At 46.8% G+C, this 60948-nt stretch overlaps 1 protein-coding gene across 1 annotated transcript; it reads left to right on the plus strand.

Annotated features, from left to right (window-relative positions):
• Nucleotides 1-4729: 4729 nt before the first annotated feature.
• Msx (homeobox protein Msx) lies at nt 4730-56879 on the plus strand. The gene is made up of 3 exons (XM_076423082.1): nt 4730-6768; nt 24288-24484; nt 30529-56879. The coding sequence occupies exons 1-3, from the start codon at nt 5742-5744 to the stop codon at nt 30772-30774; spliced, it is 1470 nt and encodes a 489-aa protein (XP_076279197.1). The 5' UTR covers nt 4730-5741; the 3' UTR covers nt 30775-56879.
• The last annotated feature ends 4069 nt before the right edge of the window (nt 56880-60948 follow it).

Consider the following 60948-nt stretch of genomic DNA (forward strand, 5'->3'; position numbering starts at 1 on the left):
AGGGGGTAGCTTGTACCCCTTTGTGCGGCACCGCCTAATGGTATTTTCGAAACAGTCCCAAAATATTTGTCCCTCAAACAAACGGTCCAACAGCGAGTCCTGAACGTGGTGAGTCGCATCGCGGCCAGATAAGAGGTCAGCGGTGTACGGGGTGCAAACAACCTCCAAAGAAACAAATTTCTAGCGACGCGACGGGAAGGGATGCGCGGAGGATGGAAACGTCAGAGTCGTAAAGTCAAGTTTTCACGGGACAGGTAGATCGGCACTTTTCCGAGCAGCCTCAGCCGGTAACCCGCCGCGCATCTCGTCCTAATCCTGTTTGCAGGATGAGCCGACCGTTGCAGTCAGTGTTTGATTATTTTAGGATTTTCCAAGGCCTGGAGTTGGTGCGTTTTGTCCCTGTGTTCCCGCGTCCCTGCGTTTCGCCGCAGATAATTCTTTCGCGTGCACGCCCACCGTAAATCCTCTTTACTCAAAAACACCGGAATTCTCGTTCCGTGATCATCGATCTGCACACCTTCCGGAGGAAACCTTCGTTTTTTTGCGAGGCCTCGTTCAATCCGACCTTTAATCTTAGCATTCAATGATTCTCAACGCATTACACACCAACGATTATTCCATAATCTTTGGGAGTCCATGGACTAAAGAATTTTTAATGGTCCAATTAATATGACCCAACAAGTCACTTCCAGTAAGGGCATCTAAGAATTTAGTGTCAGATTATGATGTAAAAGAAAATTTTTCAGCTTCCTTTCGGTGCAGAATAGGGTTCCAGTAGGTAAAGTGTTACCTTACCTATTTCGGTCCAATAAGAGGATCAACGTTGACCTCGAGTATCTATGTGAAAAATGTGCGAATAACTGGTTACGTAACGATTTGAGCGGATCTAGGAATGGTCTACCTCTGAAAGATTAATTCTAAAAAAATGAGTACATGACCGTATATCCGAGAGAACCTGTAAGCTCGCTAAAAAATTGATCGAGAAACTGTTGCCCACGAATGATCGATTGTTCGAGAGCTATTATTAAGTTCATACCCATTCTATCCGCGCTTCTATAAATTTCACGGCAAGTTGACGTCGTTCGAGCGCATTCGAGCGATTTCAAGCGGACTCCCGGAGCCGTGTGCAAGGTCTAGCTTCATACAGCATGTAAATCCCGGTGGCCGAGCGTTTACGCGAGCCAGAAACTCATGGGGCAAGAAGCAGGGGAACGAGGCGGAGTAAGTTAGTCACCTGCAGAAAACGCGGTACTGGACGGTTACTGGTGTTGTCTCGCTCGACAAAAGGCCAGGTATTTAAGATTCCATTGTACCATTTAAACGACCGGCATTATTTCGTTAAACTGTAGGCGTGGTGCGAATTTCGGACTGCGCGGCCCCCGGAGACGACCGGATTAGGGGCCCAGACGCTGCTGGACGCTGCGGGATGCAGTCTGGACGGCTCAGTGTGGTGCATCGCATTGATAAAGAACCTCTGAAACCGTACACCACGATTAAACTTACGGAAAATCGCCATGAAAGCGACACACGGATTCCTAACTTTGGCAACAACGATGTCGTTGATACTATTCTCTTTTTCGTCAAAGCGTCTTCAATCTTCGCTTCTTGAACTTGAGCATAGGGTGATGCTCTAACCATACATCTAAAGAAATATTTCTAGATGAGTATGTAATTGAAATACCAATAATCACGTGTGCAATATCCCATTGCGAAAGGTTCAATCAGTTTTCTGAAGAAATTTTCTCAGAAATAAGAATACCCCTTTAAAGGCTCACGATCGACGCTGCCCCCGCAAATTCACAGCTCCCCAAATCTCTGTTAACGCGACGAGGCCTAAGGAAGTGATCCGTCGAGCGTTGAGAGTCGATTTCGAAGCTAGTTTCGCTCCCAGGAGCGTGGAGCCGCGACTCGCCGAGCTAGGGTAGTCGCTGGAGCATGAAACGCCAAACTAAACGGCGCTTCGGGCCCCAAATATGAGAGCCTGCTCCCCTCGGGTCACTGGTGTACCCGGGGCACGCACACAGCCACGTCCCCCCGGGACGCACACACCAGCGGAAACGCGTGTATTTATTCCGGTGCACGTAGGAAAGCGCAAAAAGGGCATAATGGACCCCGCAGCCAGATAGGTGTACATAATGAGGTTAGCTCCGAGGGGTGGAGTAAGGGAGGATAGTCAGAGCGGGGTGGTTGTTGCCGGCGAAACCAGAGAGAGAGAGAGAGAGAGAGAGAGAGAAGGATGGAACAAGGCACGGCGTGGAGGGGGAGGATCGTTCCCCCCTCGTCCAGGACGCATCTGCCCCATTATGCTGCCCCGGGGCACTCCCGAGACCATTAATCCTCGCTAAACGACAGCCATTTTGTACCTAAACTGGATTGCCGACTCACTAACTGGTTTTGAGGACGCTTAATAGACTACTCGGCGCTCCTATTATGGCGATCGCGCATCCGCGCTATATTTCGGTGTCGTTTATTCCCCGCTAATGTGCAAACGGCTTTGGGAATGTCCCAAGCCGAGCCAGCTCCTCCTTCCTGGAGAGGATGGGGCGACGAACCGCGTGCAAGACCACGTTCGGAACGATACGACGAGCCGGAATAGCCTGATCCCGGAGATCCTGGCGCCGATCGTCAAGCTGATGACACTGAGGACCCGAAAGGTGTTCTCTTTTGTTAACCTAGAGGGTTGCCAGCTCGTGGACCGGTAGCTGAATAATAATTTCGGGATCTCCGACTTGACCCTGAAGCCTTTCGGCTAATGATTTTTCTTGGTCATGCTGCTGCAGGGGCTCCGAAGATCCTAGATCTCTAGGCGTTGTCATAGGGGACGCTTCAGGCATTCAGGGTGTGAACAAATTATTATTTTAGTATGGGTATCTCAGGACAAAACTGTGAATCTGTCACGTCGGTAGCCTAGGGGCTGATACTTCGAGCTGGTATGTTGATAGTTTATTGATAGACTGCGCATCTCTATGCAAAATAAAAATTGTCTGCATCGACTGTGAAAGATAGCTGCCAGATTTTTCTCTCGTTAATAATATTATCATTAATATTAATCATTCTACTGTTTTAAATTGCACCTAACCATTTTTGTTGTAAATGCATAAAATCTTTACTAACTAATAATTTCAGTAGGGTTTCTATTTTAAGGCGCAGTACGTGCTTTGATGGTGCCTAGAAGTTCTATTTTTTGCAAACAATCTCTTTGGAAAGCGAACAGGGTTGAAAAACGAGTTTCGTTATTATCCTGCGAACATTGTCTTCCCCTAGGTCCTTCGCATTCGTCAGAAGACACCCCGCGGCTTCCTGTCGTGCAGTTCTAACAAGATTTTGGTTAATCGGCTTGACTCCCAAGTCTGCGACGGGAAAGTCTGCTCGTCTTCCCTCGTTCCTCTTCCAGACCCTCCCACAAGACGCGTCACGGCTTTAGCTGTCACTGCGGACTATCACCAGCAACCTGTCAATCGGATTACATTAATCCGAAAATACTGTTTGCCTGGTATATAACAACATTGTGAAGAGTCGGTAAACTGAAAGTCCTGGCGGGGGTTCGTCGGCTCTTCGACAAGGACTCGTCCGTTACTAGTTGTAATTAATTTCATCATGACGGACTTTAAGCTTGCCCAGCCAGTGGAACTGTTTTGGATTAATCATTGAAGCAAGCTATCTTATTTGACAATAATGTTGTCAGGGCTCAGCTAAACTCCACAAACTCACTCGATTTCCTGAGATCACCTCGTGAGACGAACCATTTTAAAATCTTGAGCGTATTCCTTATACTGTCTGTTGTAGAATGCTTATTGAGACACTGAAGTGACCAACAAGAGAGCAATCCCCTGGGTTTGATAACTTTGACGACACAGCTATCGACGGGCGATACCGTTAGATCGAAGCAATAATCCACAAAGTCCCTCGATTCCTTTGTATTAGTCGATCGCCACCCCCCGCCCGGGCAGTTGTCACCACCCTGCCGATCAGTTGGCAGTTTTAAAATCCACAACAAGTACATCAAAAACCTGTCAATCAAGCTTTCAATTTCCATCAATCATTTACCCTTCAATACGCCCAATCCCAGGCTCGAGCGAGAGAAGCAACCCCTTGCAGACAGCGCGAGAACTTTTTCCGGGGAAAATCTGGCGGTTGCTAGCGAACGGAGGCATTCCGACAACGTCATTATCCCATCACGCTTGTACATACACGTAGCAGCTCGTGAGGGAAGGCGGGAGGGCGGGAAACAGAGGGATTCGAGGCGCGCTGGCGCGTCGCTTACGAACACAGCCGCGGAACGAGGATTGCCAATCAATTCGCGCATCGTCCCCGGGAATTAGACAATTAGGAGTCGTCACGTTCCCCGAGCAGTTGCCTCATCATCCCCCTGTCCGCCCCGTCGTTCCGCTTCAGCCCCTGTGGCCCGACCTTCCCCCACCGTGTCGTCGTTTCATCCCCACACGCGAGGGCGAGCGCATTGCGCGTCGTCGGAGCGGCTGTGCCAGAAGCTGGCAGCGCCATCTGGCAGCGGAGGGGGTCGCCGAACAACTCTGGGGCCACCGGACGGATGGAGAGGGGGCACGGAGCAATCCGTAGCGTTGCGATTGGTCAGGTTCGAGCCGCCGCGACACGCCCACATTCGAGGGGTCCGGGTTAGGATCGTAGTGTGACTGAAACGGCCCTTATTGGCCGACGAAGCGACACGGTACCGGTTTCACGGGTTCCGCGGGGGCGGCGCGCGTTCAGCGGCGGCGAGCACCGCGACGCCGGCCGCCGAGAGAGAGAAACGCCTCGCCTCTCGCCTCGCCCCCTCGCCTCGCCTCTCGCGTCGGCAGGCCTCTCCGCAGCCGAGCTCGGTAATCAGTGTCGTTTCCGCGGCAGCAGTGGCCACCACGCGGCAGATTACGCAGATTACACCGAAGCCCCCCCGCGTATCCGACGGTTGTGACGCGCTTGTGACAGTGCAGCGGGGGACCGTGCCGCCGCGAGCCTTGGCTACTCGCTACTCGCTACACGGGGACGTTATCCGTCCGATAGAGAGCAGCTTCTTCCCTTCCGCCGGCTCTCACCATCGTCTCTCTGCCGCGCCGTTGACTCTCCTCGAAACCCGAGACAGAACTGTCGTTAGGCTTGATCCGACCTGACACGGACTTATCTCCGGGCTACGATGCCCGATACGCTTCATCGACGGAGATGACTCGACACGGTGACAGTGTCCCAGGCTGCCCATAGTGTCCACAGACATTGTGGATCCTCCTACGCGGAGCCACGCGAAGATATAATAGAATCGTTGCGCGATTGCTCGCGTCGTTCGGGGGTGAGTTTCTTTTGGAGGAACGGTCGATTGAAGGTGCAGTCGTCATGTCGATCTCTTGAAGAGAGACAGACAGCTGTCGGACTTTAATGGGAGGACGATCCGCTTGTGTCGGATCGGTCGGTTCGCGGCGATGCGCCGGGTTCCGAGAATAACGGACCCCGGGATGGCAGTCCGTGAACATTCCCGATGATATTGCGAACGATTCGAGACCCGTTGTTGCGATGACAGGTCCCAGTTGGCTGTTGTATTGATGCTAGTTCGCGGGCCGGTTGGAGGAGACTGAGTCTGTCTTCTCGCGCGAGAAAGTGACGCTGTAGTAGTACAAAGTGTAATTATTTGCGATGCGTTCGATCGGACCGGGAGACTGGCCAGGTGACCGTTAAGTAGCAATTGGTATCCTGGAAGCGCACCCGGTAGAAAGCTCGATAAGCGAGAAGGGATCATGAGCAGCAGCGAGGGGGTTGTGACTGGTCAAGGCACCGGCAGCGACCGGCTGTGCGAAGACGTGGACATGGCGACGCCGACATCGGCCTCGTCGAACCTGAAGCCGCGCAGCGGCAAAATCAGTTTCAGCGTGGACTCTCTGCTGAGTGACATGAAGAAGACGGCGGTGACCGGGGCCACGTTCGCCAGGCGAGACTCCGAGGACCGTTTGGAGTCCGAGAAGAGTCTGGACATGGAGGCCAGGTACCGCGAGCTGTTGATCGAGCAGCAGAGGCTGCAGAGCCGAGAGTTGCTCGCCAGGCTGAGCCCCCATGGGTTGACGTTCGGTAACCACCATCATCATCATTCGAGCAGATTGGAACAGCAGGATCATCCGTCGGCGGGCCGACAGGAGATGCTCACGGTGAAGGACTTCTCGCGGACGACCAGCCACGACAAATCCTCCTCGCCGATTAGAATAGACTCGGAGGCGCAACGGGACAGGGACAGGGACGACAGACGACTGTCCGCCGGATCGCCGGCCAACAGGATCGCCGAATCTATGATCCAACGCGGGGGACAGGATGAGGACGAGAGGATCGACAGGATCACGAACCCACGATCGGTCTCGCCAGCAAGCAGACGCGAGATGCTCGACGATAGAAGCGACTCCGAGGCGAATCGGTCCCTCGAGGGCGACAGGACCGGCGATCACCTCGACCTCGAGGACCAAGAGATCAGAAGCGTCGGACAGTCCGAGGACCTAAACGTGATGGACTCGGACTGCGAGCTGGAGAGGGACATCGAAGCCAGCCAGGAGAAGGAGGAGAAGTCCAGCCCGGTGGTGCCGCAGCCGATCCATCCCGGTGTCCAGAGGCCCTCGCAGGGACCGCCTTACCTCGCCGGCGCACCCGGCGCCCCCGGATGGAATCCCGCGGGATTTCCGCATTCCCTTGCGGGGTTCGCGTGGCTACCCCCACCCCCGCACCCCCACAACCCTCACGGACACCTCTACACGCCGCACGGAGGACCCACCAGCCCAAACGGTAAGCATCTTCCTGCCGGAAGGCTCTCTTTGCTACTCCCAACGCGAAACATGGTCCAAGCCTAACTGCATAGTCCGCTTTTGGACGATTTAACGCGAGACTAACCTGCGTCAAATAAGTCAACTGATAATGCATCCATCAGACCATCTATCGACACGAGTTCAATCGTTAAGAGCTCAGGACAGGGCGCAATCCGTGGTCGATCCCAAATATTAAGGATCATCTTCATGGTCAAACACGTAGAAAGGAACCAACCTTATAATCCCTTTATTAGCCACACGTAATAAGTGCAACATTGTTGGTCACTATATGGAAAACACTTCTCGACGACTGCAGACGGAAAACGGATGAGACCTCACCTAAGAACCTCTCGCGTTTCTAAGGACCGTACGAAGGCGAAGGTAGAATCTTATTTATGAGACTCATGTGTTTCGCGAGCAGGCAAGAAAAATCATATTCCTGCATCTCGGGACGGTAACGCGTTGATATCGATCGTGAGACAGGCTCGCAAGCAACGAGAGCGCTATCGAGAGCCGCGTGCCGCGGTCGCCTCGTGGCCCTAATTACTCGCGCAATTTCAAATCGATCGCCGCAGTTGAGCATTGCTTCTCTCGCTAGTAAGACGAACATCTTTGAGCGTGAAAAATGAAACCCGAACGTAGTCGGCGGCATTCGTTGGTCTCTATTCTGACCCAAAGACACTATATTCTTCGAGGAATAGCGAGAATATAAGAAATGAAATGATTCAAACATTCAGACTGCAATGATGTTTCGCTAAAGTGCGCTTAGGAAATTATTAAGCGTCCACGGAAGCCCTATGTTCATAACCAAAGTCTACTACGATATTCATAGACTCGACGCAAATTTTTATGACGCAAATGTAAATGACCGTGTGATCGTTAGACTGCGGATTTTATGCATTTATGGAAAAAGCAGTTGCTGCAATTTAAAACAGTTTAAAACTATTTTCAATTTCTTCGACCACATAAAAGAAAAAAAGAAATTTTAATCTATCTTCTGCTTCTTGCAATTTCAAACAATTGTTATTTTGCATAAAGATTCGCAGTCTGGTGATTACTCAGGAACATAAAGATTTACAATAATCTAGCCATTGGTCGGCAAAAGCATTACATAATTTTGAAAAAGAAATTGAAAGTTTTTAACCAGTTATTGACATAAGCTGTACGAAGAATGATAAAAAATACAGAACGATATATTCGTTTTCTCTGTGGCCGGGGTTGTCACGCAAGATAGACGGTCCTCTAAAGATGGAAGGTCTCCTAAACGCTTGAATTTTCAAGTTGATGTACGGAATATTCGCGGAGCGACTTATCGAGCCAATTTACGGGTCCGCGGAGCGTTTTCGCCTATCGACGAGGATTTCCCGGCGCGGCGGCCGGCTTACAATGTCGATGATTAGGAGGCTGCCGGCGCGGCTCGCACGACATTCGAGACACGCAGGCCCATAACGCTCGATATTAGTGTCACCGGTCACGCGAGAACCCGGTTATTATCGGAATTACGTGCTAAAGTATTCGCGAGGGCTGCCCCGTCCGACTCGCTGCTCTCTGTAATTGAACGCTGCCAGTCGGAAGTTGTTACCTCGGAAAAGTCTTCCTGTGCCAAGGCAGAAAGCAGAAGCCAGAGGGCAGTGTGTGGTGCACACGGAACGCCGTCGCATCGAGAAACTCGTCGCGGCTTTATTTTCCCGGATAACGAAGCCACTCCGAGAGGCTTCGCTTTAATGATTTCTGTAATCTCGGAGCGCGTTCGCTCGATGAGCTACGGTAGACCCATAAAATCGGCTGTACGAGGACCATTCGACCGCGCCAACGACACAGGAATATTCAATGCGCGAGGCTCGAATCGCGTTTTTAAAGCCAGTAAATAGATTTTATTCCTATTGAAAGGACAGACAAATTGAAATTGTGAATGCGTTTTATTTGGCCCTGCTGCGCACGCCGGTTTATTCCAATTGATCCGCCGGTCCGTTTATACGATCGCTTCGCGAGCAAATTCCCGACAATGTTTGACTACGTCGGACGAAATTGAAGCGATTGGTATAGCAAAACGAAACTGCATTAGTTAGTTCAAGGATTCATTTTTCAATCGAGCAATTACATGAGGTAGAGCTTCACTTTGAACTCGCTACGATTAAATGATTGGTTTTCTATCTGATGGAAAAGGAGGAGATAGACTACTTTCCTCGAGCACGCATTATACTTTGTGCAAAATAAAAATTTTCTGGATCAATTACTATGTGCTGGAACCAAATAAAAATTTGTTTTATTAAACCGAATGACTGAACACTGAATTGAAATTGAATTGAATGACTGAAATGTTTCGTTAGGAACAACAGAAAGACGGTCTGTGAGAAATATTTTAAACATCTGATAAATAAAGCTGTGAATAGTCTCGAGCGCCATTAATTTTATACGTGTGAAAAAGCTGCCCGAGGGTTAATACTAGGACAAAACTAATGCATCGATACTCTTCAATTCTTTCAATGTTCCTACCGTTTAAATTTGTAGCTGTCGTTGCCACAAACGCATAAAATTCGCTGTCCACTTGTGATATAAATCGCGATAGCTCTAAACGAATTCTCGTTCCACGAGAACTAAACTTTTCTCTGCGGTTCTAGACGCTCAAACGGGAGGTTACAGGAGAACACAGAAGATAATTATCAGCGTAAATGGTCAATTTACGTGCTGGAGTGGTGAATTGACATTTCTTGCGCCGGCTCGACGTTCTCTTATTATACCCGTTATTTAAAAGTGCATCCACGGCGCGTCGCGGCGCGTCGTAGAGAAAGGTTCCGAAGCGACAGTTCCAATTAAATCGCGAAAATGTCACGTTTATCTTCACCGCGACACGCGGGACCGTTTTATCCGTTCGCCTATGAGCGGTGTCATAATTTTTTTCGCCGGGCCGGTTGTCTATCGTGCGTTCTAGGATCGAGAGTTTCGCGCCGACCGTATCTGCACGCCACCCTTCAATCGGCCGGGATCGCCGATCTTTCTCGATTTCGTTCCACAAACGTCAGTTCGAGAGATCATGCGATTCCTGCGGTTCCTGCCGTTCAGTGCCGATCTGCAACTAGGCTATCGGGACACGCGTGACCCTACCGGCCGATTCCCGGGAACGGTGAACAGCCGATTTTTATCGCTCGTTAGACGGACACTCTGTCGCAACGGAACTCTCTTCCATCGATCGCGGTGGAAAAACAAGCGTCGATCGAGCGAGACCGACTTCGAATCACCGGGGAACGATGTCGCAAGATTATCCTACATCTTTCAAGGATCCCATAATTCATCCGATTACTCCTAACGATCCTCGGAGAGAAAAGAATCGGTCCGCGCACGCTCGAAATCGAAGCTTAAATTAACGCGACACACGCAACCATGAAAATTCATATAATTTTTATCGTTTTAAAACCAACGTAAAGTGATATCAGATTACTGTTTTATATGTTGAGGATGGCGAGGTAAAAATAGTCGAATGTGGCATGCAAATGGTCTCTCTAAACCAAAGGGTTAATTACTCCCGATTTGATAAAAGCAGAGATTCCAGTGTGCTGTAAACTAGCATTCTTCGTCATTTTCAACGACTCGCTATCTCCACTCTCCGCGTGGACATTAACGTGTTTTATTCGAGCGTTTAACGCGGGATTCGACACCAATTAGAGTGTCTCCGATTTCTAGAAAGTTCACCGATGATTTTAATGCCTTCGTATCTACGCTCATATGAGTAGTTCGCTCCCCAGAATGTTAATCTACCAATACGCGAAGTAATTACTGTCTATTCGCTGATAATACCGAACTCCGTTCGCCATAAACGCGAAGCTATCCTTCTAAATCGCACTTCGCGCGATTACGAAAATTTTCAGGTGATAATAATAATAGTACAAGTGTCTCTGTAATTGTCGAAGCTTGCGAACAAGCAATTATCCTCCGCGAAACCTCGTATTCACCGAGGAAGACTGTAACGAAGACATTTCTTTTCTTACCTTGGTGATCCGACGAAATCATTATCTTCTTTTACGACGTTCCGGAAGACGTTTTACGGCCCATTAATCACAATCTTTACTGTGCTCCTCTATACACAGAAACGCTATAAATTTCGCGTTGGCGATTAAGCATGCTAATAAATATTTCAATTTTATCATTGCTTAGAAAAACCCGAGGGAACAATGTATACACATAGTGAGCAGAGAATAGATACGCGAGCGGATAGATGCGCGGAAAACGCGAGCTAATTAGTCTCGAAACGGGACGAATGAAACGTCGGAACGGATATCGCGTGCACCAGCATAATTTGGCGAGTAAACGGAAGAATCGAATAAATCAATTTAAAAAACTACACCGTCCAACATTTGTTCTTCCGTTCTGAAGCCAATGACTCTGAATTCCGCGTCGACGACGAGGAAAATCGCCGAAGATATCAGAGCGGAAACAAATAGCACTGTAATTAAATTAAAAAATATTACACATACAGATTTCAAAATTCATTTCTGCAGTTACCAACACGAGAAATGTCAGTTTCTTAATCTTTGTTTTCTGAAATACACGGCTCTGGTTTTATCGAATTTTTGTGGTCGCCGAGTGGGCGGTCAGCGTGTTAATGGACTTCCGTGCGTCCACCGGTTCTTATTTGCTCGCGGGTAAAAGCAAGTAAATAATTTTGCTTGGGTAATATAGATAGAGGTAAAAATAGGGTAGCAAAAATAATTTTGCTCTCAGCTGGAGTCGTCCGTGGAACGACCGTGCGCCGTCATCCCGTGTTCGCCAGGGACTCGTTAAGTCCTGGGTCTGAAGGGACGGTAATGCGTCAACGGCGCGAAATAATCGGTCAATTAAAGGTGGCCTCGCTACCGGGATCGATTCGCGGATCGATCTAGCCGCGGAGAACGCTGCGATACGCCCCGCCTCGTGCCTCGGTCCTAACATCCACGCCTGTTAGACTTAATTGACGATTTTACCTTAACGGCGGCCGGTTTGTACCGGCCTCTTAACAGATACCTTTCCTCGGCTCGTGACTTTCGTCTCTCTCTCTCTTGCTCTTTCTTGCTCTTTCTCGCTCCCTCTGTCTGCTCCTTTCCCTCTCCCGCGACACGTGTACCGTCGGGTCCAATTAAAATTTTTACCCGCGTCCTCCACTGGAGCTACGAGTTTTCCTTTAGGGCAACGATTCAATTCTGCGCACCTGAGCATTTTCGGGAGCCGACCGGTAGACCGTGTCTCTCCGAATGTTTTCGGATCGAAAGCCCTGGAATCGGATCCCGTTTTCGCTTCCACGGCATTCTGTTATCCCAGAGGTATCCAATAAATTTCCTAATCTGATGGAAACAATTTCCTTCGAACTACCTGGAATTTCTTGATTGCCTTCACCTATTTTACTACGCCCGTGATTTTCTTATTCATTCACTGTTCGGCGCTCATCCTCGCGTTCTGAATTGTTCCCCCGTGGTTTCGTACTTGGAATGAATACGGTTTTCCTCGCTTATTATCATTGCAAAGTTGCCTTGATCGTATCACCGTCTCTCGTTCCCGTGAACAAAGTATACCGAGATCGCGGATCGGCGAGATAGATGTTCAACAATTATTATTTAGTTGGGGAATAAATTTACGCTGACCGAAGGTTACTACATCGTGCGTCTTTTGAAAACTACTAGAGTGAGTGGATGTTGAACAATAATTATTTAGTTCAGGAATAAATTTACACTGCCTGAATACTGGGGAGGGAATACATCTTGAATCTTTCAAGAACCACCAGAGGGAAAAGATGTTAATCAACGATTATATTATTTAGATCTTAGTCAGTACAACTGTCTGAGGGTAGTATGCTGGAAAGGTTCTAAAATGAAGATCTCTGAAGATCCTAGAATGATTTCCACCGAAATCAGCGAAGCGGTGTCCGAGGCAACACCCGGCGAAATTGCACGGATAACGAGAAACTCGTTGCGTTTCCAAGAATGAAATCTCTAGGACCATTACGGGAGCGGTCTCTCTCGCCTTGTAGAAAACTCGAGGAAGGAGAGAACGGCGTCGGAGGTTGAACCTTCGCTGCCTAAACGGATCGGCGAAGGGGGTGGAGCAGCGGGAGGCTCGGTAATACACGAGCCGGAGCATGATAGAGTCATACATAACTCGGGCCATCCATAATGCATTCAAGCCGGGGTAAAAACTGCCCTTGTTAGGTTCGCCCTGGCACACCCAGCTTCCTGGCCAACGTCATCCACCGGCCGTTTTTGCGGATGATAACGACAAACCGCTCGCCTCTCCGCTTCCCCCGTCCCTCCCTCTCGCCCCGTAGAGAGGGACCGGAGCATCTTTCGCCCTCCTTTACCGTCCCCCGTTCCCGACCACCTCTTTTTCGTTCGCGGAGCGCGAGACCAATTACCTGCGTCTCCTCTCGACCGGAATTATCTTAGCGCAGTCATTCCCGAACCATGTTTCTTCCCGAGCCACCCCGATTGCTCGCTGATTAGGCGAGGCGAACGAGTTTTTCGAACGCAATATCGCCGACGATGATGATAATAATAATAACGTCTTTATTACACCGTAACGAAACGCGAGCTGCGCGCGGCCCCTTGACGCCGGCGCCATTGCACCTAACCTCAAAGCGCTTCCCGCTGCGGAACATTCGATCTCGTTAGCATTAATAATCTATAATGTTATATTGAGAGAGCGATGCCTATGGTTTCTCTCATCAGACTTCTCTAAAATTATCTCTACCCCTACTAACATTCAGGCTCTTTTTAAAAGGGAATAACTTTTCCAACATTGGATCGAACGACTTCGATCCTCTTAGAGACGCTAGACAGATTAGTTCGCTAGACGATGCGTGAGAGAAATTTTTAATTCAATGCTCGCAATTCTGTGTGAAGAACATTAAATACTTTTCTCACCTGTTCATTCTTGCCATAAATGCATCACACAAATCCAGTAATCGAATGTTTTAAAATGTCTAATGAGTAGACTGCGGATCTTTATGCATTTATGAAGAAATTGGTTGGACTAAATATAAAACAGTAAAAGATTTTTAAAATTCAAGAATGTTGTAATGTTGCTTTTAATGTAACAAAGTCGTTAAGGGATGAAATCAATTTTTATGTTATTCCTGCTTCACACAATCGACGCAAAACATTTTTATTTTATAAATTATTTCATAAAGATCCGCAGTCTACTAATGAGATTTTGATCTCCTTTGTATCGCAACTAAAGAATTTACCTCTGGGTTACAATGTAAATTGATCCGCAGAAGTTGATTCTAGAAAGAAAAATTGGTTTCGAGCGCTTTGCTTTCGCTTTTCCTCCTCCGCGGTCAAAGTTAATTCGCCCTTTGTTTTTCTGGTGCTCGGGACTTTCTAACGGAGTTGTTAAATAATTCAATTTCCAAATGGACGCGTTGACTCATTGTTGCGTGAGCAATGAACTTTCCCGGGCGTCCATTATATTCCTTTTGCGTCCATGAGCTGAACTTTCGTGGATCGCATTCCCATTTGTAGCCGCTTTGCATTTCATTTAGGAATCGGCAATCGCGATTCAACGAACAAATTAGAGGAGCAATGTCGCCATGACTCTGTTACCAACGCGTGGTGCAGCATACTCGTAATTTACGGCGCATGTACGCGAAATCATCCTTCACGGCCTGCTTAGCACAAAATATACATTCTTGTAATCGAACACCGACACTGGCAGTTACCCAACACGCTTCCACTAAATCCACTCGACGGTTCATTTTCTATTAAATAATAATTCTTCGGGCTGCACCTTGCTATACTTTTCTCCTCTTTGAAGGCCAACGCATTTGATACACTGTTTAAAGTAATAAATTCCCAAATCAAGAAATGGCTTCCCGTACAGTTCAATTATTTATCTTCAAGAGGAAAAATGTTTTCTTTCGTCTAAAATTTCCACAATAATCCAATATACATATTTCTATCAAACATGTTCTTCTTCATTAGAATCGTGTATTCGCAATTTCATTCGACGAGAAAATCAAGGAGCAACCCCCGCACCCCTAATCTATTTCACACACCACATTCAATTAAATAAAAATTCCCAGGGCGCTTCTACAGCTTATATCTTCATCCCCCTTTGATTTCCAATGCATCATTATCGCTAATAATTGTGGCGGTTTTCGACACACTTAAATTGTTCTGCTCCAAACAGTAACATTTTAACGTATACTCCAAGTTGACACGCTCATGCCAAATTATCCACACGAACGAAACAAATGACGCTGGTACAACTTAATTAGTAATGCACACAACCGGATTGTACCCCTTTTGAAAAAATTCTGTGGGTTTTCAGGGGGCCCAGCTTGTCAGCTGTCGACGAAAAAAGTGTCAACGCCGAGACAGAAAGTATTAAAAGGCGCGTAGCGAGGAGTATAATTAAGGAATCGTTAAAAATTAGGAAATTAGCTGAAAAAAGTCCATTATCCCCACCCGGGGACTTATCAGCGAGTCATAGGGGGGGGGGGATGGTGCACGTCCAGCCGATAGATAGTCGAGGGGCCTTTCTGGGCGGCGGCTTTCGAAAATTATGAATACGGACGTCATTTATAACGCTCGAACGCCACCGTCGGCCAGCACGCATTTATCTGCCGGCGTCCGCGCGACCAGCAATGAATTAACGACGCCCGTCCCGCGTCCAATGATGTTCCACAAAATATTTCGAACGATTCATCATCCCTCCGCGGCCGTAATTATCCTCGAACGGCGTGTGTTTCGCCGCGGAACCGGCGATGCCTATGGCCGCGAGCCGTTTTTCCGGAAAACCGCCCCTCGACATCGTTAATTGCTGTGAAACCATTCCTGATTCTCCCTTCCTTATCGATCTTCATCAATAAACATCTACAATACCAACGAGTCTAAGGAGACTGCAACAGCTCCTAACGAAATATTTTCATTTTTTCATTCAGTCTTAATTCAATAATTTAAATTCCATGGAGGAATGATTTGGCTATGACAAAGACAACTTTGGAGTGTTCGCGCGAAATTTGAAATTCACTGATCCTCGCGTTATACATATGTATGTATTCTCTCGGGAGCGCGTAGTATCGTGTAACGCAATATCAAGCTCGGTTACAAGTGGGGCATATGTAAAAATGACACATCGATACCTTTTAAGTTCATACAAGCCGCGCGACGCCGCCGAAACGCGATGGAAATAATATCGCGGAGATAATGCGATCTCGATATCGGAGCCGGTCGAATTCCTCGGAATTCCTTTTCACCTAATTAAGCAGCCGATCAATTAGCGTGCCGAGCGCCGAAAAATAATGCTTACGCGACGGCCGTCTCTTTCTCTGTCTTTCTCATATATCCGGTGTAGCCATGAATCGATATCGATTCGGCTCGATTTTTCGCGCCAATTATCCGACGCGCTCGATGACACATAGAGGGAAGCTTCGGCTGGTCTCGTACACCGGCATAATTATTAATGCGTTAATTAACGTGCGTTTCTGGGAATCGTCGTCGAGACGATCGCTGCGACCTTTCGGGCGAAACGACGCCGTTACCGGAGGGGAATATTCGACAAAGACGCCGAACAATGCGTTCGGCATCGAGCCCCAATACCAGCCTGGCTCGTTAGCCGGGCGCAGCAATAATCGTGGCATTTCTGCGCGCACGGTAATTAACAGAAATTAATTAGCGACACAGAGAAGAACATATTGATTGGTGACGCGCGCCGGAGATCATCCCCCTTCGAAACGTTCGTCCAAGATGCTCTCGATCCTGCCTCATTAGCCAGTTGTTCGACTTTCACGATCGTCTACGGAGTTTCCTTACGTTCTCAGTAAAAATTCAATTATACGACAGTGCGATCTTTTTATACCGATTGTGTTATATGTATGTATTGGGATCTAGTAAAGTAGAGTGGGGTAAGTGAGCCCTAATTTTTGCAAAGTTGGACTTTAAACTGATGTATTTTCACTCTGGTATGTAAAAACTTAACGCTCTTGGTATCAAACTCTTGCCACAGTTATTACTGATGAATTAGTATTATGCAGGATTCTAATTTTGATCTATTAATAACTTGTAAACTACTGCACGTTCAGGCTAACCTCAAAGTTGTACGTGTACCTCGCACGTGACTGTTTGGCATTGGTTGATTTAAGCGAGGAAAACACCTTTATTCTGGGGCGGCATCTATGTCAAATAGTTCATACTAACTTATACTACATTAATAAATACAAGCTAGAGAAATTTCGTTCATATTATAATAAAAATAATCAATTAACGCACTTGCCCCGTTGACGCACTTACCCCACTCCACCTTATATCCTTATTAATTCATTGGATGCGCTTCTACAGTCTCAATAATCGTGAACCTAATTTGGAATTCCGTTGTTCATTTATAAAAGTTGCTCGTCGAGACCGGTTCGTGTCCATCTTTAAACATTTGCATACAGATCTACAGTTCATGATCACTCCACAATCTCTACGCGCTGTAAGCTTTAAAAGCCAGTTTGATGAAATTTGAGAACGATTGAGACATCAGAAATCATCGCAAGGTGTTCAACCAGTCCTCGGCCGTGCCTCCGTTAATGGATCTCCTTCGAGGGAGATTGAAACACCGATTTAAGGATCGGTCTGACGAAATTTGACGGTGTTTAACGAAGTTTAAATAAGCCGTCCGATAAGACCGGGTATCGACGATACTGTTACTTCGATCACCGTGGCACTTTTACGAAGTGAAAGTCCAAAGATTCGCTGACCAGATGATCGACGAGGACGCCGAGAAAAACCGTTCGTCCCCGGAAAGTGCAAAGACTGTTATTAAATCAGCGACGAAAGAAACGTCGGCGCTGATAAGACAAGCAACCGGAATCGCGGCCGTGCTTTTACGGGCACAGTGGCCCGCAGATAGCGGAGAGCAATTAGTCGGTGCCGATGTAAGATCGAGTGAAATCGAACGGCCATAAAATCGCCGCGGCTCGCTCGTTAATTAACAGTCGGCCGTGAGTTACACCGCGGAAAATCGTCGGGCCGATTCCTGCAGAGCGCCGTCACCAAATCCCACGCGTTTTCCTTCGTGAACTGATAACGCGTATCTGTCACTCGGAAAAATGATTATTATCAATCTGCAATTTGTCAAATACCGCACGCACACTTCACGCTGTACGCGTTGCTCGAGAACGTTCACTTTAGAAATTTTACACGACTTCGACCTGTCGTCGACATTCATCTAAATAAGACTGTAACTTCATTTTTGGTCATTGTCCCGGTCGAAATCGTCTCCATTCAATTTTTTAACCGACCTTTGAATTGCAGTTATGTTAACAGTCTCCTCACAAACTAATTTTTCTGTTCCATTGACATTTTACCTCTTCTAGAAACGTGGAAGCATCACCTGACACGAGATGAATATTCTGTGTGATGCCTGAACATCCCTGAACTTCGACAACGATAAAATAGAATTTTATTCCTGTGTGTAGGAGATTAATAATCATTTTTGGAATGGAAAATAGTACAACGGGTTAAGCTCCAAAATTCAACAATTCTCAGAGAGAACTGATTGATACAGAAGGGGAGAAGCATTTCTGGACATCGAACACGGTCTATTAAACACGTTATTGATTTCGTTTAGGCTATTCAGCCATTAGAGAATATATGGCCAGAAGGCGTTTTTTTTTTAGAAAGCTGTTAGCGACAAAGAAGTTGTGTCACTGCAGCTGTAGAGCAAATGATAGGGCAAGGGGTTAATTCGTTACGTTCATGCACAGCATGGAAAACAAGCAACAGTGTCGGAGAACGTTGCAGCAAAGACTGGCCCGCCGACGTGAACAAACTTATTGCCGGACCGGATAAAAGTGGGTGAATAAACGAATGTGTCGCGGTCGAAGTGGGACCATGGGCGCCATAAATTGATCGGTCAGCGAAATGCATAGCTGGAACGGGTTTGTCTTCGGGGACGCGCTTGATATCGCGCTGACAATTCGCGTATCGCGGCCAGACCCGCGTATCTTGCTAATAACCGGCCGCCGGCTCGCGGTGTTTCTTCTGAACGGCAATTAATTCCTGCTAATTAAATGCTCGCATGATTTATGGGCGATATGCGTGTCGGCGCGCACGCACCGTAAATACGCTTGCGTCCTGCGCAAGCATCATGGCCGATCTTTGCGGCTGGGTTTGCTCGTTGATTGACTCGCTCTCTCGGGAGGATCGGCGCGGCGTATCTCGCGCCTTCGCGCGTGGTCGCTTTACGACACCGGGGTACGCGCTCCGGAACGTCTTCATTAAATATTTTCAACGTTGATTAACTTGTAAATCAACCCTCCCCACCGGGGCCCCGATCAATAATCTGGCGCTTCCGCGCTTTCTACAATTAATTACCGGCGATTACTATTTATCTGCCGGCGCGAATGATTCGCCACGCCGATATCACGGCCAGGCTGGATGTGTTCGTTGCGACGTTTAACGAGCTTCTGTGGTACACTTTCTTGTGATTTTAAGGTGAACCGGCCTCTCGAATTGATCCGCGTACAGGCTACTTTGTGAAACGCGCGCGACTCACGCGCTGTCTTATCTCCGGACGATTTTTACAAGCATCGAATTTCACTCGGATTCCACGGCGAAAAGCTGCGACTGCGCCGGACCGAGACAGGATTCAATAAATGGCAATTAACACTGTTACCGGAGACTAAGTGGAGGATCGAATTTGCATGTTTGACGAGGTTCGATGGGCATGAGAGCCTCTTATCTGATCCATCCGTTCAACACAGGACACTTCTACTCGCAACGCTTGTAAACCTCGGACGCGGTGTTATTTTTTAATCGTACAACCTTGATCGGTGATTAGGATGGTCGATCGGCAGTCTAATTGGACCGGGAGGATGCGAATTTTATTTCCGAGGGTCAAAGATGAAACATTCTTGGTATCCGGAGACTCTTGCTGTGTTTCTCTTCGTTCTTTGTGGACCGTATTCGCGAGGGCGTGGCTTCGGCGCTCGCGGCTCCGACGGAGCTGGAGCGGTGCTCCGTGGGGCAATTTGTGTTCATACTAGATTCTTCCTTCGGAAAAACGTTCATATCGCGGTAGGATTACTTTTCTTTTATTTTGTGGATTGCAAAAATCATGACTATGAATTTGGGTAGTTCAGAAACTGGTTGTCGATTCTGGTAGAGACACGAGACATGATTCTTTAACGACAACGAAGTCAAAGTGAACGAAATTTCGTTACAGTTCCAACGAGAGAAATTATTTTCTCTTCAACCTGAATACTATCCCACAGCTTTGAGCTGTATCGTTGAAACACGGAATGCCGCATCCGAATAGAAGTGCAGGAAGTTACTTCATATGTTCTGGAACTTCGTGAGCTGTAGAAAAATATGGCTAATTGTTCGAACCTACGAACCTGTTCTTGAGCTCCAGCGGAGCGAAGGCAGTGCTACACAATGTAACGTTGGATCCTCCCTGGACTGTGAAGTTGAAGTACATAATATCTCATTGCTGCACCAGCGATCGAAATCACTTTTTCTTAACACCTACCGGAAGCCTATTAAGCTTAAAATCGTAAAATTCGTAAAAGGTAGCTAAAAAACCTTTGCCATAGACCCTGGACTTTGAAAAATTATCGAATAATCGCCGGTAGATAGTGCGTTAATTGTTTCCTCGAAGCTCACAGACCATAAAGCATGGAAGGAAGTGTAAAAATCGGTTCGATTTGGAGGCACAATGACGCAAGAGGACGCACAGGTGCTTTGTCGACGCGCGATTACTCGGATACTCGACTACGTGGGGACTCGCAGGCGCAGGAGATATATGTATTTCCCCCGGGCGATCCTGGCGAGCGTTTAATTAGCAGAAATTAATTAGCGTCTAAGAGGAACATATTGATCGGTTATGTGAGCGGACTGGCGAACCGCTAACCGGCCGGCCAGTCGCTCGATATGCCGGCGAAACGGGGAACACAAGACAACAACGCAGCGAGCGCAGCACGCCACCGAGCACCAGCAACCAGAATGGAGGACGTAATACGCCGATGTCGCGACAGATCCGCTCGACAATGCCGCGCGCCGTGCCGGCCCGGCCCCGTTCCCTTTTTTGTCGCTGCCCCGATCGTTAATTAGCGCGCGGAATTCGCCGTTGCCCCGCGGTTGCCGCGAAATCCTCATCATTTCGACTCGGACGGACCTCGTGCTGCCGTTTTTGCGAAGGACCCAGCCGTTCCCGATCCCGATCCCGATCCCGCTACCACGCTCTGGGTACTCTACCGATTCCCTCCCGATCCGATCCGATTCGATCGAGGATCGTTAACCGATCGATGCCCACCTTTTTTCCACCGGTCCGCAGAACACCGTCGCGGACATTGTCCCGCGAATTTTCGCTCTTACCTTCACCGGACACGCAATTAGCGCGAATCGAACTCCCAAAACGGCGTCGTAAACGTTCATCTGACTGCCATCTTCCCCGTAAATGATCCTCCAGCTTCCTCGTTAATTCTCAGGAAAAACGGTGCTTCATTCATCTACCTTACTTCGATCAAGCCAACGATTTCGCCTGCACCGACTTTCAGCTGTATCCGCCATTTTCTATGCGGGGCAAGCGTAATATCTACAACGTAGCGTACTTTGAATCTACCATTGACACTACCGGTCAAATGACCAGTTTTATATTTTTCATCTCATAATTATTGAAATGATGAAGTTCCTTGCATGGAAATTGATTCTGTACATTTCTTGATGCAAGCACATATTGTGATAAAAATTGCACAAGATCGAAATCAATAGAGCCTTGTCTATTTTTCATCCTCGATAGACATACTTAAGCAGTAATATCGATAGTGGACAAAGTAACATATTGCCATCTTGTGTAATGGTTCGCATTGAGTCAAAGAACGCATCGACCGCTATTAATATTCGGAATGCGATTGCGAGAGACGTAATTTCGACGTGGTTCGCTGTGAAAAAGAAACACGTCTGGCATCGAAACGAAACGAAACTCGGCTAATTGCTGGGATACGAGTCAATCATCGGGGATCAACAAGTCCGTATGCATCGTCGAGGAGATGAAACGGTCACGTAAACCAGGACATTTTATTTTTTACGATTCAATTTCACCGACGTCGGCTACTCGATCGGCACCGTTTCGCCGACACATGGGCCAACCGTATAAATTAAGGATCAAACAGCGCTGATTGCGGTGAAACGCGTGTGCGACCGGCGATCGAGTAATTTATCGATCGTGAACACGAAACTGGGCGGAAGAAAATTTTCACGTAGCCATTAATAAAAGACAGTAATAAAATATTTGTAAACGATACTGTAGACAAGATATGTACTTCTCTATAGTCGGTCTTGTACGACCAACGGAATTTCGAGCATCTTTAATTTGTAATTTTCGTTTAATTGCAGTTTCATTCGAAAGTGTTCTCAAGCCTGTACAATCAAATGGTGATTCCGGGGCGCCATTAAAAATCACCACACCGTAATTCAAAACTGTTAAAGCAGTTGATGGTATTACCAATCATTATAAGCCAACCATATATTTAACAAAACATATTACGTGTTACAAAAACGATATTCAATCAACGACTGATAATTTCTCCAAACAAAACGCTCCCTCATGCACACTCATCTCTTTATTTCGTTCAATGAAATTCACTTCATACATTTTGCCTCTCACTCATTATACATGTGTTTCTTTCTCATTCTCACCACACATATCCATATAAAAACACAGCTGAATTTACTTATTTCTGAGAGATAAATTCTTGAGAACGCTCTCGAATCAAAACAAATGCAATCTGAATTTGGTACATCGAGATACGTTCGATTTCACGTGTTCCTGCTTAGAAAATGTTTGAAGTTGAATGAAATCGCCGGATTCTGAAATTGAAAAAGCTGGGAATGCAAAGGGATAAATTCCTGTCAGCTTTGTGCATAAATGTTTACGCTTGGAATTCGCAAGCCCCGAGGCGTTCTTTAGAAATTTCACGGCTGACGCCGATGCTTGCCGGTTTTTTCTGCGGTAGGCATTAAAATCGTGTTGGTCTCTCAACAAAATACCCCGTAAAACGCCTAATTTTGGTCGAAAGGTAATCGCGACGGTCCGACGAGCGTGCGGAGGGAGATTCAGGTTCGTCGGCTCATAAATTCGACGGAGGAAATTAATTTCGGAGTGAACGCGCGTTGCGGCTTGGCGCGGCGGCTCGGCTCGGCTCGGCCATAAAAATCCGTCGCAAAATCGGGAGGGATGAAAACGCGTTTTCGATCGATCCGTCCGCATCGCGTTAATTAACGGCCGGCGGGCCGGACGTTATCGCGCTGCCGCAGATAATTATTATGCAATGCGTGCACGGAAATAACGAGCCGATAATTTTGCACCATTCGAACAAATCTGCGCAAACATGATTAATATTGCGAACTCGGTGCCCGCCGGCGGCTATCAGGATATTCACCGAGCGGTTTATATTTCTATCTGCCGCTTTCGATGTAATTAACGATAACGACACGCGTATACTTTTTTTCCCTCGAGACAGTCGTTTCGCGGGGAGAGGAATCGATCGAGGGACACGATGAGAATCGCTCGCTTTCGATCGTTTATAAATAGACGTTAAATAAGCGAGCATAAACATCTGTAAATACTTTTATCGGTCGCGATACGACCAAAAAAGAAAAACGCGTAATTGGATGACTTTTCTCTCTCGCTCCCGTTCGCTCTTACACTGTTCGAGTACGCGCGCAGCTGCAACGACATTGAACGATTTATCAGCCCCGGCCGATAGTTGAGCAATAATTATGCGAGTTATGGCCCCGCGGGAAGAAAACACGCGGGCCGATATCTTAATCCACCTTCTCAACGCGATCGACGCCGTTTAATTATTCGGCTTACACACCGATCGATCGTGTAATCGACGACTTTTCGATCGGGTACGCATTGTCGTCGATCCACGCCGTCGAAATTCACGACCGCCTGCCTCGTTGCCTCCATTGCTTCGTCGCCGGGCGCGCACGCCGTCTTATTTTATTATGGTGTTTCCACGATTAACCGAACGCGCTGTTTCCGCCCGTTTATACGCCACTTCTGAGCATTCCTCTTCGAAGCGCCGTTAATCTTATGCAAACGATTATTACCTCACCGCACCGTGTGGAAACGCGAACCTCCCTCAACACTCGAAAAAATTTCTTTATAAATTGATCCGCTCCGAAAGCGTCGCTAATCAAGGATAAATCGCTCCGACGACTGCAGATAAATGTCGTTAACATATTAGGAATGCCACGCTGCATATGCACCTCAAACTCGGAGTTAAACGTCTGTTCCGTCGAAATAAAAACCTGAAGCTAATTAAAAGAGTAGAACGAAATTATTTATTGTTGGAGTACAATTATTCCCGAAGACAGGATTATGGCTCGTTGTTTGGTTTCTTCGAACGACAGGTTTGAGAGAGAAGATGCCCGAAAGAACTCCGGGACGGTTTCTAATTTCCGAGGAGACCGTCTGCTTTCTAAATGGCTCGGTGATCGTGTTTTGCGACTGATCCGCGGTTTTTCGGATTGATTTCAGGCGACTTGAGGCTGCCAGGTCCAGGGCCAGGGCCAGTCAGGTGCACCCTGAGGAAACACAAGCCAAACCGAAAGCCGAGGACGCCGTTCACCACGCAACAGCTGCTCTCCCTCGAGAAAAAGTTCCGCGAAAAGCAGTACCTGACCATCGCCGAAAGAGCGGAGTTCTCGTCCTCCCTCCACCTAACGGAAACGCAGGTGAGACCGCTCGGAAGCGGCCATTAAGCTCTGGCCAATCGCCGATCCCGATTCGCCATTAGGATAATCGCTCTGCATTTTGTTTGTCCCCAAGCTACTAGTCGGAAATTTCTTAAACTGAAACTAATAGATGCGTTGACTTCAATCTTTTTGGATATGTTCATTCATTTTTAGAGAATACAGGGGGATTTATGAAAAAATTGTGATTTTATCCAATGTTATACAATTTCTAAGAGCATGAACTCGCTCATCAAGTTCGTTCTCTTGCGTGGATTAGTCGGAGGTTGATAAATGATACACTTCGAAAGTTTTTTTTATTGAAAATAATGAAGATATCGCTGATGCACATGAGAAACGTCACAAATATAAAAATACAAATTTTACAGGAGAGCGCTTTAAAGTCCTTTAATAGTTTATCAGCAAATAAAAACAAATAAAACGTAATAAGGCCTAATATTTATAAATATATTTATTAATATTCCAACGAGTATTTTAAAGCAATAAAACGAAAACTCAAAAGATTTGTGTTGTGACGTTTTTATTGTACACGAGCGATATTGACTTCAAATTTTATGGAGAGATTCTTCGATCTGTGAAGGATCCAGAGAAATCCTTAACATCTCAACAAACCCTACATCGAAAGATTAAAAGGTGTCTCTACTCTGCTAATCAAATCCTCATTATCCTAAACTAATTTTACAAGCCGATCACGAAAACTCGAAGACGGAGAGAATTGTTAATAGAAAATACCAGATGTTACACTCTTTAGCGAAACAAGAATGTTCTCAGAAAAATACATTTAAGTGAATGAAGCAAAAAGCTCGAAAAGAGGTCACGTCGAAAACGATATAAAAAGGATGATCCGCCTTTTAAGGAGTCGTACGTCCACATAACGAATCACTGTGGTTTTTTAATCCTCGATGTCCAGTCGAAAGCCTGATAATTAATGCCTAATTTTCCAAGTCCACGGACAGATCGTGGTCGAGCACGTAAACGGCACTCGTTTCACCGAAGTTTGTTTGAACCGATCGACCATTATCGCACACTGTGTTTTTGACAGAGGGGAATCGGGCCACGTTTTTTCCTTTCTTCCTGTCCGTTTTTCATAATTGCCGGTCGGAACGAGCAAATTCTTGTCGGCGACTCTACATCAGATACATCACATCGGACCAGGTAATTACATACGCGTCCGCGGACCGGCTGGCAATTAACATGATTGACGTTAATTAAATTGAACGTAATGAAACGATATTATACTTAATGTTCGTATCAGCCGAGACGATCGCTGCGCGTTTGTCCAAAGGAACCGAGGCCGGTTGCGCATTATTTGGCCAAGTGTGTCGCGTATTGTCTGTATCGAGTCTCTGTGTGCCAACTTTCCGAAATATCAACGATTTCGTTCGAGTTTTTTCAAAATCTAGCACGCTGCATAGTGCAGAAGACGTGGCTAAATTTATTCGAGAAAATTCGGAGGACCGAAGGAAATTTCGTGTCTGACTGCGGCGGTCTGAATCTACTTGAAACATTCCTCTACATATTTTTGCTCTCGTAGCTGTTTAATTGTTTCGAGCAAACAATGGAGTATTTGTAATGTGATTCCCTGTTTAATTTAGAGAAAGGGATGTGTGTTTGATATTAACCTTTCTCCGGGTTCCATTTGGTTAAACATCTGAGATGGCGAGGAGAAGAGGAGAACAGATATATCAATTTTTTTACACTTGTCCATAGTAGCGAATTAGTTTTGACAAAATTCAGACTGGAATAGATCGAAGAGTGTTACACAATCGTTAAAGAAATAAAAATGTAATAACTTTAAATGCTACTAAAAATTGCTGTACGATTATTCACAATATTGTTTACAGTATTAAATATGTTGGTATCTAATCAATTACTACACATTCAAATATTGTATGTGGTATTATATCAATTTCATAACCGTAAAATGAAAAAAATTATACATATATGTATTAGGTGTGCAAATAAGTTCTTTCCCCTTTTTTACCATATTCAAGATTTTATTACATTCTGTAAGATACAGCGTTCTCTTCCAGTGCCAGACAAATCATTTCAGTAGCTTCAATAGCTGATTTCTCAAGCTGAAATGATGCTTCTCGCACGTCATATTGCTTGAAATTGTTGCATAGGACTGGAAACTAGAGCGCTCATTACGACTCTTCTTAAAACTAACAGAACGCTCTTTCAGATGGCACCAAAATCGGGAAGTAATTCGTATTCAGTCAGAAGTTATGATCGTAGAAAAAAGGGGGAAGGAGCTTATTTGCACACCTGATAGAATGGAATTATTCTAGGTCGGAAGAAATGTTTACTTTTGACTGCAGAGGGTTAATCGTCGTCGTTCAGTGATATCATAGGCAGAGTCGACGTTGCAGGGCAAAGAGTTGCGCACGAGGGTTGTAGTGTCAGTTAGATTAAGTGCATATAATATCGAATTACAAGTGGATGGCAAAGGGCTAATAACCGGTTTGAAAGATTGGTGGAACGAGTGAAAATTTGGTAGAACGATACGCCCACGCAGGTCGACAGTGGCAAAAGGGTTGGTTCGGAACGAGGCTGGGCATACGTTGTCTGGTGACACGTGTAATAGCCGAAAGGACCGTCGCGATGCGGCTATTATCGTGCGGTTAGCGTGTTCAGATACACTTTGCGCATTCATTACAATGCATCAGACGAAATGAAGCTTCGTCGTATTCATTTGCTTAGATAAGCTACGATCGTCCCGGCATCTCCTCGCCTCCTGTCCTCGCCGCCCTTCCGAAACACACCGGTGTGCTGTTGCGCCCCCTCCTTTCATTATTCACTCGCGACGAAGAGGTATGTTCGCGATTTAGGCTGCGATATTCACGCCGTTAGAATGCAATTGCGCCGTTCGTGGAAATGCCTTCGGGCTAGTACTCGGGCTCGTTCTTGCTCGCATCGATCCTGCATCCTCGAAAAATCCATTTCCCCCAAGACAATCACACACAAAGCACCACAGAAACTACACATCTTTCTACTTCTCGGTCCAACATATTTATGGGACACGATTCTCGATTTTTTAATGCGACGGATTATTTTTTAATTCGAAACAGAATATCTTCGTCCGACCTAGAATGTTTTCATTCTACATGATCTTTTTGATTTTATACCACACTTAAACGTTTAATAATTTGTATGCAAAGAAAATTTGTAGCCACGTAACACGGTGTATCCATCGTATCAGCAAATAAACCAGCAATGACAGAGATTTAAATATTAGTACCAGAAACTTGAAACTGAAGCTCGAAGAAAGATTGCTGTGTGGTCGAGTTGATTTAAAAAATGTCAAGAGTATTACAGAAAACTGTGTCTGAACGTATAACAGACTAATAAATCGATGTAAAAAAGCACCGCACGATCGAACAAATTAATTTGCAGCGCTACTGACATTTCATCGAATCTGAAACTATTTCACCGACAGAGATTGCTCGTTCGATGAACGGTTTCGAATGAAATTTCTTCGGCGCGTCGATTGCGTAAAACAGTAGTGGAACACAAGTAAGCAACGTTGTAGAGGAGACTATGAGACTCATAGCGTAGGCAGTAGGCAGAGATCCCGCGGCGAGAGCATAAATCCCGGAACGAAATCTCTCGGTCTCATCGTATCGCGAGATTTATTCACCTAATTACGCCGATGGAAATCGGTCGGAAGAAAATGCCAGTCGGCTAGTGGGTTCGATACACGTAATTAAATAATTACGGCATCGATCGACGCAAGCCGCCGATCTAACGAGGGAGACGAGTGGAAAAGTCGGCGGTTACGGCGCGGCATGAGCGATCGTTTAGCGCGTAATTAGCCGCTTCAAATTGGTGAAAGCAGCGGTCTAACAGTGTCGGAGGAATTCGCCAACGACGGCAGGAAACTCGCCCGGGGAAATAATACCGGCCCGGATCATTGCGAATCTTCGCCATTTTTCTGATCGAACAGGTCCCCATAGATCGTCGACTATTCTTTCCGATCTATCCCCGACGATCGTAGATCAAACAGCGCAGATCAAAGTTTCCCTTTGAGAATCGTTCCCCGGAAAATTTCCCACTCGAACACGGGAGCGATGCACGGTTAACGAGTCCGAGAACCAGCGAATAAACGCCGTCTCCGAGCTCCGCTGGTGCCGCTGCTAATTAGATCGGCTGTTTCGTTTGATGCGGCCGTTTCACGGCAATTATTTTTATTAACATTGAAGAAAATAGTCAAGCCATGAAACTTTTATGCGTGACGCAACGATTACCACCATCGTGACGAATCCCCACGAATTTAATGCGGGATCGCTAAACGATCGAGAAATTAACAACGATCACACTTCTGTCTTGGGCTTTCCGACCCGAATAAGTATTTTACGACGGATTTTTTTGGATTGTCGACTCGAAAGGCTGATCCGGTGCGATCTGAAGTTGCACGGAGCCTATCTGGTAAACTGACCGGAACTCTATAATAATTTTTTTTATTTCTAAAAAATTTCCCAAAGTTACATCACTGATCGGCTGTCAATGGAATCTCTTACTCTTTCACTTGATCATTTGAAGATTTGTTTGGCGTGACAAAATCCATTATTTTTGAATGTCATAATTCTATTTCTGTACTCGCTAAAGATGGTTGAACATATCTGCAAAATTTTGAATCCATATTTTGATTAGTTCTGCTGTGAAAAATTCACAGCGTCGCATCGTTGATCGACAAGCAGTTAGACCTCTTAATCATTCGACTTCTCTGCGTTGATAAAATCTGAAACGATGTACACGGTTTGTACAACTTACATTTTTGTGGATATTTTCCGGAGATTGAGAAACATATTCCCAACGTTTAAAGTGAATACGTGTATTCGTTCTAGCGTTGCAAATCGCGTGAAAGGAGAGAAGAAAGGCTCCCCAATTAAGATACGAAACAAGTTGTTAACTTGCCCAGGGCTCTTTCCACTGTTCCACCACTGAGAAATTGATATTAATAGCAGCAATTCGTATTAATGATAACCGCTTGATTCTCATTTCGAAAGTCTCGGTTTCTGCGAGTTCTCGAACCGCTGCGACCCCCCTTGTCCCGTCGATCAGCAAAGCGTTACTATCGAAGGAGCACTATAGTACACGGGGTGCACTGCACATCGCTATCGTTGCCGCGGTTTTTCTCATTGTTAATGCGCGCAGGCTCCGGGAATTATACATTAGGCGGTCTGTGGCACGCGTAACGAGTTCAAGGAGCCGTAATCTGATCGCTAAAATCGGTATAATGATGCAGTGGCAAGGCTAAACTGAAAACGCAGATGCGAAAAACGATATAAACCACGGTCTCCTTAATAAATCAGACGCACGTTCAGTCCCAACACCGTGTACACGTGTATGCGTGGTAACAAGGCCGGAGGATACTCGTCGTGTAGAAAGTTAGAAATCTCGCGTCGCGTGACAATGCGCAATCAAATCGTTACCCGGCCTCACCCGCGGGGAAGACGTATTGCGATATTCCACCAGGTTTTTCCTCGAGCCCAGTCTGCCACGACTTTCCGAGGAAAACGCGTTGCCGCCTACAATTTTCCAGGCAACGGAACGGCCGCGCAACACGCTCTATATTTTGAGTTTCCCGTAACCTCAAAGTTGCTTGATAATTCTCCACCGTTTTCAGAGACGATTTCTACATTTCTACCATGTCAGAGACAAGACGTGTCTTCGATTTCTCATCTGCTACATCGTGCAAAAGCATCTTAGAAGAACATGAACAAAGAGATACGAAAGGGCTTCGAAACAAGCCCTGGTTCATTGTTGTGAGATTCTTTTCCACGAACTTACAATAATACGATACTTTTCCGGAGTCACTGCATGGAAATTTGCTGTTTGTTTCTGAATATTTATCTCTGATGCGACGTAACCCACAATTCTGTCCCAGAGAACATATATCTAACCTGTAAAATGGACTCAAAAGTACAAGACAAATTGACACGTAAAGTTCCAAGGGTTATGTATAATGTAGAATTGAAGGAGGTTGGAGGTAGTTTACCGACGGTGAATTTCCCGTGTTCCAGGTGAAGATCTGGTTCCAGAATCGGCGCGCGAAGGCGAAGCGGCTGCAGGAGGCCGAGATCGAGAAGCTGAGGCTGTCGGCGCGGCCGTTGTTGCATCCGAGTTTCGGCTCGGGCCTGATGTTCTCCGGAGTGGGGCCCCCTGGAACACCAGGAGTGCCTCCCTTCATCGCGGCGGCCATGGCTAGGCACACCCATGTCGCAGCCGCGGCAGCCATGTTCATGGGCCCCCCTGGACACAGGCCTTAATAAGGCAGAGCGGAGCCGCGCGAGCCCAAGTCGCTCGAACCCTAGCCACTCTGCCTCTTCAAAACGTGTACACAACGGAGGATCTCATCTCCAGAGACCACTGATCAACCCAGAAGATCCAGCGAGCCTGCAGATACCGCCTGCGCCATCGATTTTCCATGGGAAAGTGTCCCGAAGCCGAAAGCAAGACTAGAAGAGACTGCAAAACTTGAAGGAAGAGGATCCGAAAGCGGTCGAGATGCGATTACCGGAGGAAGCAGTATCAAAGCGACGATATGACCCCGAAGAGTTGGAAGTGCTGGATTTTGAAGGACTCGCTGGGAGCTCGGGAACTGCTGAGGACCGCGAGCGAAGATGAGTGAAATCAGTTTCAGACTTGGGATTGTGGCAGTGCAACCTGTGATACCTCTAGAATAATCTAAGATCGTCGATCCGGGTATCGAGATAACGAGACCTGAAGAAGATTTCGGAAAAGCAGGAGCCTAGTTGGAGGCTCGGTTCGAGCCTTGAATCGAAAAGGATTGCAGAGAAAAGTTCAGAGAGCAACGTAAGTGCGTGAGACTCTGTAACTCTTGAACGGTGAACGAACTTTGACTTCGAAACAATGAATTCTACAATCGCGTGCGCCGTCGCGATCCCTGGAAACAAGACGACGAAGAAGAAGAAGAAGATTCCGCGGCGTTTCGCCTCACGCCTGGAAACGTTCGTCGCAACGGTGTCCGAATTCGAGGATCTCGCGGCAGAGAGATCTCCGTGGATCGCGGATCACGAGAGGCAACGGGCGAGAGAGCATTTAGAAAGCATTTTCGAAGGCGTTGATCTCACGAGGGGACTGCAGCACCGATGTACATATTGTAAATAGTCGTGTAACCGCGGTGAACCGTGTACGTATGTATATATACGCGTGTACAGGAGGTCCGCGATTTCCGTGCGAGAAAACCGAGAAAAATAGGATAGAGAGACGGGAAAAAGAGAGAAAGAGAGATAGACCGAGGAGGACCGAGGGGATCGAGACTCGGGGAGAGGAGAAAGATCGACGATCGATCCCAGCTAGGCCGCGACTCGGCATTTCAATTGACCCGCTCCGCGTTCGGCTCGTTTATCTTCGGGGAAATTTATGGGTGAGATAATTGGCCGGCTCGAAAGAAATATCCGCTGAATAACCGATGATTTCTCTGGAACGATTCTCCGGCTGGGGACAGAACTCCCCCCGCCCCCTCGATTCGATCCTCGAGCCGCGGAGGGCTTGAAAATTGTTATTATAGAACTCTGTTTCGAACAACCGAAATTTCTGACTTTCATCTGCCTCGATTACGGTCCCCATTTCTGTTCTATGTAGTGGGTGCTACGCTGAATACCCCTTGAAACAGAATAAAATGTTCATGAAACGGAAAATAAATAAACTGAAATCAGAACCGTAACTGAAACGGATACCTGCTTGAAAATTTCGATTTTTCTTGACAGCTGTCTAAGATGAAGGTTCATATAACAGTTTCAGATAATATCCGAACCGATTCAAGCCCTAGCGGAGGATTCGATCGTTCGAGGATTGGAAACGAGACGCGAATAATTTTATAAAAGACGTTCCGCGATATTTCGAGCGAGAGAATATGGTGTTTGAAAGAGCAAGGACGCGATGATGAGAGAGTCGAGGAGTCGTGTGTATATATGAAAGAGCGAGAACGCTACCAAGTACCGAGCGAAATGTAAATTCTGTAGCCCTTGGCGTGCGACCGATCGATCGAGGGAAATCTGGCCCTTGACCACCGGGAGCTGAGGCTGCGTGCCAGCTCCCGGATGTACCTAAGCGCCCTGTATAAATGTAACATGATATAATTTATCCATGGAAGTATACCATAGTGAAATAAAAGTGATTTCAGTATTTACGCAGACGTGTTGACATTCTTCGGGGCGAGCACCCGCGATTTTACCTTCTTCTGTGGATCTTAGATTCCCGAAGATCCTGCGTCTCTGCTTTGAGCATGTTGGAGACTGTTTCTTAGCTGCCACTATACCTCTTGAACGGTACGCCATTGTAGTGGCCTACTTATTTATCTCCTGCTTAACCTGTTAACTATTAAAATCTTTATTCGCATTATATATTACTAAAAATTATCAAATTAATAAATATTTAATTAATAGACTGCGGATTTTATGAATTTACCAGAAAAATTGGTGGATGCAATTTGTGACGCTCACAATGGCCAATTCATGAAACATTAGCTCGCATCGGTTAATTCTAGAAAGTTTGCACTTTAACCCCTCTCGCAGTTAATTGTTTATTTTCGCTCGAAATTCACAGTTGATTAACAAAAGTGACAAAAGAAGTAGTGCTACGTACCAATAGTGTTTCCCGAGTAAGACAACAATAGAGCTTGTCAAGCGAGCCATCGCTGATCTTCCCAAATAAAGCCCGCAAGCCGAAGCACAGTACCTGATACAGTGGTTTCAACAACTTTCAAATTCAAAGGTAAGTCAACGAACCCGGATCATCGACAGGGGAGAAGGAATGGTGAAAACAATAATCCCTTGATCAGTACCGATCGTGGCAACGACCTTCTCTGATCGTAGCCATGATCCTGATCTGAAAGAGGCATTATGGTGCCACGTAACGAAACGATGGGTGAGGCAAGGGGACCGAAATGTATCGCAAAGTCATCGAGCGGCTCGCAAATGGACGGCAAGTAGTCGAGGCAGCGGTATAGGGCGGCCGAAAGTGTCCGGCAGATAATTAGAAATATGTTAATCCGGCGTAGCCGCTAATTGGTTTTTGACTAAATTTTTAATTAAGTCTTAAGCCCGGGCGGCGCGCTGATTTATCGCGCCGAGGCCCCCGGGGCTAATTATAAAATATATACGCGGCAGGGCCCACGCACACCTCTCGGGCCCCGGTCCGCGTATCTACACGAGCCCCCGTACCTGTGTACGCACCTGTCCCTGAATAATCTGTCCATGAGCGTCGACGCCGCTTCCTCCCGGACCCCGAGTCTTCCACTCCAATCAATGTCCCCCGTGTCTCTTAATTGTACGCGCCTCTCTCTTTAATGCTGCCAACGAGTCTCCCGGCTCGAAACTTATCGGGCTTTTATCTACGATAATTTCCCTTTTAGTACAATATTTACTCTTGTCGCGGGCAATTTAATCTCCGGCCAACGGAAGCTGATTACATTAAAGAGCAACGGTAATTAGGAACTCGGGGAGATCTCTGCGACACTGGTTCGATTCGTTTTGTCAGCCTCGTAGTTAGAGTCTAAACGAGCACTGTATAATTGACAGAAATACGTCACTTCCTAACTTCCAGTCGGTTACAACTGAACGTTATTTAATTATCATTTTTTCAGACAACTCTACAGTCACCGACTGTAAAACATTGGCAATCTGTAAATGAACTCGCCGTCATTTTTCCTACTGATTTACAGGATAGCTACCGATCAGGACCAGCAGATAGGACAATTAGAAAGTCGTCTCTCGGTTTGGCAGCGATAAGAAGAATCGCAACGATTTAAAACGGATCGAATTGAAAGCAGGTGGGAGGCCGACGCCAATGCGGAATCCACGTATACTTGCACCGGTCCTTTCCTATCTACACGAACGGTGTAGCCAGCCAGCCACCTTCTCCGGCTAAAACAAGAAGGCCGGAGATCCGTTCCACTGGCACGTCCGATCAAAGAGCCTCGCCGCCTTCTTTGAATCCTTTGGCCGCTCGTAACTGTCGTCCCTTCGTTCGAGACCGGTAGCCTAATTGTTGGTACCGCGGCGTCCTGGTCACTAGAACTGGGCCAGATTGCCAGAAGTTATCCTCTCGCGCTAGAACCACCAGTTTTCCTATAATTCCACTCTGGGTCTCTAAAACAGCAAACTTTCATCAATCTGGTACGGTTCTAATGACAAGGCTACCGGTGATCCGATTGTTATCATCGGAACTGGTACGGGTTCTCTTTTGCTTGGATAGTACCTTTCGCGTCAAGGCGACGGTGAACCGAGGTTATGACCGTTTCAGAGCCCGGTAGCCTAATCGTCGTCATTAGAACTGGGCCAGGTCAGTGCAAATTATCTATACGCGCTAGAACCTGCAGCTTTCCGATGTTTCCCGTTTGCCCGGATCGTCGTTTTCACGCTAAGGCGACGATCGATCGAGGCAGTAACTGTCTCAGCGACCGGTAGCCTAATTGTCATCATTAGAACTGGGCCAAGTCGCCGGAAGTGATCGTTTCGAGAACGATCAACGTCAGAGACGCCAGGACTCCCCAGTCCTAACTGATGATTCGCTTTTCGGTTAGATGGTCGTTTTCACGCCGTGGCGATGATTGGCCGACGTGGTACGCCTACCATGAATAGGGTATTCGTCAGTGGCGTGACTAGAGGCCACAAAATCCGATTGCTCGGAGTCGATTCTGGCCCGGCGAACAGACTTTCCCCTCTTTATACGGAACTGGTGGCCGGTGATCACCTACGCGAGAGAGCCTATCGAGAGAAATATAGAGGAAACGTCGGAGAGGAGACACGGGCCACGGAGAGAAAGAGAGAGAGAGAAAGGAGGGGAAGAGAGAACTGGCAAAAGAGACCCTTTAGAGCCGGCGATTTACCGTTAAAGGGTTTACAAACAGGCGCCAGGTATTTGCTACCTCCACGGATCGGAAGCTCTGCTGACTCTCTTTATTCCACTGCCTCTCTCTCTCTCTCTTTCATTCTCTGTGTGTCGCTGCTTCCGTCTTTGTTTCTCGTGTGCTCTTTCTTTATCTTCATCTCTGTCGTACCACAGCCGAGGTCCGTTTCTCCGGATCCCTCTATGCCTCGGCTCTTACACGCGCTCGCTCGCCGCTCCCATATAGATGAAATTTATGTACGAGGCCGACCGATCCTACGCATGCGGCCACATTGAGCGCTGACAATTAATTAAAGAATAATTTCTTGTCTTCGCGATACCCGGAGGAGCGTCGCCAGTTGGCGGCCAATTATGCCTCCGGACGGGAACGGAATACCAAGCAGGCCTGTCGACGACATCGAACCCCTTCGGATGTCTGGTTCGTGCTACCGCTCCTCGGCCGTCTCCAACCTCTAACCGTCGTCCTCGTCGTCCTCGTCGGCGTCGATGTCGTCGTCGCTGTCTCGCCGTCTTCTTTCCGCGGAGAGCGAACGGCCCCGAGGAACGCCGTTTGATTTTCTAAACGCTGGGATTTCATAGACGAGAGCCTCTAGTCCCCGTACTCTAATCGTGCGGCTTCAACGCCGCGAACCATCATCCATCCATAATCGAACGCTCTCCTGCTCTGCGTCTGCACAAGCCCAGATTCTCAAAGTTAATAAAGTTGATTCACTATTGAATGACAAATCATTCACTATTGAATGATTAACAATAGTTCTCATGAATTCTGGAATGCATGGCTTTTGCTTCCAACACCTCGGTTGAACAAGTGGTACAGAATCTAGGCAGTGTCTGATAAAAAATGAAGTAAAATAGTATCGGTTATGAACTATAAATTTACCAAATATTGCTTAGCAACTGTTATTTCCTTCCTCTTTGTCCAAACACCGTTCTTCTTTCAATTTTCTTCCAATTTTTATTGTTGTTGGCCTTTCTTCAGTCTGTAGTCTGTTGTTTAGTTCGTGATCAGTCTATTATCGAAGATTCGTGCAGTTTTAATCATCCGTACTTTGCAGAAAGAGTTGATTCGTGAGATAGAAAACTGGTCATTTGACCGTGGCGGGTTTAGCGTTAGTACCGATGGCGACAATCGGAAGAAACGTCTCGGTAACAAGGCACCGAACGGCATTATGACGGGACGGTGTAAAAAGAAACGATACCGCTTCGGGCCGTGGCCGATGCTCTACGCCAATTACCTCGGCGAAATAAACGGCGACCCGCGAATTTCGATTTCCTTATGGGTACCGCAGGAACGACGAACGATCGAGGAGGAATTAACAACCGTGTCATCGGCACGGTGATCTAAAGGCGGTTTTCACCGCGCGATCCGTTCAGATCCAGGGTCCCGAAATGGTTCATAACAAGATCGGGAGGTTTGTGTGCTGGCTGGACCGGAAGGCGGTCGACGATGTAAAGGGAAGAGAGGGAAGAAGGAAAAAATTCACGGTTAACGCGTGCATCGAAAGCAGGGCTCCCCTCATTCAGTTTATCCAAATTAATTGGTCGTAAATTAAGCGGCCGGTCTGACGAGCGCGGCGAGACCGAGCGAGAGAGGAGTAGATCTTGGTCGGGGACCGGGGTCCGGGGCCTTTGGGGCCCGGGGCGAGTGGGAAAGGGACGAGGAGAGGAGAAAGGCCCCGTCGAGAAAAGGACGCGGGTACGTAACCAGGACAGAGGGAGACAGAACACACCGGTGAGCACGAGGGAAAAAGGGAATTAAAAAGGTAATGCTGTCCGGGGGACAGTAGCGCATCGACACGCCATTATGTGGCGGCTGGGACTAATTTATACAAGAGAAAGACAAGGATGCCGCGGAAAGTCAATCGTGCCAGTGGCCGGGGACCAACAGAGACCGAGAGACAGGTAGGTGCCACTCGACCGCCCGGGACCGAGAGAGAGAGAGAGAGAGGGACCAAAAGAGTGAGACAATGACAGGGAGAGAAAAAGAGAGAGGGAGAGGAGATCGCGGGCATTACTTAAAAGAGGGTTCCTAATTGGGAGCCAGCCACTGTTTCGACGGGTGTACCGATGCTCGGATTCGTGTCCTCTAGAAGGGAATTAAGGAGGAAGAAAAAGGGATCGTGGATTCGGGGAAGGAAAGCTTCCTTTCGGGCCCCGCCACACCGGGCCCCCGCTCGCTCGAATGCCAACGTCAAACTGCGCTGAGTATATCTTCCACTCGGCTTGATAAACTCCGAGAGGCCGCTTATTGCCGGAATCAATAACCGAGATACGCCCGAATTCGTCGATCCGAGCCGAAACGAAATTTCTTCCCCGAAGCGTCGTCAATTCGACCAGCGACTTAATCGGTGTCAGCACTTTGCATACAATCGCGCAATTATTTTTTATCGAGCCAGACTCGAAAAACTGTTAGTCCCCTCCGCACGACACGGCATAGAAATCCGTAAGGCCGGATCTATTCGAATGAAAATAGAGATCTCTTAACGCGTTAAACACTGCTATGTCAGTAGCCGGGGACCGACGGTATCGAATTTAAAAATTAATAAATTAAATATTGAAAAAATATTCACCATCTAGATACATTTTATTGCAAGTCTTTTGCTTGTGCACAAGCGTATTTTTGCACTTAATATTTAAATAATAAGTAAAGTGCTGATAACGGTGACTGAGATTATTGTGGTAATTACTCAATTTCAGTGCCTTCGAGTATATTCTTCAAAAACAGTTAAACGAATCCAGATCGGCTTTGAGCATCATCGATTGTACAGTTACGAAAATGGTCGGCCTCCCACGGTTCCAAGGGTTAATTGTTGCGCGAGATAAGCGGCGTCCGTCGACTGAGTTTCTGCCGCGGAACCAGCGACGAAACGGGGGATCGGAACGAGACCTGAATAATTCCCCGGTATCGGCGAGTCTCGGATCTGTCTCTTTTGCACACAATTATATCATTTCTAGTCGAATATATATCTGAAAAGACGCCGCTCGCTCGAGGAGGAAGCTCTCTGTAGCTGCAGCACGTACGCGCGGGATAAGGACTGCGCGCGGAAAGGACAAAAAGGACGAAAAAAGAGGAAAGAAAAAAAGGGGGAAACGGCGCGGCGAGGGGTATCGATCGTACGGGAACGATCGCCATGTCAAGTTCGGCTTTCGAGGGAATCGCGCGCAAGTAAAGTAATCGTTTCTCCCGAAGCTTACACGCGTTACCCATAAATCGAGCGCATCGGTAGGCAGGTACGCGGATCATGTGCCGTTGCCGGTAATTGCCGGCAAGATGAATCGAGACGAAATCCCGTTTCCGACTTCGTAGGAAATTTACGAAGCCGCCGCGTCGTCGCGTCGGTGCTGCTTCGGCTTCTCTGGCTCTCGCAACCGCGGAACACAGCGGCGAACAGCGAACACAGAACACAAACCGCTCCGCACCGCTCTGAACCGCAGCGCAGTCGTCGGAACGTTTACGGCGGGAAAGTTCTCCGGGCAAGAAAGTCCCCGCGCGCGGCGAATACCTGCCGATGCAAACGGCTTCAAAAACCGCGCGGGTATACGTGCTCCTAATTAGGTACGACGCGACGGCTGTTCTTACGCGCACGAAAACGATAGAACCAGATCGGAAACGAGCCGTCTCCTAACCGGGACCGGTGATTAATTCCTCGTTCGCAGCCGCTACGCGAGCTGACACTGATTGTGAGATCTTTAGTTCCGAGCTTTTCTTAATTCGTCGTTCAACAACTCTTCAACTTGGTTCGCGTCGTCGCGAGTCTCCACACACTCGCCTTCCCCTCGGAGTTCTTAACCTTTCGGGGACAGCGATGGTTTGTCAGTTTACCTCTGTATGATCGACGTCACGCGATTTCGCGCACGTTACAATAATCTCTTGATGATTTCTAATGTTTTCCTAATTATCTTCGAATTCTGTAAAACGAACAATCATTCATGAAAACACATCGCGTATCTAATAATCCGTCCTTCTGTTATAAATTTTGGAATACTCCTCAGCTTTCGGGTTCGACGATCAGCGAGGTGATGTTTAGGATCGTTCAGAGGTGGGCATTATTTGGCGAAACACATATTTCAAATGCTATTTAATATTTTAGATTTTATTTTGCTTAAAGATAATAGTATTTTAAATAAGATATACAATTCCGAAAATAAAATGTTTCTATTTTAACAATCTGAACCTCAAAATAAAATATTTTACTTTTTGCATTGTTATAAGACTCTGAGAAACCGCATGAACACTCATAAATGTACTAAATCCGTACCAGTATTTTCAGCAATAATATTACAAATATTTGCAATATATTTTCAAAAATATCTCTCTCTCGAATAAATTATTTTATTTTAAAAAATTACTACATCAAATAAAATATTTTATTTTGAAAGTTATATAGGATTATTTATTATTTACTAGTTAAAATACTATTTTCCCCAGCTCTGGGACCGCTGCTGTATTTACCAATTTGTCAAAACTTATTTTTGAAAGTACAGGGTGGCGCAAAATGTTGAAATAAAAAAAGTTATACAGAATTCAAACCAGACACATCATTTTGCGCCACCCTGTACTTCTTGTAGACACGTTAATCTTACTATTGTTCCTAATGCAGCAGTTGTTCAAGGTAATTAATTGCACCACGCATTGGATATACTGATTCTTCTATTCGTTCTAAATAAATGCTACAACTGTTCCATGCACATCATGAGATGTTCAACATTAAAGATCCAACCAAGCAACAATAAAGATTAAATCTAATCGAAACGTGTCCGAGACTCCGAAGCATAAATCGCTGTGATAAACCAGGCGATGCTGCACGTTCTTAATAACGGTTACAAATCGCTGAGAAACATGCACTTTTACGATAAAAACCACCGACCGATTTTCGAGAGTAGAAACTCTTCAAGCGGCTGCACCTCGACCGAATGATTATGAATATTCAGCTCCCTCGGAAATACGACTGTGTGCCTCTCTGTTGAACTCGTAGAGAACATCGGAGAAGGAGAGTTCGGTGACTATCGGGGATCTCTGAATGCCGAAACAGGAGAGATAAAATATTCTCGAAGTGGGCGTTCGCGTTTGTAATTTCGGAAGGTGGCCCTCATGGTCCTGGAGCATCGGGGGATCGAGATCGCCGCGGTGATAACAGGGCTGCCGCTTGTTATCGTCGCCGAGCATCGAACGACGAAGACGAATCTCGCTCGATATACAATATCGATACTGAAGGGACGAAGCAGCCGTAGGACGGAATCCGAGGAATCTTTCCCGAAAATTTCTCCATCGGCGTTGTGCACGTTGGGATTCTTACGCGGGCCCTGGCAGGAACAGCCAAACGATGGCGTCTCCGTAATAAAAACTTTTATTGCGCTCGCGTTAGGACTCGTAGCCGACGAAATTTATTCAGCCGCAAAGAATCCGATGTCGAACTTTAATATACCAGGCATAAAATTAAAAATTATCTCCGCATAATGCGAGCCTGTCTGTGGAGAGGGCAGCTTATCCCTCGTTAACTAAATTACAACTCTCTAACTACCCGTAAAACGACTCCCTAAAAAGTTATAAATTTCGGATCGCCGTCATCGGCCCGATACAGGACCCGAGCGAACCTTCGTGCCGCCTTTCGACCGACAATTTGTCACGATTCCGGTTATCCTCTGCCATCCGCCCCTCCGACGGCGTATTATCTACCGCCATAATCAGCCTGTAATTCCCTAAACTCCTGATCATCGAAATATTCGTGTCGATCATCGTTAACGTTACCGCGCCGGCGAATATTCACCGCGCGACCACCAATGCAAACGTGGGACCTGATTCGATCGTGATCGGCTCGTTACGGTACCATAAGCTCGCGAGCCCTTATACTAAGGTGGGTACGCTTCGGATTGCAGGGAGATGAAGTGGTAAACTTATTGGAGGAAAAGAATGATATTTTTATGAATCTGGTAAAAATAAACTATATATTCTTTAAGGATATAAATGTACATATACACGGTGTCCCAAAATTCCTGCACATCCCGTTCCTGAGACCATTTGAAGCGACATTTTCCTTTGCAAAAATGGTCGACGCGGATTTGTTTAGGAGTTATTAACGAAAAACACGGACCAATCAGAGCGCGATCTAGACGCGAGTTGGCACAGTCGGCCAATAGACAGCCGGGCAATAGATTTCCGCTACTACAGTAACGAATTAATCGCGTTTAATCTTGCCTGTGACAGTGTGTACACACCAGCTCGATGATTAAGGATGTTCTGGAGGTATATAAAAACGCAACAAAATTTTTTAAAATTTGACAAGATATAATTCTTACTAAATTAATGCAATTACCAAAGTTTGGGTTCGATTCACTGCACCGTTTATGGAGAATTCACAAAATTCCACTTCAAACCCTATTTAAACCTTGAAAAAACGCAACTAGAAACTCCAGTTTCTTTTCATATGTGATAAAAATTATGTAATTAATTATGTTCAAAATTTATTAGGATTCACTAAACAGTTACAGAGCAAAAAAATTATAAACTGTTACAAAACGACATATTTATCGTGTTGTCTCTCACTAGCATGGAAACGCGACAAGCGTAGACCACTGAATATAGCTACAGAGGGTACAGTATTCGCAGAAGTTTAATGCAAAATATACTCATGAATTGCTTTCATTGCCATGTATTGATGGATTTCGAATTTCTTGTACTTTTGTCTCCCATTGTACCTCCAGAACATCCTTAACGGTGCTTTCTTTTCTTGAACCTAATTTCGGTTCGGAAAAGAAATATTCTCTTGCGATAGGTATGCCGCGCAACAAACTTGCCTTTACTCTCCAGAACGGGTCGCAAAATTTGAAAGCCAACTGCAAGCGATGCAACATGACGAGTTAAAGGAATTCCGACGATACGGACTCCTACGCAGCAAATTTCACTGTAAAATTATCCTCAGCCAGGGACCGCGTCCTCGAAGACGAGTCCTCTGTCCCGTCCGGCAATGAGCAGATAACATCGCAAGCAGCTCTTCTCCCCAGAAGCCCCGAAAAATCTACATAATCCGCCGACAGGAAAACAAAATTCCAATTTGACGATAAAGCCTCGTCCCGGAAAGATTGCTTCTGAGAACCGGAGGAACTGTCGCGAACGAACCGTTCTCCTTCGGTCGGTCGCTATCAACGAGATGCGAAATTACAAATTCGCCGACGAAGATCGGTCGTCGGGAGAATTTCGAATTCGAGGAAGAAGCTGGTCTGCTTGTCGATATAATTTGTCGACACGGAGATCGTTGCTGTCCCCGTCCGATGATCGTCAGTGGACCTCTCTACTCGGCGACGCGGACAAAACCGAGAGAGAGAGAGAGGGAGAGAGAGAGACTGTCTCTTTGCTCGGTCGCGCGGAGAGTGGCTCTCTCGCCGCGTAAGACGATTGTCGCGCGGAATGCTAGTTTAAATAGGTGTTTCTCCGCGAACCACTCCCGGTATTCGAGAGGCAATTAGCCGGCCGGGACCCCGTGCACCTCCATACAAATTGAACTGGTCTCGGTGCTCGCCTGCAGACCACGTTTCCACTGGCAACCGCAGAGACGACGCTCGTGACCAACGCCAGCCGATAAAAACGCGTGTCACCTAATGCTCCCCATAACTACCGGTCGGAATTTTCTAAGGACGATTGTGTACGTTCAGTGGGAACCCGGTGCACCTCGCTCTGCCATTCCTTGAACGCTGGTCCTCGAGAAAATGCCACATTCGCCCTGTTGTCGCTATAGTTCTCAAGGAAAGCTTGATGTGTATCGAACTTCAAAATATTATTTTGTAACTGGCCGAGATGAAACTCCGACCTTCTCCTGATTAACTGAAAGTTAAACTGGCTGCTCGTTCTGGAGAAAATGGCACTTTCTCCTTTCGAACTTCAACTATCGATCAACTGAAAGCATCTTTAGATTTCCAGGCAACTGGTAGATCTCGAGAAAATAGCACTTTTGTAGTTCTCTCGGCGTGGTCTTCAAGACATTATTATTTTGGCTAGCTGAGACGAGCCTTCGAAGAATAGACTTTACCGACCGATCCTCCAAGGACCTCTGAAAGCTGCTGATGAGCCGAAAACGCGGTTGCACGATCGATCAAGCGTCGACTCTCTACCAAACAGCGACTAGGTAAGATCTAGGAGAGACACGCGAAGAATCTAGTCTACTTTCGAGCAATTAAAATACTAGTGCAACGAGGAGCCCGAGGCATGTATGACGCCTATCCGGCGTCTTCTTTCGCGCGTGCTCGTTAGGACAGCTGTCAGGTCGGGATCCTGACGACTTTTCATAAAGACCAGATATTTCACGCCTGGTTATTACAGAGCCGGGGTGAGATCGCCCCGACATAGCTCGATGTTGCGTTGGCTCGCGTCTCGTCGATCGGTCCTTGGGCGAGCGCAAAACCGCTCTTGCAATTAATCGCAGCATGGGAACGGTAGCCCGCATATCTAATTGGAGGCCAGCAGACGCGTGTAGTTCACCGAGTCGACAACTCGATCCGCGCCGATAGCTCGTGTCGGCTGTGAAACGTGAAATTAAAGCCGTCGGCCTCGTTAACGACGGGCCGGTTATATCGCGCGGAAAATCCGCTCGCGGAATGGTTGCTTGCGAGCCGAGTATCGCGATTTCACTGGTTCTAGCTCTTAAAATCGCGGGGGGTGGAGCCGCATTGGAGCGTTAGGACGAGCGGGGGTGTGGGCCACCGGCGTAGACGTTAAATTGGCGGCCGGGAAGATTTAGGAGGAGGTTTCGCGGCGTTTTATAAAGTCTCGCTCCGGAGACCGAGCCCGGCAAAAACCACCGGAATTGAGAGCACTCTCGAGGGTAATGCGGCATAAACGAGATAAAGTACGTTTAATATCGTTGAAACAGTTATGGCCGCGATTACCGCCTCTTGGCCACCTCGGGCCGCCTCGCCGCGTTTTGTATACAAATGCGCTCGCCGACGCCAAGTGTCCACCGCCCGGCTTAATAACGCGTTATCGGGACCCGGGAGCGGCCGCTCGACCTGAAAACTGCACGGTTACCATCCAAACGATAACACCCGCTCCCAACAATTACGGGAAACGACGAGATCCTGCTCTATACTCGCGAATCGAAAGAATTATGGATCGGTCGACCGCGTTCCGTTTAACCCTTGTCCTAATACGACGCCGCAGTACAACGAAACGCGTTTTCTTCGACAGCAAAAAGCCCGTTCGATGCAAGAGTGGTGGTAAATCAATTAACTCCATTGATTTTTTGTTTTCGTACAAACGTGATTGATTTATAGGCAATTTTCGAAATTTGATTCGATGTGTGTTACAACGTCAACTTCGTACTAATCGCGATAATCCCTTAAAGGGACATTCGTCGCCAGGCCCGTATCAAGTGATCGTCTCCCTGCCCATTCGGATCATAAATTTAAAGTAGCAAAATATGAAAGAATACCACAGCTTATATTTCAATAATATTAAACTTTCCCTAAAAGCTCCTTTTAAACTTTTTTCTTCTCGAAGAGTAGAAGGTATTGATGTAAAAACAAACTTTAACAACAATCTTCTTTGTTATAAACAATTTTGCGGCAAGTTTCTCTTACATACAAATGTCCACCGATCCAGTGGTGTAGATTCACCCCTAGGGCGGATGAGCATTACTTTTTATACACCCTGTACAAGTTGTTTTGTCTTGTACGTCCCTTCTCGAGTGTGTGCGTGTCGAGCTATGGCACTCCGTGTCTTTGGTGTGTCCGGTCTTCTTATCAAGTTAGATCGAACAATAAGAACGTGAGTATTAAAAAGGTATCCTTATTAAATCGTATCACTAGTATACGGAGATAGATTACTCGGACCATACACTTCCACAAGTTTCAACAACGTACAAAAAGTTTACTTTTCACTTTAACACGATACTTTCTGACCCAGGAATTACAACTTATTTTATTCTGAATATTCAGTCAACCTTTTTAACTCGAATTACGTGCTTGTTGTTTTCAAACGATTCAACGATGGTATCCAGAGACATCGAACACAGAATTATCGATGAAGTGTTTACGTTTATGCCAGCGGATATTACGAGGGTCATCGCGTGCATTTCATTTATGCGCTGTTTATTGGTACGCAAGGTTCAGGTAAACACAGCTTAATACGAATCTATTCTCTCTGTCGTATTTATTTCACACTCTACTTGCCTCGTTATCCCGGAAAGTACTACACGTAGCTAAACCTTCATCAAATTAACAATACAATTCAGTATGTTTATCTTTTCATTGTAAACTAACATTTGTTGCAGCAGCTTAACTATTTTACGTTAACAAATCGATATTAATACGTTCGCTACCACCATTTTATTACTACATACCTATATTCACTGTTAAATTGTTTCATCCAATGCAACGCACTTTAACAGAAGAAAGACATGGATTCCTCAAGTATATATGTATTATACTGTAAGCTGCGAACTGCACAAAATTAATTTCATTATATCTTTAAGTAAATTGTAAAATTCTGAGTGTCACATATTTGTTACTATGGTAGTTAACATGATGAAGGGTCGAGGACGACTCGGTGACTCGTTGGAAACATCTCTGCAGCTTCACCGTGTATGTGCGAAGATTTAACGTCTCTGACGAAGTAAAAACAGGTACAGTTCGTTTCTCGAATTTATTTGACCTACATAAAAGCACCATTCCAGCCGTGTTCCAACAATCGAGAAAAATTCCTGCGTATCCGATGCTATCGAGATTTGGGAGTAGGGTCCGTTTGCGCAAACAGTACTTGGGCGTAAAAATGGTCCGGCAGATCCGGCACCGGCCGCTTGAATATTCATAGGCGCGGTCATAAACAGCCCAATAAATTGGAGAGAGCGAGTGTAACGCTAAACGGTTACACAAGGAATTAACGGCCGACTGGAGGCGAAAATTTACGGGACGGACTGCCGAACAAATTAACGGAAAAGAAAGGGAGCGAGACATTTCGGAGGAGAGAGAGAGAGAGGGAGAGAAAGGGAAGCGGTACAGTGAGACAACGGAGAGAGGAGAGGAAAGGTGAGGAGAAGGCAGACGAGATTGCGAGAAATCTCGACGATACCGGTCGAAGATCTGACCGTTCGACGAATAGCTTCTCCGAGGAGAACCGATCTTCGGAGCAGTCCGTCGTCCATCCAGCCTCGTCCTCGTCTCTTCGTTGTCGTTGTCGTTGTCGGTGTCGTTGTCGTCGTTCGCCACGGAATCGGGTTAACGTCCGTGTTATTTTTGCTGCGAGCTGTCAACCCGAGAATCCTTGCGCTAACAAGGTGCCGCACCGGTCGAGTAACCGAGTCCGTTTTTATCAATGGCCCTTTGGGAAGTGGCGGATCCCCGGCCCTTCGCCAGCGAGGATCTAACGAGGGCCCCGCTTTTTGCACATTAAAATATCGACTAATTGCCCCAGGATTCTGGCGGCGTTTTTCTGGACCCTCGATCACTCCCCGTCCCCCTTAACCTCCGCGAAACTGCCATCTACGCTTTGGAACGCGATCGGCCGCTCGAATATTTCCGAAATCTCGGACTCGTCTGCCACCGGTGGCGAGAAACTTTTCTTCCGTCGTTTTCTTCCTCGATATTCCCCCCCACACTGAAGATGCATCACCTTGGATTGCTGTTCGTCCTCTGCACTCGGCAGTCCCCTCCAAGAAAACATCTCGAGGATAGCCAGCAACTGTCTGAGGGGACACCGAAGATGTTCTTTTCCAGATGATATTGAAATTAGATCGTACAATACATCTAATTAGAGCAATTAATTTCGTAATAAATAATGAATACGTTTAGGTTCATGCTGGCCGATCTGAGAAACGTGTGCGCGTGCAAAGAGTTGGATCGAGTTTCAGGGGGAATGTTCGTCGGATGATGTTTGGAAAGTGGTTTTGACAGTGAATTTTAATACTGTTTTGTACGGCGAGTTTAATGAATATACGTTTGTGACGCTTATGCAACGATAGATTAGCTCGATAGTGGACCAGCGTGCGGGACTAGTCTACGGACAGAATTTTAATCACCATGTTCTCTCCTTCGTTCATTTCGATAACGCCGCTAAAGATACGACTGGTTAACGAGCCACACGCGTTATTCGATCCGGTGATCCGTCGTCACCGCGTGCTGCGCATTTTTCTCCTCGGAGATGATAATTCCGATTGGATCCACGAATTTAACGAGGCCGTCGAATTCCAGGGAGGTCTCTTGCGGCTTCCTTTCCCCTTTCCTCGGAGTAGCTGGCTGAAAACTATGTCTCTTTTATCATTATATTTACAGCAAAATAATGGATTTATTATTTTCGATTTGTTACAATTCCCAAAAAAGAATAATCAATTATCTATATATCTCCTGTCTCATACAATAGAAGCCGACAATGTTTATTTTGCATAAAAATCCGCAGTCTTGTTATTATTTCCTGCCCAATTTCATTAAGTTTCTACAGTTTTGTGTAACGCTCTCGGTGAGTCGGTTAAAGATCGCGATAATTCTTCGATTACACCTCAACAAACCGAATGCAAATTCAGAGAGCGTGCAACAACGCTCCGGGAATGCCCCGTGAAACAATCCAACCGATCGAGCAGATTTGTGGAAGAGCCGGAACGCATTACCATACTCGTTTCCATGGTGCCGCGTCCGAAAAATGTCCGTCATCCGTGGAATCCGGTCGCGCGATTAAGAAATAGGCCGGCGTCCGCGGCTTTCCAAGAGCCCTCCGCCAATTAATACTGATTTCCTAACTAACGATCCTTTTTCTCGCCACGAAACGGAAACTGGACCGCCGCGAGACCCGCAAGAACTCAAAATACTGCGCTCTGTTCGCAAACCAGTCTCCCGCGGCGAAAAGGAACGGTGCTAAACCACTCTTAACACCGTACTGCACTCGTCGATCTTATCAGTGCCGATAGAAGTCTTTAACGATCAGCCAGGAACAGAAGCAAGCAGAAGAAACTTTATCTAAAATAAGGATGGGGGGACATTTGAAGACATTTTTGTGGTTCCAAAAATCCTTTTGGGGAATCAGAAAGAGGATCCAATAGTCATAGGACCTCTACCATTTCCTGATCTACTAACACCTCCAAAAAGAAGGTGCCTCTCCGCAGAAATCTCATTTTCTAGTTTACTGATTAGACTTCAGCGACGAAGTGCAGAATCTCAAATTGATTTGCGGACACGAAATCAAGAGGTCCGCCAAGAAAACAGAGGACATTCTAAGAGTTTCATCATGTTGCTACGATTTCATCTGCTCTGTGAATGAAATGACACCTTTTGAGTGGCCAGGAGTTTAATTCGAAGATCCCAGAAGCAGTCTGATTTCCTCGTCTGCTCTCGCTCGCCACGAAAAAGAATTCATAGCTGCAGTTGAGCAGTGCTCGCCACAGAAATTTCTCGTAGCAGCTCTAGTCTTCCGAGAAGATGACTTCTGCGAGCGCTCAGGGAACGCGGGACGCTCGTTAATCGTTCAGCGAGAGGAGAGTCGAATCGAGAGTATCCCGGCAAGAGAAACAAATCGACCGGGCAAGAAAATCGTCGCGGTCCGTGTCGGATGCAAAACACGATTCACACTTTCGATTCGCTCGGACACATACCGGTTCCGAGTTATCGTTTTCTCGGACTGAGGCGAGCCGAGCCGTGGCAAAGCTGGGACGAGACGAGGCGAGGCGAGGCGAACGCGTGCGCGCGCGGGCGCACGCAAACGGCCGGGGGCCCGGTACGTGTAAGCAGAGGTCATTAAGGGACTTCCTACATTCCCCGACTTCCCCGCCACCGCAACCGCAGCCGCCGCCGCCACAGCCGCAGCCGCCGCCGACCGAAAGCTCTAATTATTTCTTGCTCGGCGGCGATCGCTTCCGCGCGCGGCCAAGTACGACTACAGGTGTAACCGTTTACGGGAAGACCGGGAAGATCGCACGGTTAATTGGAATCCGATAAGCGTATGCCGACGTTTCAAGAACCGTTTCTTCAACCGGGAGACATCTAAATAGTCGGGACTTTCGAACCGGCCACAGTGTCTCTCCTGATCTTGAAAGAAAACGCGACCACTCCGTTCACGAAGCCGCTCTATTCTTCCCTAGGATATTGTATTCCGCTCTATCCTACTATATGTATTCTACTCTTAGGAACATTGTCTTGTTCTAGGAGACCTCATTCCATTCTGAGAAACATTGTCTTGATCTAGGAGACCTTATTCCACTCTGAGGAGCATTGTCTTGTTCTAGGAGACCTTATTCTACTCTGAGGGACGTTGTCTTGTTCTAGGAGACCTTATTCAACTCTGAGGAATATTGTCTTGTTTTAAGAGACCTTATTCTACTCTGAGGAACATTGTCTTCTTCTAGGAGACCTTATTCTACTCTAGAGAATACAGTTTCAATTTAAGCTACCGTATCGTGCTCTAAGATACAGAGTCTCACTTCAAGCTATTTTCTTGTCGACATAATTCTACTGTACCCTGAACTACTCAATTTTTCTCCAAGTACCAAGGCTGAAGTAAATATCGAACTAAAACGAATATAGTGTCTTCTACCAGAATCTGTTGATGCACAAAACGGGCCAGACCAACAGAACCTCGCACACACTCAATTAATCCTGAACGTTCCCAATTAAACAGCATACTCAAACCTGCTCAACCGTCATGAGCAGCCACATACTTGCATTCAAATCGTTTATCGACAGCGTCTCGGGTGACAGGAATTTAAATGAGCGCGTTCGTCGAATGTTTCGGTTTTTATTTTTCCGGTGGTGTAACACAACCGTGGACAAAGTTGGACAATTTCTCCCGGTGGTTTAGCCCGGTTCATCGTTTTTCCTGCAGTGTTATAGGTTGACACAGAATAACGATCGGCGTTATTTCATTTCGCAGGCTCGCCAGTACGTCATGCATTCTTTACGGTGCTTGGTGAAAATTAAAGCCGGGAGATCGCGCGATTAAGGCCGGTAATTGAACGGGTCGATTAATTTGCCGATTAAATGTCGTTACGTCGGCGTGAGATAATTAAAACGGGAAATAATTAAAGCGGAGCAAACTCGCTGTAATAATAATCGACGCGGTACGGCCGGCCGGGATGACGAGGAACGGTTAAGCCGATTAATTAATAGAGAAAGCTCTCCGCGCTCTGCCTCTCTCCCGCCCACCCTGACAAATCGTACCGGTCGACCTTTGTGCTTCTTAATTTTTTAAGCTCATCGAGCAAGCCGCTTTATGCACAATTCATTAACGGGAAAAATTACAAAACTCTTCGCTGCGTTGTTAAGAAACGAACGTTCGTTTTATTCGACGGGATTACGATCTCCCTCGTAGATACTTGCAACGAGTTCCTCGAACTTCCTAGAATCTAGTCGGCGCCGGACGCAGTGAAAGTATTTCGAATACTGTTTTAAGTAAACATAGTTCTACGGTTGGCGTGAAATAGTATTTCACCGCGACGTGATTTATTGAATGGAATAACAATTGCCCAGCCAATATACACTTTGCAGATCGTAACCGAATGTATTCAAACAAATAGGTTCATTTTTAAATGTGACCTTGAAATCTCGGAAAGTATGACCCCGAGAAAAAAATCCCACCGAGGCAAACGTTGTTTTCCCCCGCACGCTTTCTCGCGTAATTAAAAGTAGCGGAGATGTTTCGGGTGAAAACGTAAGGTGGCTCCGTGTATAGAAAGTTAACGATCCGAAAATATGAACAAGCGGACAGTCTTTAACGTAACAGAAAGTCCGGATGAGGTTTCTGTGACATCGTGTTGTCGGAGCCACCTTGGGCCCGCACAAAAATCTGCGTGCTCGGCCGTCATAATTAAAAAGAAAATGATCTTATCGGGGCGATGGATCGTTAATTTTCTATCCGATAATAAAGTTCCGTCGTGGCCGAACGCGGCGTGGCGCGGCGCGGCGTCGCGTCGTCGGCGTCACTCGATGACTCGATGGTGGACGCGATGACAATCTCTCTCTCTCAGCTCTCGGCGGCCAGGACCGGCTAGGTGTGGTCCTACGTTCGAAGCCAGCGGGTTTCCAGGAACGCGAGCCATTAGACCTTCCGGCTGGTGTTATAAATTGTACATCGTTTAATTAGGCTCTCTTCCCGCCCGTGTCCGGACGGCTCAGTTATTTACCATTTACTACCGTGGCCCCTTACGCGGTATCTTGCCGGGAGCTACTGTGCATCAAATTGGATCGGGATTGGGGCCCCTGAACCCCTGATGCCCCTGAGCACCGCCGGACCCCGAAGGGTCTCCCAGTTCCTAGCAGAGACGATCACGCCGTCGCCGAAGAGCAAAGGTTAGGAAACCACTGTGCATGGAAAGTCGGCCATTTTTGTCACCGGTGAATAGAAGAACGTCTTCCACAGCCGCTCGGAACATTCCTCCGACCGGAACATCGATCCTGCTATCTCGACTCGACGATAAACCGAGGGAACAAGCGTTCCTCAGCGTCAAGCGAGAGTGTTTTCTACTCTACCACGATTAGGATGGAGTTATTGGACCTGGATCGGTCTACAGGCGCTTTCACGCCCCTCTGGAAAGTTAGGAACGGATTCTACTATTTAGATACGACATCGTTGCCCTATATTGGACGTGATCCTTAACCTCAGAACGACGCACAGCCATTTCTTAGCATCGACTCAATTAAACCTTCGTGTTTCAAATACGATTTTGTACATCCCAAACATTTTATTTTCACTTGAGACGTCTTCAGAAATGCTGACTACGCGTCTGTAGACTTTGTATGTGGACAAAATTAACCCTTAGCTACTCTAAATATTGTTTATATTATTGAATATATCAGTATCTAATCGATTACTGAACATGTAGGTATTGTACGAGGCATTATATCAATTTCACAAGTTTTTAAAAATCATAGGGAATGTTCTAGGTCGAAAGAAATGTTTAATTTTCGAGTTAAAATCGCTCCGAGTGCATAGGGTTAAGACTTCATTGTGTAGTCGTCAACCTGGTGTTCCTTGTTGGTTAACCATGAGTTATCCAAGTCCGCGCAATTTTTAAAGTTTTATGTAAGACTCTTGTTTCTTGCAATTGATACCGAACATTTTTATTTTGCATATGCACCCGCTGTTTACTCATTACCCTACACGATATAATTTGATTATGAAATATAAGGTTGTCCCTTCACATCGTCCACTCAATGAAATTCTGATTTTTGTGCAGAACAGTCTACAAAACTGGAAATCTGCGCACCCCAATTACCGAGTGGCTGTTCCAGCAGGAGAATGTCTATTCGAATATACGTTAGCGGTGAAACGCTGATGGTAGAGCGTTTATTGAGCAATTCCGGTTTAGCGGAAAGGCCGGGATACAGAGCGTCGAGTACCGAAACGTCGAAGCTGCCGGATAATAAACTAATTTGATTCAATCGCGAGTAGCGGCACGAAGTATTTCGATGCCTCGTTAGCCCGCCACATCTTATCGATACTACCTCGGAGAACGTAATCAGGGACATTCTGTTGATAGCTAATTCCGTGTTAGGCTACGGTTATACTGGGCGCGATCTCTCTCGAAAAAAAATCGCAAAGGGATCAGACGGCTTTTAAAAACGATACGAAAACAAACAGATTTAGACAAAAATTCATTTTGTCTTATAATTTACAAACATCATGTATGCATATATTAATAACAATTTATCCCTAGAATTTATTTCTTCCACGTACACAGATTTAAACTCCTCGCATTATCACATCGAGTCTTCGTGGAGATTTTGACTTATGATGAAGATGATTAATTTCGAACAGAATCTACTATATGTTATTAATGAATTGCGGATCTATATGTAAAATAAAAATGGTCTACATCAATTGCAAGAGATAGTAAACAAATAGAAGATTCTTTCCGTCTTTAATAATCTTGAGAGGTTAAAAATAATATATTAACGTTCTTACATTCTTTGAATCTTTGTACAATTTTAAACTGCACTAGCTCATTTTTGTTATAAATGTATAAAACCCAGAGTCTGGTTATTAATTTCATTTTAATCGAACTAAAATTGTATTTTGCTGTTGTCGATACATAGCCATTAGAAAAGAGATGCATGCAGTGAACATAAGCTTCCTTCTTTTTCTAATTCTGAACGATAAAAAAAGTTCTAATCACCGCCACCGTAAAATCAATCGTGATGAAATGAGTTACATCTGTGAACTGATAAAAAGACAATCTGCTCCGGGGAAGACAGAGTATCGCACGGGATCGAGAATCGCGTCTAGTATAACCGCAGCCTTATGCGAGTGCCTCGCCGTTGGGACGAGGTAGCATCATCGAGTCCTCGCCTAATGACTTGAGTCGGTGGAATTCTCCGCCGCGGCGGATCGCCGCGAAAATGAAGAAGTCCGCGATTCGAAGGCGGCTCTCGGGCCCGTCTGACAAAAATGCCGGGGCTTATCTCCATCGATGGGATCGAAATTAGTAGCGCGCGGGCTCCGCGGGCCTGGCCGAATAAAAACCGGAAATTATGCTCGCAATTAGAGGGGATACCTCAGCGGTGAAATGGGCCCGGTGGCGGGGTGATAAAATAATCAAATTTAATACGTTCATTTATTTTTTGTCCGTGCCCGCGATCCCCGAGCCGCTTAAATTATAGCTAGTTAGGCCCGTTGACAAAACGAATCGCGCGAAAGACTCGCTTCCGCCCCTTCGTTCGATCCGTAGCGAATAAAAATCTCGAGGATGTCAATTAGCCACCAAGCGTCCCACGCTCGATCAAGATCTTTGTCTCTCTCTCGCTCTCTCTCTCTTTCCCGCGACTGATCGTCGAAAGGTTAACGGTCCCAACCGATATTAATTTTTACTCTCGCCCAGGAATCCCAATGCTATCGCAGCCTCGTTAACGATCCCACTAAAATTTTCAATAGCAGCTCGCTCTTCTTAAAAATCTATTGCCCGAGAAGCCTCGTCTTCGTCTCTCGGGCACGAAGAGTAATTTTGGGAACGTTAATGGACCCAGGGGTGGCCGCAGGGACACCTCTGATCTTGTATACGTGCCGAAAAATTCATTTTAACCTGCCGTTTAAACTTCGCTTAATTTATTCTTCTTATTCAGGAACAGGAGAAATGTTATTTTCAACAAAGTAAATTTATTGTTAAATATTGAGAGACATAGAAGCCCTGACGTCAGGAAATTAATCGCAGTCTAACGATTTTATTAGTCGTTCTTCCTCAACTTTGGGAACGAAGGAAGGTATTTATACGCTGTACACCAGCCGAGCGCGTGCAGGATGCAGTACTTTTCAGAGTCAATGAGAAATGTGTATCAGATTGACAAGAAACCTTGTAACTAGCAGTACCGAGCGTTAGCGTCGACAGCGAACGAACTATGAAATCGCGGGTGAATTGAAAGAGGCGGTAAGAGAGATCCTTTCGAGTAGTCCCGGTGTTAATTGTATCGTCGGCTCGTTAACAAGCCGCGTTACCTTAAATTTTCATAAGCGTATCACCGGTGCTTGTTAGGTTCCATCGGGGGCAAACTAATTTGGCGATAAAGCAAGCGGCGGAGCCGACGAAACGAGGCCCGAAGAGCGCCGGAGAACTGTTTTAATAACTTTATTGGTTCTGGCTCGGGCCGAAAATGCTCGATCCGATATGATACAAAAATAGAATCTACTAATTACCGGGATCGGAGCGGCTACACGGTTTCTCCTGAGGCAGAAAATTAAGGAGTCCCGGGGACCGTGTTAGCGCCGGTCCCCTCGGGGCCGCAGTGGCAAAAATTCCGGCCTTATCTCGGCCGATGAAGTCGAAATTAGTAGCTGGCTACCGTACACGGTCCCGACCCCCCTCTCTCTCTCACTCTCTTTCTTTCTCCTTGGTCGTGCTGGTGAGAATTGGTGATGCCGCTCAGTGGTAGTGTCAGGCCGCGCTGCCAATGGGAAGGGAACCTCTCGCTGCCATGCCGGCACGCCGCTCCTTACACACTGGACCCGAATCAAGATTTTGCTGCTCACAATCCATACAAGCTACCTTTTCAAAATTTAAAACGAAGCGGGGCATGTGTCCCAATGTTTCATTTTAATTATTTTGCCATGAGTACCTATCCCGAAAGTTTTGGACTTGCGATCATTTCTCTATTTTCGTTGCCAACGAGTCGCAAAAAATGTTTCAGCGGAGGCTTGAATGGTATCGAGTGGAGAATATTCTCATGTTATTAGTTTTTTCGTGAGTGGACGCGTGAAGGTCATATAAAGGTCAACTTTGTTTTTTTAAATGGAATGAGGTATTTTTTAATACATCAATCGATGCAGCTGGACATTCGTAATAAAAAAAGGTCTGTATATGACCTTTACACGTCCACTCACGAAAAAACTAATAACATCAGAATATGCTCCACTTGGTACCATTCAAGCCTGCGCTGAAACATTTTTTGCTACGAGTAACAATAGTGATGGGACACCGTGTATAACATCGACTTAAGGTCAGTGGGGTAATAATTGAGCAACGTAGGAAAACAGTAGGATAGTGTAGGATAATAATTGATCAAAATATGCACATGTATATGAGCGATCGTGATGTAATATAACAAAGTCTGGCTTAACCCAGACTGTCATGGAGGCTAGACTTTTAACGGGTTAAAACGACTCGGTGATTTCACAGGATTAGAACCAACGACTTTAGCAGTATGTGCTGGTTGAATTGCTATTTTTTGGTAGTTTTTTTCCGGGAACAGGGATGGCTTGATGGTTAAGAATGTGTGGGCGTATCGATCGGTAAATTACGCCCCTAATTCGAGCGTTGATCGCGGTTCCAGGGACAGGCGAACAATGCTACGGTGGAGCAGCGACGCGAGACCGCATTGTTAATAGCGGGGTAATAACAGTTACAGGCGACGTCGGTAGCGAGCAACGATCGGCCGTGCTGGTGGTTGTAATCTCGGTGGTAATGGCGCTGGCCGAACCCACACAAATCTACCCCCAACGACGGAGGAACGAGGTCGCGCGAGCGCGAGCGCGCTGAGAGCGCACACGTGGACATCCGTAAGTGTTGGATTCTCGGTCGTTGTTAAGTAAATTGGGTCCCAACCGGTTTCTTATTTCGTGGCCACTGTCTTACTCTCCGCGCGAGCGCTCGTACGCCCGGCACTCACCGCTACCAGCAAGAACCGATCGGGGGACCGAGCGGTTCCCTTCTTCGGGCCCGTTCAGGGCCGTACCACCGAGTCCCTCCCCCCCTATACACTCCTCTCTGTCCGAGACATCTGCGCTCCCACTGCAGCAGAGCAGGGTTAAATTTAGCTAAAATCTGCTCAGTTAAATTTAACAAGGACCCCAAGTGTCCGACTTCGATTTTGATAATCTTTTGTGAGACGATGGTATATGGATCCCTAATAATGTCTGCATATATTAGGTGTAGTTACTCAATAGTTTTAAAGATATAAACAATTGAACTTTCACCTGCGTACACGGCTAATGGAACTTCGAATCTCAACAAGGTATGAAAGTGTAATTGTTTATAACTTTAAAACTATTGAGTAACTACAGCTAATATTTTGCAGACATCATTGGGGATCCATATACCATCATCTCACAAAAAATTATCAAAATTCAAGTCGGACACTTGGGGTCCTTCCCTTGTGAGTGTCATAATGTTCAGAGAGTTCATGACTTTCCTCTGCTAAATTGACTGGATGTCTCATACAGGTGGTACGTTCATTTAATTAAAAAGTCTGCCTCCTAAGTGATGGTAGCGAACGCGTTAATTACCTGCTCCTGTACTGATGTAAATGTAACCGAGCACTACTTATAGCTTCTCAACTTTTCCTGGTTGCGAGAGTCCCAGCGATTCAAATTGAATCCTCGAGGAGTCCATAAGAAGTGGAGGCGTTTCGTCGCATAAATTGAGGAAAGCAGGATTTATCGTGTAACTGGTAGCCTGCCCGCTATCAGCGTGGAACGTCGAGTAACGACGCTTATTACAAGAAAAGAGCTTCTGTTGCCCTCCCGTATTCCCGTTTAAGCAACTCCGGCGTGGAACGATCAACGAAATGAAAACATCGCCTTGTCTGTAATACGTGTGCCCCCGTGAAATCTCTCCTTCTCTCTCTCTTTCTCTCTTTCGTCTGCCCCGGAAACATATCGATCATAATATTCCCCCGACGACGGCCCCCGCTATCTGCCAAAAGCATCGGTGATATCTTACTTAATAACGCGGACCTTTCACCATGGCCGTACACAGCACAGGCGAACACTATAATCGGCCAGCAAAGCACTGTGCTTCGGCTGCCCGTTCGCTTCTAGTTCACTCCGCCACGAAAACTCGTTAATTGTTCGAGGTTCGTTAACTCTCGAGGAAAAATCCCGGCGAACGCTGAACGCGTATCATGCTAATAGGGGCATTGGACGATAGGGGAAGAAAAAAGGTCCTTGTGGAAAAAACGGGACGAGCCTTGTGCAGAGCTGCAGGTTGCATCTGGCAAAGAGGATCGTCTTGTCTCGGTCCCGTGAGCATCTTTGTTATTCTGTTATCACGCGGCCGCGTCCACTGGAATTGTTTTTCCATCTGGGAGTCCATGTTTCACTCTGTTCTAGATGGAAATCGACGAACGTCGTGCTTCTGACAAGTTGCGTGGGTGGTATGTTATTCGTATGCGCGAATTTCTTTCTTTTTATGTTCATTATCCCTCATTAGTTGTCCTTCAATTTGACACATTATGTATTTTCATGTAAAATCGAGTCAGGAATAAACTAGACGTAACAGGTAAAACATCCATTACGCTTCAAGTTGAAATAAATATCTAATTATTTTCAATTTTTGTGAGTCTGCCTCGAGGAATATACGAATAGCGATTGTCTTAGAAAATGGTTCATCGGTTCAGTTAGTGCCGGTCGCTGTACGATCGATTCTCTGCAGCTAAATCCAGATTCGGGCCGGCAGCAGCGTGGCGTACCGAAAACTTTTGTTCGCGAGTCGCGCACGAAACGCTGGAAACGAGCGCGTGCACACGTGTTTCTCGAACACGAGATACACCGTATACCGTGTGTGTGTGTGTGCACTGTGTACGTATCCGCTGGACGTGTATGCCTGTGTTTGCACGGGGGCGCGTGCGTGTGCCCCGAAGTATGTGCCGCGAGGTGGGTCGCCTTTTGTTTTAGCATGGGGAGCTAAAGGGAGCCCTGGTAGCGGGTTACCACGAGATCTCGCCAGCTGATATCCCCGCTTTTTTGTCAATTTATAAGGATTTATACCAGCGACCCGCAGATACGCTGCGCCCTCCCCCTTCGGCCTTCTGGGCAACGTCGAGGCCAACGTTTTACCAAAGGGGTGGTCCTCTCGTGGCGGAGGATCGCGCGGAGGATCGTTGTAGGATCGACGAGGACGGCCCCGGGAAAAGGGAGAATAAAGCTTCGGAACCAGGGGGGGAAACCAGGAGAGAGGACACTCCGACAAAAGGCGAGCCGGCCTCCACGTCGTTAGCCAGGGCTTTTCGGGTTTTTGGTAATAAGGACGATTTCGAAATGCAGCAGGGCCTCGATTAATCGCGGTTTCGGCTACCCGGTATCTCGAGATCTTCATTAGTCGATCGGGAGCCCTGCAGCTGTAGGATCTCGTCGATTCGCTCGGAGACGTCGAAGATTCGCCGGAAACCTACCATTCAACCATCCTACATTATTTTAACACGTTGGCTGCTACGTAGATCATATGTGGGTCACACAATTCTTCGTCTATCTTGAAAAATTCATTTTGCTCGCAATATTGTTGCTTGAACCGAACTTCATTAGGATTTATACGATCTGGAACAGTTCAAGAAGTAATTCTTACGATAAGCTTGAACTCTCCAGTTTCAATTTCAAAGATTACATTAATTCGATTTTATGGGATTTTTAGGGGTGATGCTTTATAGCCACTGGAAGATGTCGAAGATTTACGATGTCCTACGGTATTTTAGTTCTCGCTGAAAATGAGTGTAAGCGTACTGAGGAAGTAAAGGACACAGTTTCCGATTGTCTAACGATTGTCGAATTGTCAAATTGAAAGGGTTAGAATCAGAAACGAAATTTTTCTACCGATTCGAAGAGGCGACAGCGGCGACAGCGGCGACTGCTGTTCGAAATTCCTGGCGCGGAGATCGCCCGTCCCTCTCTATCGGCTCGAACAATTAATTAATCCGCAGAAATGAACCGGCGAAGAGAGGGTGGCGGGAACGCAAGTAGACGCGACGGTGCTCGAAGCGTGATTCGCGAAACGAGTGGACCGGGACCGGGGGTTGACAATTAAGCAATTATCTTGGTCGGTGTGTTGCTGCAGTGGTCGTTCCTCTCGCCCCATCCCGACGATGTCGCGAGGGAGCGAGCGAGGAGGATGCGACAAGAGGGAAAGTGTTGGACGAGGAGCGAACGGAAGCGGGAGGAAAGGCGAACCGGTGGTGCAAAAGGGGAAAAACGAGCCTCAGGAGTGGCAGGAGAGAGAGAGAGAGAGAGAGAGAGAGAGAGAGAGCGCAAGAGAGTAGGAGAGAGAAAGAATGAGTGAGTGAGAGGGAGAGAGAGAGCGCGCGAGGGGAGGGACCCGTATCTTAATGATATTGTAGTCGGCGTGCACACGCGCAGGCTTCCTCTAATTGCGCCACTGAAGCGGCCATGTTACCTAGCCCAGGGGTGCAACGAGGAGGGAAGATGCTTGGAGGGGAGGGAGAGGAATCGTTCACCACGTGCACGGTTTCGCGCACAAGCGCATCGATGCACTTGTGTGTACAAGCCCGTGTGCGCTTCTGACAAGGACGATGCATCGGGTCGAACGGTGCTACCGACGGAGACAGGTGGTCTGGCGTAGGGGATGTGCATTAGACGAGGACGCTGGTTCCCATGGTGGGGGCCTGAAGTAGACTGGAAGATGGAGGTAAATAGAAGATGTTCCCTGTTGAAGAAAAGGACAGATACCGGTGAAAAGGAAACGACCGTGCACCTAGTCGAAGGGGCGAGAGAAAGAGGATCGCTGGTTAGAGCGGAACGAGAGGAGGGGAGAACAAGGACGAGGATGAAGAACGCACGGAGGGAGGGAGAGGGAGAAAGAGAGAAGGAGAGGATCAGGGGAAAGTACGCGCGAACAGGAGAGAGAGAAGCGAACGGGTGGGAGAGGCGCAGGAGAAGGGGATCGCCGAGGTAAAAAGCTGGAAATGCAGCATGGCGGTTGGGAATCGGTAGCAATTATTACGAAAGGACGACAGTTGAATGCGAATACCTCGCCGAGAGGGCAGAGCCGAGAATTTCGGGCCACCTCGTCGGACGCGGGTGGCGAAACGACGTGACAATTGCGCGCGGAAAACTTGATTAGCTACAGTTGCCTTCTAATTGGCCCCGCGATCCAGCCTGCCGCCGCATTCTACCGTCCCCGCTTTTTTCGACCCCCGTCCGGATAATTGAATGACCTCCGCGAACAATTAGTTGACCGATTCTGCTCCCTGAATAAATTAGCGGCAGTCGGCCTATCGTTACACACATTGTTGTTCGCAATTACCTTTGCTATAGCGGTCCTCTCGTTATTTTCAATCATTCTAATCATTCCTCGACAGATTCCTGTGCTACCCCTTGAGTCTTTATTTAAAAAAGAATTTATTCTCGGTGAATCGCTTTCCGTAACAATGGTACGGCAGCAGAA

The sequence above is a fragment of the Lasioglossum baleicum genome, chromosome 5 (genome assembly GCF_051020765.1).
Source record: "Lasioglossum baleicum chromosome 5, iyLasBale1, whole genome shotgun sequence".
Lineage (NCBI taxonomy): Eukaryota > Metazoa > Arthropoda > Insecta > Hymenoptera > Halictidae > Lasioglossum > Lasioglossum baleicum.

Excerpts from the sequence above, each read along its gene's own strand:
- Msx (XM_076423082.1), top strand. The coding sequence starts at position 5,742 with ATGAGCAGCAGCGAGGGGGTTGTGACTGGTCAAGGCACCGGCAGCGAC. Across the intron at positions 6,769-24,287 it reads AGGACCCACCAGCCCAAACG|GCGACTTGAGGCTGCCAGGT; the intron begins GTAAGCATCTTC and ends GATTGATTTCAG. Across the intron at positions 24,485-30,528 it reads TCCACCTAACGGAAACGCAG|GTGAAGATCTGGTTCCAGAA; the intron begins GTGAGACCGCTC and ends CCCGTGTTCCAG.